The 71,648-nt window shown below is 41.2% G+C and overlaps 4 protein-coding genes across 4 annotated transcripts in view; all 4 read left to right on the plus strand.

Moving 5' to 3' along the window:
• Positions 1–1,080: 1,080 nt before the first annotated feature.
• On the plus strand, positions 1,081–48,668 carry ppm1lb (protein phosphatase, Mg2+/Mn2+ dependent, 1Lb). Its single transcript, XM_083914301.1, has 4 exons — positions 1,081–1,925; positions 33,199–33,415; positions 43,596–43,757; positions 46,497–48,668. The coding sequence occupies exons 1-4, from the start codon at positions 1,527–1,529 to the stop codon at positions 46,835–46,837; spliced, it is 1,119 nt and encodes a 372-aa protein (XP_083770427.1). The 5' UTR covers positions 1,081–1,526; the 3' UTR covers positions 46,838–48,668.
• Positions 48,669–49,925: 1,257 nt separating this feature from the next.
• Positions 49,926–51,507, plus strand: LOC310947198 (ADP-ribosylation factor-like protein 14). The gene is made up of 2 exons (XM_083913931.1): positions 49,926–50,329; positions 50,762–51,507. Exons 1-2 carry the CDS (start codon positions 50,015–50,017, stop codon positions 51,068–51,070), a joined length of 624 nt encoding a protein of 207 aa, XP_083770057.1. The 5' UTR covers positions 49,926–50,014; the 3' UTR covers positions 51,071–51,507.
• A 1,989-nt stretch (positions 51,508–53,496) lies between these two features.
• Positions 53,497–66,488, plus strand: kpna4 (karyopherin alpha 4 (importin alpha 3)). Its single transcript, XM_083913753.1, has 17 exons — positions 53,497–53,704; positions 55,416–55,460; positions 55,656–55,745; positions 57,904–57,933; positions 58,044–58,096; positions 59,134–59,229; positions 59,527–59,612; positions 59,881–59,967; positions 60,065–60,234; positions 60,585–60,629; positions 61,700–61,831; positions 61,982–62,110; positions 62,866–62,970; positions 63,061–63,132; positions 63,648–63,810; positions 63,893–63,987; positions 64,165–66,488. Exons 1-17 carry the CDS (start codon positions 53,636–53,638, stop codon positions 64,258–64,260), a joined length of 1,563 nt encoding a protein of 520 aa, XP_083769879.1. The 5' UTR covers positions 53,497–53,635; the 3' UTR covers positions 64,261–66,488.
• Positions 66,489–67,016: 528 nt separating this feature from the next.
• Positions 67,017–71,648, plus strand: part of trim59 (tripartite motif containing 59) — a 4,937-nt gene continuing 305 nt past the window's right edge. The window contains exons 1-5 of the mRNA XM_083913565.1: positions 67,017–67,029; positions 68,259–68,602; positions 68,750–68,971; positions 69,150–69,359; positions 70,613–71,648. The exon at positions 70,613–71,648 is cut by the window's right edge and continues 305 nt beyond it. Of these exons, the coding sequence (XP_083769691.1) occupies positions 68,348–68,602; positions 68,750–68,971; positions 69,150–69,359; positions 70,613–71,227 (1,302 nt within the window). The 5' untranslated portion in view covers positions 67,017–67,029; positions 68,259–68,347 and the 3' untranslated portion in view covers positions 71,228–71,648. The remainder of the gene's footprint in view (positions 67,030–68,258; positions 68,603–68,749; positions 68,972–69,149; positions 69,360–70,612) is intronic.

Raw genomic sequence — 71,648 nt, forward strand, 5'->3', positions numbered from 1 at the left:
ATGGTAAAATGCATGACAATAGCATGACTATTTCCTTACCGAGTCAGGTGAAATTGGCTGCAGGCACAGAATCAATAAAAGTTTAGTTTTTTTTGCCCTTTTAGAACTACCTGGGTTGAATTGAGTTTGTGGATTTAGTTCATTTGGACCAGTACAAGAGCTATAGTGCAGTGTTTTTGTAATGATTAAATTAAACCATGACACACTGAGACTATTTCTCCACTCCTCCAGCATCAGCATTTTCTATTGAGCCAGTGGTGTTGGGGGGTAGGGTTTCATTCAACAAATGTATTCTATATCATTTATATTTTTGTTTACATTTGGTTATTGTTATTATTGTTTTGCATGTTCCAATGCATTTCTTAGCCTTGTGTAAAGCACTTTCGATTGATTGATTCTGTGTTTGAAAAGTGCAATTGAACACAAATAACCCAAGAGCACTAACGCATGCCTATATTTCCATATTTTAGCCTAATGTATCAAACAAGTCGCCCAAACGTATCAGCCTACAGACTTACAGTAATTGTGGGTAGCATACTTTGTGACATTTAAAATACCAAACTGATGAAAAAAACCATAGCTCAAACATTTATTATAACATAGTCCTATAGAGGTATAACTGTACAATTTCTCCCCTTTCTGCAGGAGGGAAATCTGACACATCGGACTGAGAATTATATCAATATAATGTTCTGAATTACTTTTCACCATGTGCAAAATTATGTTAAAAGGCTATATTGTGTTTATTATCGTGTGCAGTATATCTCTGTTACATCATGTCATGTAATTTGCAGTTTTCTCCTTAGACACTTTATTTTTATATCCACCTCTTTGATGATCTTTGTTATCTTATATTATTGTTTTTATCTCATTTTGTTTTTGTAATTGTTACTGCAATGTCCGAGCAACCTGGAACAAAAATTTCCTCCGGGATTAATAAAGTTCTATCTTGTCTTGTGTTTTTAACCACAGAGGCTCCTCTGGATCACTGGAGTGCTTTCTGCACATTACGAGCCGCACCTGAAGGCAGCACCTCCGTTTAGTCCGTCAGCAGCAGAGAGCCGCAGCCACTGTGGCAGCTGGGAATGTGGGGCTTTCAGCAGAGAGACCGCTATTTTCAGGACTGGGAACCGTATAGCGGCGCTGGCCAGGGAAGAGACTCTGCCCACGGCTTTCTACTCTTAGCCAGCAGCACACTGGCTTTTATCTGAAGTCCCAAACGGCGACCTGCATATTCAGTCCGGGGGAGTCGGTGTTCTCGGACCGCATCAGATGGCTCACTGCGCGGCTGCATGCTAGAGGGGAACCAGCCGGAGCATCGTGTTTGTTCCCCCCGGTGTGTGCACCTCCAACTGCCTGGTGTGTCTTGGTTAATTAAAAAAAACGCAGTTTGGTCAGTGTAATCTATATTTCCCGGTGTGAAACGCTCGGTTAAATGTGTCTGTTTCACCGCTATGGACTGAAATCTGCGGCGGGGGCGAGCGACACACAAACCTGCCGCGATTTTCCTGCATGTAAATAAATAAATGATAGAGGATACCATGACCCTGCTGTCTCTGTTAGGTCGGATCATGCGTTATTTTCTGCTCAGACCGGAGACCTTGTTCCTGCTGTGCATCAGCCTGGCTCTGTGGAGTTACTTCTTCCACACGGACGAGGTGAAGACCATCGTCAAGTCCAGCCGGGATGCGGTCAAGATGGTCAAGGGGAAAGTGGCGGAGATGATGCAGAACGAGCGGTTCGGCGGGCTGGACGTCCTGGACGCGGAGTTCTCCAAGACCTGGGAGTTTAAGAGCAACAACGTGGCCGTGTACTCCATCCAAGGCCGGCGAGACCACATGGAGGACAGGTTCGAGGTGCTCACCGACATCGTCAACAAGAGTCACCCGTCTATATTTGGGATATTCGATGGCCATGGAGGAGAGGTGAGTAGGTGTGTGTGTGTGTGTGTGTGTGTTTGTGTTTGTGTGTGTGTGTGTGTGAGGGGGGCAAGGTGTCTGTGTGTCTGCAGCACTCCAGTCCACATGACTCACTCTCTCTGCAACACATGGTCTACAAGGGTATCTTGGGGTCCACCATTGAGCTGGAGGGGCCCCACCACTGTCTAGGTGAAGATGCTTCAGTGTCCTGTGAGGTTTACTGTCACAAATGCATTCAATCCACAAGTGAGATGAAGTGAAGCAAGCAAAAATGATCCTTCTTAGACTTTCAAAAGTGTAGGTTAAGATGATAGCATGCATATTAGGACAGCATCCAACCATTAATCTATTTTTTAAAAAACAATGCGTTTAATAAATAGCTTCATCAGAAGGGATAAGAGTTGAATTACTTCTTCTATTCTTTTGACCAGCTGCCACAAGAACACGTTTGTTTCAGATAACAAATGAGTGATGTGGATCATGATCGATGTACTACAAGATGTTAGATTTGATTAATGTGGAAAGTTGTGGTAAGGTTGCAGGGCCGCATCAAAAGTAAATCTGAGCGGCTGGGACCCTACAGAAACTCCCTGCTCCTCCCAACTGTTGAAACAATTGTGTGTAATTCTTCCCTGCTAGAATACTACTAACCTGTCCCAGGTTTGCTGTATGGGTTATTTAATTTAACATAAATAATAATAATTCAGGAATATGCAACATATAAGTAAAAAACTGAAACAATGTAGGTCTTCAAGCTACATTTTGGCACAAAGACCTTCTTAAAAGCCTCATGTCCACTGTGGGGTGTTGCTCAACACAAATCCACTTGCTTGGGAGCATTTTTTTTGTTTTTCATTGGCAAAAGTTGTGGATAGTTTAGGCTACCCGGTACTTATTTTGTTAACACCTTTGTCAAGGTTCCAATCAAGCTAAGCGGATACTAGAAGGTTAAAACACAGCAAACCACTGATTGGTCAGAGAGGACAAACGGCAGCAGCGTGACTGTTTTCCGCCGGGATGTGTATGCTTTAAAATTGTTCAAATACCACGAAGACCAGTGGTCGCATTCTACAACAGAGGGAAAAAATGAATCTTTCTGGTGTCCGAGTATCTGTGTATTAACCAACAGACACCGGTGGGTCCGTCCTCTCTCCCTATATGGCCTGCCCTTGATCCAGAGCAAGGGTCGACATCGATACTTCCGCAGATGTTCCGTATCATAGCAACCAGACATAACCAGCGTCTCTCAGCTGAAAAACAAAAAAACTGCGCCTCCGAAGCGCTATCAAGCACTCAGAACAGAACTCGAACAGGGCTTTTTCAGAGGAGCTCCTAGCCGTTTTCATCTAGGAAGAAAACCCTTTGGTGGACCTAAGGCCTCATCCTGTCAGATATTGTGTGTTACTGGTGCATATTCCCATACAATGACCAACCAGGTGACATTCAGCAAGAGGTGAGATATCAGAGCACCTGAAATTGTCAGTATTTGTGGATAACTGAAGCAGGGGCCCAGGAATTCAACAGTGCGCAGGATCCCATATTTCCTTGGTACAGCCCTGTGCACACATTCACCCACACTTAATCTGTTCTCTTCCAAAAGACAAGACAAGGCAACTGCTTCTTGTCTATTAACAGCTTAAACACACGGCAAAGTATGCAGACAGCATAGGCCCCCTGGTCTAACAAAATTATAGCTGGAAGGAGGCAGATGAACTCAAATCTGTGTTCTGCAGAGGCATCTACACAGCTCACTGAGCTCAATACTATGAGCAAAGCATGACTGAAGTGGGCCATTAGATCACTGATTTGCTGGTCACTATCCACCCCCAGTCCATACTTGTTCACAGCTAAGCTTTCTTTCTGCTTCCTTGGTGCTAACTGATGTTGTTTTTCTCAACACGAATGTGACAGTGCATTCAGAGCAGCAAGGGGAAATCTCTACACAACACAATGAGAGCCCTTAAAGAGAAAAGTTGTCAGTTAAAGGGACAAAAGAGCATTTGAAATGAAGCCACAGTTAGATAGCAACATGAAAACACTGATTTATCGTGAAGTCATGGCATGTTTGAACACTGCCATTGTTTCTCAGGACCTAAGCCATGACCTCATATGACGGTATTGACAGAGCCACGTAGAAAAAAAACACACAAACTGTAAGTGACAGCCAGGGTATCCCATTTTCCTCTGTCTCTCGTCGTCTCTTCTCTGTACTTCAGCTTGTACATTAAATCTGACACTTTTTGATCAGTCAGTTCTGGTTGTCGAGGAGCTCCTAGCTGTTTCATGGGCCTGATATCCACTGTCTTCAGTTTGACTGCTGTGGTCTGATTGAGGCGGAATGATAACATGCTAAAAATAGGCAGCCAAAGGCATTGAGGATAGCTGTTCTTTTAGGGGAAATTAAATTTTAGGCTGTGGTGCTGACTGCTGCAGCTTTTGACCAAAAGTGGTCATTGGATTGTTTTCCCTGTGGCCTTTTTCCTCGTGCTTCATTCCTCCGCGGAGTTCCTTTATAGAGGCCGGTGGCCTAACCTGTGAGCCCTGCTGCAGCTAGCACACATAAAGTTGAGACACTAGAGAAATAAATAGTGTATGGGAGAAATATTTTTGTGTATGTGACAGAAAAAGGAGAAAACGAGTGGGAGAGCATCTATGGTGAGAGTAAGAGCAAGAAGAGAGAAGGTGCAGATACACCCGTGTAGGCGAGAAGCTCTGCATGTCCATGGGCAACAATTTGGTGTGTGTTCCTTCCCACACCCTCTTTTCAAGTGTGTGAAATGGTTGCCAGAAAGCAGCCTTCAGAAGCAACTTCCTCTTTTTAGCCAATCTGGATTTTTTGTTTTTGTTTTTTTCTTTGTTGGCCAGAGGCATTGGATAGAGCAGAGGGATGCTGTGTGGCCTAGGGCAACACCAGGAATACTGGCTGCCTTAGCTGGCTAGTTAGTGGGGTTTCAGCCTCTTCCCTTTCCACACACACACACACACACACACACACACACACACACACACACACACACACACACACACACACACACACACACACACACACACACACACACACACACACACACACACACACACACACACACACACACACACACACACACACACACACACACACACACTCTCTGCTCATCCAAGGTACATACACAGTCATTAAGGAAATGTTGGCCTTGTGACATCGAAGACTTTGCATCAGCATCAACAGGTCTTTTCAAGCCTGTGATGGACAGAATTGTAATGTTCACACCAGTGTGGCAACTAATTAGAGCAGTGATTCAACATACACATCAAGGGAAGAAGTGTGTTGGTGATATAATTTAAAATTGAAATAAGTATTATAAAAATTGAAAAATGCTACAGTTTCCAAAAGCTCAACGTGATCTTCCAATTAGTAGTTGCTTTTCGAGCAGTAGTCCAAACCTCAAAGATATTTACTTTACTATCACATAAGACACATATAACAAGCACATTTTCCTAATTGAGAGGGTGAAAATAGGTAATATTTGGTGTTCTAGTTAAAAAAAATAAATTAAAAAAGATTTACGTGATTAATACAATTGTCTGTTTGCAGTTTCTGATTGCACACGTCATCCTTTTGTGGTTTTAGAAACCATTTGCTCTTTTGTAGAGTCAATCATCACATAATTGTAATACAATTATTATTGTAAGTAGCAGTAAAGGTAAGTAGCAGGTGTTGTGAAAGAGTACGGCGTATATGGAGCTTTTGAAAGCTAGGAATGCGCGATGCACACTTACAGTAATGCATCTTAAATGACAGACCTTAGGTAGGTGCAGGTTTAGACAAAGTTAGATGTTTTGTGAAAAACACTTTTCTTGTCAAACATGGATGAGAAGATCAATATCAATCTCATGGCTGTGCATCAATTATGGAGCTAGAGTCAAGATGTAATAATAAGTAGGTGTACTTTTTCACTTTTGCCAGAGGCAGGCTAACCATTTCCTCTTGCTTCCAGTTGTTATGCTGAGAGAGGCTAATCTCTACCTGGCGCTAGCTGCGTACTTAGCACACAAACATGAGAGTGGTATGGATCTTCTCATCTGTCTCTTCAAGAAAGCGAATACATGTATCACTCAAAATGTCACACTATGCCCCAGTGTCAATCACTTTGCAACATGGTCAGGGATGATTTGAATCCTGTGATCCCAGGATGTGAGTCTAATTTGTTGGAGGATAGAGCGTTCAAAAAGACAGTCGGTTTATTATCGGATAAATCACAAGTCAGTGCTAAATAATGTGGAAAGCTCCTTTTTTATTCTTCTATATCTATCTATCTCTCCCCACCAAACAGTCACTGGAAAATTCAATTTTCAAGTGTTAAAAATCAGTGTTTAATGTGAATACATCCATTTGCGGACTCAGTCATATATTAGATGATAGCTCAGGGAAGGGATTTATCGGTTAAATGGAGATCGATTTTTAGCTGACACGTGGGAATAACCTGCATGAAAGTGATAACCCTGGGCTCTCCATCGAAGGCGTGCACCATTTATTGACATGTAGAGAGCCAGCCGTACTCTGCTCCTCCCTGCCTCGCTGTCAGGTCGTGGCTTCAGGCGCTGCAGAATTACCTTGAATACAGAGCACAGTGAAGACATTTACTACAAGGCTGTTTAAGTTGAGCACAGGGGGTCTGCCTTTTAGCTGCTGTTGAGTGGATTCCTTTTTCTATCACAGCTCACACTTACGTCTAGTTTCGATCTTCAGTGTTTGTATGTGAGTGGGTTATGATAGATACAGTATACGGTCTCTAACTGTGTAGGCGGTGTTGAGAGAGCGCAGAGTAAAGACATTAAAAAAAAAATGCCAACACCACAGGGACGATGACCATTTTAAGAGGGATCCTCTCTTTATTCAGCTCTGAGGATGTCCTTCGTTCACCTTTGCTTTATATTCAGGCTGAATGGCCATTTAAGTTTCAACTTCATTATTCATTTCTTGAATTGCAAAGTAGATGGGAATTTTGAGAGCAATTGAAGCAGTGGTGCAGCACAGTTCACCTTCTTTGCCAATTCAAGATGAAGGGCTTTTTATAGTCAGAAAGACTGGTGTTTTGAATTTTAGATATTGGAACGTGCACATGTTTGTGTTTACTCCTGGAGCATGGGGTAGGTTACATGTACTAAGCAGTTTGCATTCCTCCAGAGTTTGTTCTCACCAGAGAGATGAAAGGGAGAGCTGGCATGTGACTAATTGCACTGTTGGCATTACAGGATTAGGGAAAGAGAGAGACCAAATGAAGAGAGGGAGGGTGTGTGTGCGTGTGTGTGTTTGAGCACATGAATATTTATGTGTGTTGCAAACTTGCACAGGAAGAGGAAGGTGCACCGCTTCTCCTTCATGGATGTTGAGGACTCACACGGAGATGAGAGGGGCAGTTTGGTGTTATCTGTGACGGACTGAAATGCCAAAGGCCTATCAGGACCAGACACCTGCTTCACACTATTTCAAATACCGTCGTCAATCAGTGCCCTCAGCAAGTTTATAAAATAGACTTAACAGGCACTCATTTAAATCGAAACCAAATAAATACAATGTTACAATTGTTAAAGTGTCTATAAGCAACATTTTTATATTATAACCATGTCCGTGACACGACTGACTGTCAGATTTGCTCTGCATCAGTACCAGCAGGCTAAGGCTGAAGCATCAGGGCTTTAGTCATACATCGAGGTGTCCTCGAGTCGGACGGACTGAATTCCTGGCAGCTCCAGCAGTTTACTCTGCACTCTGACCGTACAGGGCAAAATGAGGAATCGATCTAATGAGGATGAGCAAAAATCGCTCATTACTGCTGTTACCCTTCTGTATCCACTTCCATCACTTGTGTCGAAAGGTGACGCTCGACATTTCAGCCCCACCTTGATGTCAAACGGAGAAGAAAGAGTAAAGCGCACGGGGGGTCATGTTCTGCTGGAAAAATACTGAGGCAGCAGAGAAAGAGACTGCAGAGCTCGAGGACTCTGCTGAAAAGTCTTCTGACCTTTAGGTAATTTGTCCCCAGTGGTGAGGTTTATTTTCCTTGTAGTGAGAGGACTGCTGGGGTGCGGTCTGAGGAGTGCAGTCACAGAAAACAGAAATAAACAGATGAATGGAATTGTTGCTTGTTGAAGCTCCCCAAATGTCCAGCCCTGGTGTAAACATCGGTAATCTCTTGTTTTCCACCCACGGCCATCTTTTTAATTATATTGTATATTATATTGTAAATAAGTATTGTTATTATTATTTGGACTGGGCAATAATTCAATATGATAATTAATTGTCTTTCAATGGAATTGTGTATATATATACGTGTGTGTGTATATATATATATATCAAGATACAATGATAATAAGAAGCACATCAACTCAAACTTCTCTGAAAATGTTAATGGAAACCAGATATATTTCTTCATAATGATATAAAAATCGTATGCATTTTCTAAATATTTTTTTTTCATGATGTTGAACAAATATCGGCAGAACTGCGCTGCAGCAATATTTATGTTATTTGGATGTCGTTTTTTGTTCTGATCCTTATTTTTGACTAAAGTTTCTCAATAAAATGAGAAAATACTTGGTACTTTTTAACTAATTTGTCAAGCCTTTATTTCACATAGGAGTATACAATAATAGGCTTTACTATCTGGTTATTTCTAGACTATTTATTTATTGAATTCATATGAAATTACCTGTATAAGGATAGAAGATCTTGGCCTGTCTGTGTGTCTTTGCATGTAAAAACGTTCTCCTCTCTTAACATCAGAGCATTTAGGAAGTTAAAAGAACATGCCCTTCTCTGGTTTGATAGGTGTTTGTGTCTGTGTGACAGGATTGTGTGCGTGTGTGTTTGCCGACAGCATGTAGTGCCAGATAAGAGGGCCTTCTTCAGCCTCAGTGTGCTGTCCTTCCCTGCTGGCAGCGACCGCTCAATAATTTAACACCCTCACTGTCAAACACTTCTGCTAAAAAAACCCTGACTAAATATACACTCACCTCTGAGCAGAAGGAAGCCACAACATCATTGTTCACACACACACACACACACACACACACACACACACACACACACACACACACACACACACACACACACACACACACACACACACACACACACACACACACACACACACACACAAACACACACAAACGCACACATCACTGTGTATTTTGAGTTTTCTGGAGGGAGGTCTAGTGTGGAAAAGTTGTTTTTGCGAAGTCGGAGCTTCATGGAGTTTTAGCTGCTCTTTGTCCTCCTCCACTTCACCCACTCCTCTCCCGGTTGGGCTAGTTTGAGGTGGTGCTGGAAGATGGTTTGGTAGTGGAGCTGCTGTGTTTGGTTGCCATATCCCCCCGTTTGTCACCCCACATCACCCTGTTTTCTCTTTTCACCTCTTATTCCCCTCCTTACTCCTTCCCCTCGTCTATCTTAGGGGGTTGGCAGTGAGTGAATGGGCCACAAAAGCCATCTCAAAGGCCATGTCAACCTGCTGTCCCCCCCATTATAGCATCTCCCCAGACCCCACTGTGTCCACACTTGCCTCGGCTGCTTGCCACACTCAAGTCTACCCCTATGTGATGTGTTCCCTACTGCGATGCCAAGCATGCTGATTGTGTTGGAACTTGGAAGTGCAGTTTTAAATCCAATCCTAGATGTTGCGTTGCAAAGTTACAAGTCTGGCTCTGAATGCATAATGCTCGCCTCCAGCACTATGTTCGTCCAAAGCAGAGTGTACAGTCTTATGTGTGTTTCTGGGTCTGTAGCTGATTAGCAGTCTGTAAGTCAAATCACATGGCTGGAGTTGACTGGGCTGCTCGGTCTAATCTACTCATTCATTTTGAAAGGGGGACATTCTTCGCATAGAAGGCAGTTGTGTAAAATGTTGAAATGAAAGAACGCATGTGTTTTTTTCTTTTTGAGTATTGTCTACAATTTAATCTGGATGTAGGAGCCTAAGTCTGTGTGCCAGGGCCAGCCCCACAATTGTTTGTTTGTCTGTGTGTGATTGAGAAAATAGATGAGTCAGTTGGTGTTTGCCCGCTCGCTGTCTTGGCAGTGAAGGACGCTGGGAGAAGAATGTTGGCTGAGAGAAGGTAGCGAGTCGCAGCTGTTCAGAGTTAGCAACATTGGTGTGATTGTGCGAGCAAAGAGACCGGGGCCATGATTTTTTTGTAACGCTCACAGTTGTGGCTCTTCCACTATTCTTGCTGGCCAGATGGGCCTGTCGGTAGGGCAGGTGCATCCTGGTAAACGGAAACAAGCCTCCTGGTTGTGTTTGTCACCGTCTGTTGTCGTCATTATAAATGTCCACAAGCTGGACATACCGCATTTGATCATTTTAAAGTCTCAAAAGTTCTCTCGGATAGTAAATGACACCTTTGTTTTTCAACTGCGGAGTGAGTTTCATATTGAATGTATGAATCCACTTCCACATGCTGGTGTGTACGTTTAAAGTTTGCATTCTGGAGACGGTCTGCCGCACACATGTGCTGGGCAGCCTTCCTGGACATCGATCCATCCAGACAGGAGGAATGCAGCTGATATGAATGTTTGATATTTGCACATGGTTTCTATTCATTCTGAGCTATAAACCTTCAGAAAACACTCTGCGGTGAACCAACGGTGAGCCAGGTTGTCTTTAGTCTACACTGTAACAAAGGCTTGCAAGATAAAAGAGAATCAGATTCCACAGCATGTCATTAATTTGTGCTTGTGATTAAAATGGGATGGAAGAGGAATCTTACACACACACACACCTGTGTGCGTGTGCATGTGTGTGTGCGCATTCTTAGGTAGATTAAGTGTGATTGTTTGTTTACCAGGGTCTTGCTTGCCATGTAGTGTTGATTACAGTCCTACAGATTTATGACCCTTAGAGCTTTTTCATCCTGTTGTTTTCCTCTGTGTTTCCCGTTGTTTTTTCTCAGGCCACATATTAAGAGGGGTGGTGCCGGGGCAATCAAACACTGGTAAGGCTTTCTGGTGAACCATCTGCTGTGTAAGGGTTAGATAAAATTGTTGGTCTTAAGGAGAAAACAGATGAGTTTGGAGAGAGACTGAAGAAGATAAAAAAAAAAGGGGGAAAGGGATAAAGAGGCAGATTGAGAGCAATTTGCAAACAGTTTGCAGATGCAATCTACATGTTCACCAGGTTAAGTCCAGTAAATAAAGTTAATTTTTCAGTGGGATTTAAAGTTGATCCCAATCTGGATTTGTACAACCTTTCGTTTCTATTCCTGAAGCAAGTCAACAGTAGCTAAAGGCCACAACTAGCAAGCGTGAGTGTAAACCCTGCACTTAGCCTGCTGCTGACTGGGACGTGGCTATCTACTGGCTGCAAGAACGAGGCCTCTGGAGGTATTGTTGGCCTCATTGAGAAAATCAAAAATGGGTTATTAAACACGCTCTGCCCCTGTGACATAACTGCTCTCACAGACCTTTTCCTGTTGACATCCAAGTTATTAAATCGGCACTAAGCATTTGCTGATGTGAACAGTTTATTACAGATATATAGTTTATAGTTTATGCTGTATCTCATCTTAATGCTAAAATGGAATTAAACCACACCATATTGTTGACAATATGGATCATAATACATATTTTTGAACAGTTTCACTGTGAAACATATGTAGGTATTTTAATCAAATACCACTCGTCTTATTGATTAGTACATTTATACAACTTTTGCATTTTTAAAATGAGAACTACTAGTTTTAGTAAAATAACATGCACTTTTTGTAAAACCGTGTTTTTCTAGTAGTAGAGCACATGTGTCCTTTGTGATGAAGTCAAACAGCACTGCATCTGAAACCAGGGCTACAAATAATGTTTCATTATTTATTTATCTGCCAATAGGAGATGGCCCATGTGGAGGCACCTTTATTTTCTGTATTTCTACTACAGAACCTTTAATTTTGCAATCATCTAAAGAAGGGAATCTGAAACTTGGGAATGCTTTGTGTTTTTGCTTGAAAAATGACTCCTACAACTAATCAATAATTTAAAAAAAAATTGAATAAATTAATAAATTCATCATTTCAAACTTTCCCCATATAGCTATGGCATGTTATTGCCCAAAAGACAGTTATTGGAATAATGTGTACATGTGATGACTTCAAACTGCCACAGACATTGGTGCATTACGCATTAGGACAAAATACATACAGAATACATTCAATACAGTGTGATGATAAATAGGAGCTTTGCAGTATGTGTGCTGAGGGTCACGGGCTGGTGATGGCTCGGAGTGGATGGGAAGTTTAGAGGCAGATAAGCGAGGTCGGTAATTGATTAGTGTGGTGCAGAGGAAGCTTACCGTGATGTGAGCTAATGCTAACAGCTCAAGGCTCTTAGGATCCCTGCTCTCTTCCTGAGAGCGTCTTTAAGCCGAGGCTAAAAGGAGTAGAAGAGAGAGCGGGGCAGATTAGATTTACACTAATCCCACTGGGGAGATTGGGACTATACATTCTCCCCATGGATTCACTTTCTTTTTTTTTCTCCACCATCCCTCTCCCACTCTTCTGTATTTATTTCTACAAATTAATTCCTCCTTACCTTGCCTTGGACTTATCGATATTTTTAGATTCCCCCCTCCTTCTAGTGCATGCGTTCACACATTCAGTACCTGCATGCATTTGTTATCCTGGGAAGTCTGTATGTTGCCCTCTTCCTGAGGTTGATTTAATGAGCTTATCTAGCAGTATAGGTGGCAGCTATACTTACAGCTGCTGAGAGGAGGCGGGATGAGAGGAGAGGAAAACGACGGCATGAATGATAAGTGTCCTCAGTCGGGTCAGGAGAAAGAAGGACAGTCGAGATGTCCATAGGAGAAAGGAGAAGGATTGACAAAGAGGCCAGAGAAATATAAATGCTATGGCCTTACAGAAGTATGAATGAAGATACTGCAATAGCTTAAAGTTGCTATTTGGAGGTGGAGAAAAGGCAGGGAAGTAGTTTCTTCTTTCCCAGGAGATGGGGATAAATAAAAACATGGATGCTGAGAGGCGCTGCTTTGCCATAGACTTAAGATTTCCCAGGCTTGCAGCATAACTCGTGTTAGACAGAAAGTTTGTGTAGATCCAGAGGCTTAAAGAGTTTGTGCGAAGCAAAGAGTTGACAGATAGAAGCTAAACATGCTGGAACTGTAGTTTTCCTTCATCTTCCGATCATAAATCCGTCAGACTGAAGGCCACGGCGCCGCGATGGGGCAGTTTCTCCCCCCCGAGAAAGCATGACATACTTTTCCACCTCTTTCTTCTGTTTTTCATCTTCTTTCTCACACTTGCTCTCTGTCTCTGTTGACCTTTTCCCTACAGTAACTTTGTCTGTTTTCTCTCCCTCTTCTTCTCCTTCTCCCTCCCTCCCAGCTCTACATCTTCTCCCCTTTCCTTCCGCCTTACCTACTCATCTCTTCTCCCCTTTCTCTCCTTCTGATTCCCCTCTGATCTCTTTCATTCTGTCATTCATCGTGTACAGGACGTATGTGAGGAACTGTGAAGGACACACACACACACACACACACACACACACACACACACACACACACACACACACACACACACACACACACACACACACACACACACACACACACACACACACACACACACATAAACACACACACACACACACACACACACACACACACACACACACACACACACACACACTGATTGGACTATTGCACTACACAGTTTTTTAGGTTTTGATTTTCATCACTTACTGTCTCAGCGTGGCAATAGTAAGGTTACTGTCAGTATAAAGTATTTTAGATATTTCCCTTTTTGCCAATGGTGTCTGGATTTTATTTTCGTGCCTTTTTTGTAAGAAGTCTTCTCTTTTTCCCCAATTCCTTTTCTTCATGTCTTGTCTGACCTTTTGCTCTATTACCTTTTATATATCTCTCTCTCTCCACCTCGCTGTATCCATTTCTCCCCTTCTCCTTTTCTACCTCTGTCTCCCTCACTCCCCCTCCTCCTCACCCCGACCTGCAGAGTCACCTTATCTCTCTGCAGTCTGTCTGACTTATTTATCACCACTCTGAAATATTAAAGAGTCTGCTGCATCCAGTCCTTGGGGGAGTCCACAACTTTTACTTAAAATCACACGCACACACCAAAACTAAATCATAATGTCTTCCAAAGATGGCACACGGTCTGCAGCACCACTGTGGACACGTTTTAAAGTCATCTCCTAGTTCTTACAGACTGAAGGGCTAAACACAGAGTCCTGATAGAGTCTGCTCCTTTTGGAACCTATAGATGCGTATACTGCTAGAAAGATTGTTTGCATGTATGCCTGAGTTGCCAATTCAGACACCAGTTAACATTAGTTTGTCTTGCAAAACAAGAGATTGAAGGGAAAAGATGTTCTGCTTTCTTCTGTTTTGTATCATTGTAAGCTGTGAACTTTGTGCTTTGGATGGTTTCGTTTGACAAAACAAGACATTTGAAGACATTTTATACAAATAATCAATTAAATGAGAGAATAATCTGCAGTATCAATTATAAAAATACTCGTTAGTTGCGAGCCAAGTCCTGAATCATTTGAGCTACTGGCAGCACAGCAGTTACGCTAACAGCTGCTCAATGAGGGCTCCAGGAAAGCTCAGTCGATTTATCATTCCACAAAAGTTAGTCTCATCTGCTGATTTTACCTCTTTTCGCACTCTCACTCTTGGTCATAGGGTTTGTTTTAACATTTTATAGTATTGCTTTACCTGTCCAATATAGGACAACCTCTGTCTATAGACCCTCAGATGAGATGAGAAAAAACTCTCCTTTCAGGAACAATATCAAGCACCTTCATAAAGTTGGGAGACCTGCAAGAGGAACAAAGAATGGAAAAAAAAAAACATGCAGCAAAGGCCAAGATAGGCCAAGATATTCTTAGCAGGTAGTCCCTTGGGGGACAGTGGTGTCTTAGGCTGGAAATAGTGAGCAGGCCAAAGTGAAGTGGGTCTGCTCCATGATGGCGCTGCACCTGCTGTGGAAACTGGGCTGCCTTGGAGACCCGTGGCTTGATGCCTGCTGGCTCTGTCACCGCGCCTGCAGCACTCCCTCACCACGTGGGCACGACAACAAATGCACAAGCTGTCAAGAGCTTGCAAACCAAAAGTGAAAATGATTTGGAAGCGTTCTGAATCCAAAATAATTTCATACGTGGGCAAGCTTATTCTGCATATAAGCGTTGATGCATTTCATTAGCTGGACCGTGCTTAAGCAGGGATGTTGGAAGCGTTCCATGTGAAGCTTATTGAACGTGGCCAGACCAAATGCCCACGGTTTAGTTCCGAGCTGTAATGGGCAATGTTTGGGATTGTTTTGGAAAGTGGGCACAGGGTTTGGTCTTTGGCTACACATCCTGTCCTCATTATGTTGTATGGGAACTTGGCTGTGCCGACGATTTGAACCATCACAGAGCAGCTTGTGTCATCACCACCACCACCTCGTCGTCTGTCATTATACTGTTTACCATTTACATCAGGTTGACCTTAGGGAGTAAGTAAGTTTAAGGTATGAATAAAGGAAAATGAACATCAGCAGGTCACCAAACTAATGTGATTATTGTCGTGCGGCTTCAAGGCCGTAACCGATTGATTACTTTTGCAGATTAAAACTAGTGTCGTAAGAGACATTGATCCTAGATTAGCTTTTATTTTTAATAGACACCCGTTACTCTAGGCCAGTGGAGGAAGGGACAAGTCTGTCACGCAGACTGCCGTTGTGCAGAATAAGTCACTGTCCTTGTGTCTGGCATGAATCACATGCTGAAAGTAGCTTCTTCTTTTTAGTTTTCTCTTACTCATAAAAGCTCAAGTCCTATTCCACTGTATTGCTCCATATTTATAGCTTCATCATGCAAATCCTTGTCACCATACGCACTCAACAATCCACCTTGTGTCCAGAGTCCATTGAATCTAATCAATGTTTTGAATAATGGAGGTCCCACAAAGTGATGCATACACACACACACACACACACACACACACACACACACACACACACACACACACACACACACACACACACACACAAAAGCCTTTATTTTTGTCGGCAAGCTTTACGAGAGCACCACCAGCGGATGGGGTAGATGAGTATTGATTTTTATGAATGTCTGTATGTTTATCAGTTTAGTTTTGCTCTACGACACACAAGCAAACAGGCTTTGCATTGATCGCTATGTGTGTTGGTTTTTTTTTCTTCTCGCTGATGAATGGGACTTTTGAATAGAGGAGATGTCAGGAGGCCAGTGTTCAGACTAGTGAGGGAAAGTCACATTTTCAGTTTTGCATGACTGAATCCTCAAGAGTACACAGGTTAGGGTCGGATAACTTTGTGATTAACTCTGTGTGGATATGCCTACACAAGTCGATGAAGGCCTCCGTGAAGCACTTGTATCTGTGGCTCCCTTCAGCTGTGCTTCTTTTTCCATGTCAATAATCAGACCAAGGGAAGAGGCAGGCAGTTTGTAATTAACGTGATAAATGCAACATCTGTCTCCAGAGTGACAGTGAGAGAAAAGGGGCGAGGTTAAGAAAAAAGGAGGATATGGATGGAAGCACTGGAATAAGTAAGTGAGGAAGGAGGGGGAGGAGGAGGAGGGGAGTATGATCATATTCGAGAGATAGAGAGATGATGATGAGAAGTGTCATGTGAGCTGGTGCAGGAGGAGAACAAAAAAAAAAAGGTGTGAGGCAAAGGTAGGAATCCAGATGACACCAGCAGAGTGTGGCAACATTAAAATGAAACACCATCAATTTATTCACACATGCATTTCCTGCAAAACAAATCAGCAGAAATCCAGGCGTCGCACTGTTCCTTATTTATAGGCGTCCCAATTATGGGCCTGCCGCCTTCTGCTGCTGCACAACACACTGTATGTGTATATGTAAATTAGTGTGTATGTGATATATGGAATCGTTACTTTGCACCATATGCCCACTGTTGAGTTATTTTCATGTGTGCAGTGTGTTAAATTGAAATAGTTGTTGTGCCAAAGAAGCCAGCTGTATGTAGACGAGAGCGAGCATGAATGGATGGACACAGGAAGGGATGAATGGAGACCAGGAAGCTGTCGACTCAGGATGGCGGAAGCGGTACTTGGCAGAGTGCGCCGCAATGTGCCTTGTGGTGGCAAGAGTCTTTCAGAATGTCAGCGACTGCGACGACTCAATCTGCATTGTAATCATCGTCAGCTGTATTGACAACAGTGACGTTATATGAGCTGAAATAACATAAATTAGTCGACATGCAGAAAACCATTTGGTTTCTTTTTTTGAGAAACAATTAATTATTTTCTCTGGAGCATCTTAAAAAAATATGATTTGATATTTTCATATGTCAAATTTGATGTTCAATATTATCTTTGTGTTTGGGAGTATTTGTCAGATGAACTGGCAGCCTGCGTATATCATGTATGTGCATTTGTCAATATTTTCTGACATTTTGTAATAGAATAATAGAATATGAGAGGATTGTTAAAATTCTTGCCAATGGAAATACGTTTTTTGTGTTAATCTGATAACATGGAACAATTTTGATTCCTTTAATTAATGTTGAAAACCTCTTAAGATGTGCAGAAAGTGTACGGATTTAACCTATGGCTGGGCAGTATATCCATATGATGATTTGAGACCAGATAGCATCTTAGATTTTGAAAATATCGTAATATGATACAGGTGTTGTCATTTCCTGGTTGCATTTCAGTAAATTGATATCATTTTCTGACTTTAACAGTTCTTTTATTTGCCTTTAACCACTTAGTCATACTTGTGATTGTTTTTCCAAAATCTCATTGTGTGAATATTTTCTTAAAGCACCAATACTCAACCTTATATTGTCATTGCAATATCAATGATGAGGTATGTGGTCAAAAATATTGTGATATTAGATTTTCTCCTCATCACCCAGCACTAATTTAGCCTGATTTCAAGGCCAGAATTTCTCACTCTTGACTAATTTTAGATTGGAGATAAATTTCTGCTTGATCAGCAGTCATTTGACTTCTAGTTTTAGGCGAGTTGCAATGCCTCAATACTTGTCTGAGCGATCAACAACAATCTGACTGTTCGATGGATCGTCTGGACGTCTGGCAGTTTCCAAGATCCAATTTTCCACAAGGCTGCTGTAAAAAGATCTGTTTTAAACTCGGGTGAGCTTATTTTGGAGTAGTATTTTACATGTTGTGGCCAAGACTGTGCTGTGTGATTTAAAAAAAAAAAAAAAAAAAAAGAATCTTCAATCTACTGCAACTCAGATACATGCAGGTAAATACTGAAGCCATTTTGTTTGAATAAAACCTTGTACAGAATGGTCGATGGACGAAACTGATCCTGGTGTGATCGAACCATACAGTGTTGAAGTCATAAGGTTTCACGCTTCAGAAAGGTTGACTCAAATGCAAAGACAGTTAACGAAACATACATTATGAAATATAAATACATACACATTAATGAAAATAATGTCTAGCCAGCTTCATGCCGCACATGTATGTTGTATTCACTTCAATATGAGATGCCTACTTGGATTGGTAGAAGGCATTCACTTCTGGCAGGAAGAAGGAATAGAGGGGAAAGGGGGGAACTGTAGGAACAGTAGGCCAGTGTTTGTGTACTTTAATATGTAAACAGCTCCAGCCTTCCTTCCTTCCTATCTCGCATTTTTTCTCTTTGGTCCACAGTGAAGGCAAAACACAGAGGCACAACCGAGGTGCTAATCTGTAAACCGGAAAACTTGGTTTGCTTTCCTCTCATCATACAGCTTTGGTATTAACACTGGACATGCTCTTATCTAATGTTTGCTCCTTTTTAATCTTTACATCTTTGTGTTTTCTCCGTCTTCTGTAGATCTAACTAGGAGTGTAAGCTTTGTACTCCATCTCTATTTCGTTTTTTTGCTTTCTTTGATAAGAGCAGAGGATGATTCCACCTGAAGAGATGAGGAGGAGAGGAGGGGTGAGAGAAAGGTGGAGTTTTGAAGTTCAGATTCTCCTTTAGAAAGACATGATCGCCCCTTCGATCATAGCTGAAGAAAGTGAAGCTGAAAATAACAAGGAGAAGGTTTCACTGAGACCGAGTGATATGCTATCACCGCATTGATGTGCATTGTGCTTGCAGTGAAGTGGAGAGAAATGTAAAATGATATTTCAGATCAGAGGAGCCATACTTGTGTGTGTGTGTGTGTGTGCGTGTGCGTGTTGGAGAGAGAGAGAGAGAGAGAGAGAGATACGAAGCACAGGAGCAATGAGCCATGAAGCCGTGGGAGAGAAAGTTGGTGAGCGGAGATGACGAATGCACAGTGACAGAGGTCTTGAATTGTCTCTCCACCACCATCACCTTAATAGCTTTTAAACCCACGAACGGTGAAGGAGATTTGTACTCCCCCTCCAATGAAGTTGACAACATCAGCGTCATCCACTAAAAGTCCAATAATGGCGAGTCTTTGTGGAGAAATGTAGCTTCTAAATTATTTACGGAGTTCTTTATCAGATAACTAATCACGTCTTTAATGCCTAAAGCACGGAGTCTAAGGACTGACTGATGCTCCTTTTTTTGTGTCTCCTCTGTGAAGCTGCTCACACATAAAAAAGGCTTTCAGACAGATGTGATTAATCTACCAGGAGATCCGCTGCACCAGTTAATCAACCGGGAAATGATTGATAAGCGGCTTCAGTCGCAGCAGGAAAGAGACCAAGATGCACTTCTCCTAAGACATCCATGTGTGCGCGTGGAGTGACAGACACTGACACAGTCCATTTGCTCATGGCAAAAGACCAGGCTGCGGCAGATCTCAACAGTTCAGCGTTTGCAGGCCCATGTGGAATGTTAGCGCTTAGAAACGAATCACTATGTGTGTGTGTGTGTGTGTGTGTGTGTGTGTGTGTGTGTGTGTGTGTGTGTGTGTGTGTGTGTGTGTGTGTGTGTGTGTGTGTGTGTGTGTGTGTGTGTGTGTGTGTGTGTGTGTGTGTGTGTGTGTGTGTGTGTGTGTGTGTGTGTGTGTGTGTGTGTGTGTGTGTGTGTGTGTGTGTGTGTATGCATCACTTTGTGGGGGGGGGGGGGGGGGGGGGTGAAGCTTGCCATCCTTGACTGTAGAGAATGAGAATATGCATGCAGCTGATATATCAGTGTCTGCCACTGAACGCAGGCTCCAGATCGCAGGAATACAAATAAGAACACTTGCCAAGTGTGTGCTTATATGTGTGTGGGCGCAGAGGGAGATTATAGGCCCCGGAGTGCGTGAGCAATTGGAAGGATGTAAGATTGAGATGTGCGCGCGCGTGTGTGTATGTGTCAGAGAGAGAAAGAGAGGCATAGCTGACATTTACTTAGCTCTTCTCCTCTAGGCCTTTTTTGCTCCACATTCAAAAGAGAGAGAGAGACAGGAACGCTCACTCTTGTTTTTTTTAAACTTTCGCCTGGTGTCTTCACAACTCAGCCTTCGTCGCTATATTACATCCTGCTGTTTGTTCCAAGCATGTGGATAAAATAAGCGCTATGTGTGACAGTACAGAAAAATAACACTTGAAAGACTGTGAAAGCTCGCTTTAGTATAAGAACGAACACTATTGGTGCTAAATGTCAACCAGCTGTTCAGACAGTCAATTAGACAGTGAATAATAATCATATTATTTTAGTGTCATCAATTAAGATCCAAAGAATTCAAAGGATACAATTTTTGTGCAAATCTGTCTTAAATCAGTGCCCACATGCCCGTATGTACATTGAGATAATTATTGTAATAGTGCCCTATAGTCTGGCTATGACAACATACTCAATGGGGGGTGGACAAAATGAGCTAATTTACCTCTTAAGTTCAGCTGAAGCTAGTATGAGGATTCAGCAGTCTCTGTTAAACAAATCAAGTGGGTATCGGTATATTAATACAAAATCCTTCTACTGCAGCTCAGAGCAAAAACACTGTCCGAGGCGGTCTCGTGTTGCCAGTTCTGTCTGCACCACGCTGTGTCAGAGCTGGAGGATGGTCCGGCTACACTGGCTTATCATTCTGGGATGGAGGGGCTTGTTCGTGATTCATGTAAAGAATTAAAATCGTCTTAGTAAATACAGATAGCCTCATTTCCCTTTTTCTCTTATTACTTCCACTGCAATTCCATTCGGCAGTGATCTTTTCACAGCCGGTATGGACAGGAGCAATAATTACACAGGTGTGTTGGCTGAATATTGCTTGACATATTATGATACTAGTGCCAAGGGTCAAGACAATATGCAGCAAGGGTCCTTAAACAATAATCTCACAAGTTTTATCTCTGCGTCTCTGTAAATACGGTAAGTGGTTGTCTGTGAACGCTAAAAGACTGGAACAAAGTAAGAAAACATAAAGGCAATAATGGCAGAAAAAAAGAAAACTGGAAAAACAAGATTAGTGTAATATAAATAAACTCCCTCAGGTTTTTCCCATCCTGCAAAGCAAAAGGAAGACTGACGACAAGTAAATGTCAGCAGTATACCAGACACACACACACACACACACACACACACACACAGCATGCAGGGGTGTGTGTATATAAATAGACCAGAGGTAGATGTTGGGGTCTGAAGGACAAGAGAAATTCTAATAGGTGCCAAAGGACAAGCCTGTGGGGACACCAAGCTACTATATTTGATTAGTGTAACAATCCTCTCTCCTCTTCTCTTACTTCTAGCTAAAGATGAGCACTTTCCTAGCCTGGAAATCTGCAGAGCTCATGTTTCATGTGCTGTGGCTGGTACGTCCGATGGCCCCTTCTGTTCAGATAGATTTCCAGCCAGCCAGGCCAATCACAAACGTTTATCTCAGGTGGTGCGGGGTTTAAGACAATGATGCCGTTGACAATTGTGCTGTCCAGCACAACTTACCAGTTTGATGAAGCTCAGGTCCTGTTAACACGTACACGGTTTACAAGAACAAACACAGTGAGACATTTCCCTGCGTTTGTGCCCTTCGTTTACACTCAAACGGAAAATTCGCCTCTGAAAACGAGTCTTTTTTAAAAACTCCGGCCAGAGTGAAGATTTAGAAAACCGGTTGGACGTTTGCATGTAAACAGAGTTTTCGGCAGTCAACGTCAAAGAACATGCGCCAGAACTCGCACCTGCGTAATAGATGTGACCTATGTTTACATTTTCATTTGGCTGTGGTAATCCTGGATCATTGGCTAACATGGTTCATTCGATAACGGAGAAGGCGAAATGGCCGTTTATAAAAATAGCTGGTCACGTGTAAATGTAGCATCAGATCAAACTAAGCAGAGCTGATCAAATAATAATCAAGATTATTTTACTGTGTTGCCTTCTTCTCAGCTAAAATGTTTTCAGAACCATATTTATGTGTACTGTTAAGCTGTAATTTGACAAAATTTGTGACTCAACCATCATTTTTTTTCCTGCTTCAAAACAGGTCAAGCACCGCCTTAACTTGCGTGCACCTTTCAGCGCTGTGATTGGTTGTAGGTCACGTTTCGTTGTTGTGACTGGTTGTTGGTCACATTTTGTTGCTCTGATTGTTGTAGGTCTATCCAGTTGCATCCAGAGGCACTTTGGTCCACACCGTTGATGAAGCACCTTGGAAATCGAAAATGTGCTGAGGTGCCAGACTGGTGTTTCCACGCTTTCACGTTTCAAACCTATGTTACTGTATGTTCAAATGTGATTTGGAAACTTTTAGACTCTTTCTGAGAAGTGCTTAGCTAAACTCTCTGGGTCCTGGCAAGCAGTCATCATTCTAGCCTTCCATCTGTTCATTTAAGAAAATTGCGAATGTACAAAAATTTAGCATACCCCCTGTCATAATTCTGTGTGATAAGCATCAAACTTGCTAATGTGTTTTTCAGCCAGGGTTCGGTATCATTCAGACCTTTAGATTGTACTTGTCAATGTGAGTCCATATAGATTATTTCTACAGATGACCACCGTGTGTTTGTTTGTATGTTCTTATCACCATTGAGCGCTGCAACTAACAATTATTTTCATTATAGATTAATACACTGATTTATTTTTCAACTAATCAAGTAGTCCACAATTTTATAAATTGTTTGTTTTTGCATTGTTTGTTTTTCCTAACAACAGTCCAAAACCTCAACATATCTAAAATGACCTAAAACAGACAAAAGCAGCAAATCCTCATGTTTGAGACAGTATTTAGATTATCGATTAATCTCAATGAATGGATTATTTGTTTGGTCTGGGAAATGTCAGAAAACTTGGGGCAATGGCCATCCCAATCTCATGTTGCTTGTTTTGTCCGACCAACATAAGAAAAGCGTCAAGCGTCACCAAACGTTTAAGGCTATTTTTTGTTGTTGTTCAACTAATCAGTTAACTGCCTAATCATTTTATTCTGCACTAATCAATAAACTAATGTTGCATATAAAATCAGAACGATTTCCTGACTCTTTTGTGCATATAAAACAGATAGGACTATCACTCTTGGTATACAATGTCTTGGATTGCACTAAACAATCAATAATGTTTTTCGCCTGCCTAAAAGAAAGAGGCTCGTCTGTGCAGTGGAAATGTTGACCCTGCAACTTGGTGACATTGCTCCATTTGTTTCTGCAGACCTCCATCCGCCCCTCCTCCCTCCTCTTCAGCCGATATGATCCAAGTCTGTAGTTGTCTATAGGGGAGTGTAAGAGGAGACTCGTGGGAAGTCTTCTTAGCTTGGTAATGTAGTAGGAATGTGTAATACTTATTCAGAACTGTCATTTGTTTTTTCTTGCAGCAGTAGTCGAGGCAAGGGATTACACGTCGTTGTTGGTAGCTATTGGTAATAATAGACTTACTGGAGGTGGAGAATGAGAAAGTATCCCAAGTGTAGCCTGTGTTGAGGTCATAACGTGAAAACAACACCTTCTCTCAGTAACATCATGTTCTAGCGTGTACACCCCCTAATCGTGGCTTAAGTGTTGCTTTGTAGAATACCTCTTTGAAATGGAACTCTAGAAATAAGCAGTTTGGGGGAAAAAAGTGACACTATAAATTTCTGTTATCCAGACTTTTAAAATCTAACTCTGTGCTCGTTGCGGTCACTCACGGCTACTTCTGGTTATATACATCTCTCATAATTCATTCTCACAGGTTAGAAGAGTTAAAGTGTTGGGGCAATAACCTCCTTCCAAACTTTCTACCCCCCCTACTTCCGGCTCCCTTGCTCGGATCACATCCATTTTCAAACTTGGCCTTCATGTTTATCTCAACTACACATCTGAAACATTTTTGGTCTATATCTTGTACTGTTGCGATGGTGACAAAATCTGCCTGCAGACAGCCAGAAATATAAACACCTGGCAAAATACTCTGTGTTAGTTCCGGCTGCAGTAGGTGTCTCCAGGATCCCATTTTGCGATGATGACACACACACACACAGACTCACAAGATGAAAACAATACCAGCGTAGCTGTCACAGCTGGTAAAGAAAAAAATCATCATTATTCTGTGGATGGCAGCTGTAGAAAACGAGCATAAAAATAAAGTGTGAAAGTGTGTATTTTTTAATCAGTCCTCCTCCAAGAAACTTGGCAGCTGATCTGAGTTGGAAGCGATTCTTTTTTCTGGTATTTCCTATCCATCTTTTTTCTCCTCTTTTTTCTCACCCGAGCGCACATCTAAAATGATTTTTTATCACCCCTGCTCTCTTCCACTCACCTCCTCATTTCATTTTTTTTTCTGCTTCCATCACTCTCTTTTCCCCTCACTGTGGTGTTTATGACCCGTGCTGATTTATGCCAGTTGTTGGAGTCAGTCTAATTGCCACCCCTCCGCTGTGTGAGACAGGCATGTGATGTGTAGAGCACCCAGGCTTAATGGAATAACTGTTACTGTCTGTCAAATAGAGACACATATACATGAATATTAGCACATGCACACACATGCACACAGCACAAGGCCACCCCTCTGCAGTGCTACTAACAGACCTATGTAGATTATTACTAAATCAATGACAGACTTGTAGTGCTCAACGACTAGCAGTACAGTTCATGGGTGCCACACTTCTGCTGTGTGTGAGTAGAAGTCGAGAGAAAAGTTTGAATTTTATTTACTGCCATGCTGGAGATACATGAGCATCAGTGCCTTCTTTTGCTGCGTGAGTAGCAGTAGAAAAACGATGTTAAAAGCATTATTGTTACATAGTTGTATCGTGTAAGCTAGCAGAACGCATCACAGCTGCGCAGACTTGTGTCAGTGTTAAAGTGTAACTCCGGATTAAAACGAACCCACAGTCTTTTTCAGCATGGAAATACATCACATAAGCCATCGAGACAAGTTTTTTGAATGATCACCTATTAACATAGAAATCCCAGACAATCACTAGTAGCAAGACATGTTTAACAGTAAGTAGCTCGGGGTGGAGCGCTGAACCATCCAAAATGCCTTTTTTTTAAAAATCCATATTGCTCAAAATAGCACCAAGCCTCTGCGGTAGCATGATAGCAGTCCCTACACATAAACGAAGCATCAACAACGTAGTTAGAGAGCCTGGAGTTTATTAAAAAAAAGACAATGCTAAGAGCCTTAGCAGCCGGCTACATCCATATTGAGAGGCAGCCCATACAAGTCGATTACCGAATGCACTGGAGTTCAGTTCTATCGAAGTTCAATAGAACTCGGTTATCGACTTGTTTGAGCTGCCTCTCAATATGGGCGTACATGGCTGCTGTTAGCCATGTCTGGCTGTTAGCGACTGTCCGGGATTTATCTGTCAATAGGTGATCACTCAAAAAACTTGTCTTGATGGCGTATGTGATGTAAAGTATATTCATGCAGAAAAAGTCTGTGGATTCGTTTTAAGCCAGGCTACACTTTAAGTGATTGTGGGTCCGTCAAATGTTCATTTCACGATAAGGTGCTCACTTTTTTTTTAATGGATTACTAAATGGAGAACCTAGCTAGGTCCTTCATTCTACAGCACAGCAGTGGAACGGTGTACGAAGAGTAACGACCTGGCAGCTAACAAGGTGAGAGAGACAGAAGACGACCTGCAGCAAAGGTCTTCCACAGGACTCCCAGGATGCTGCCAAGCACAGCAGGACACCATAGTCTGTTGACGAACTTGAGTTTGTCCTATTTTGTTACCAAGTCAGTAAAAGACAGTGAGAGTAATTGAACAGTGGCCTCATCATTTTCTCCTTAGTCAATGTAATCACGGCAGCTGCAGTAAAACGCATGTTAGGAGTTCTTTTAATAGACTAGCTCACTAGTTCACCATGAAGCTAAAAAATGTCATGTCTTCATAGTAGATTTGAAGCCAATGAGTTGTTACTATATACCTATTTTGCCTGACTGATGTAATAGTGTATGTACAGTATATACTGTATATTCACAACCCGCATCTCAGTACGCTGTACGAACACATGTAGAACAACATCAGTATAACCAGCTTGGCACAGGGTGAAGTCAAAAAGGGCCAAAGCTCAACGGTTGATATTAGAGAAACTGACCATCATTTTCTAAAATACACAATCAGCATCAATTTAATCTCCAGGGCAGCCTTTAGTTCAAGGTGTGCTTAGTGTAGCTGTCCACAAAGACAGGAAATCTGGGAAGACATAGCCTCTGTCAGGTAAAAGAACAAAACATTTGAACTAAAGTGAATAAAGTAAAACCTCAACTCTATTTTAAGTTTTTAATTGAAAAATTAAGTGAAAAGTGATTTATTTATTTGTTTCTTGAGACATTGAGATGCAGTTGAAAGCTCTCATTTTGTCAAAGCTTAAACATGTCTCCTTTTCACCAAGTTATAATATATTTCTTCTAAGTTGAGGCACAGAGCCTTTGCTGAAACACTGAGCTCATCAGCCGGTGTCCGAAATGACTGGTATTATGTCTCACTCAGTACTTATCACAAATGTGTACCATGTGTTAAAAGAATTAATATCACCCAATTCTTACCTTTATTTTTTTTTACTCCAATATCAAAATCAATATATCTATCATCAGCAGATAACCAGTATTCATTGAGGCTGTAATACCAGCAGCTCAAGTCTCTGCATGCTCCAGCAGTTATATGAATCATGTTCTGGCGCCACAGGGCCTCGGAAATGATGCTGTGCCTCCTTTCTATAAACTTAACACCAGTCTATTATGGAGTCGGTGTCCAGGCCGTAGACACTGACAGGGTGCTCTTACTATGAGGTTAGGCCGCAGGAAGCTGTGGATCAACCAGGCGGCCTTTTTCTAATATACTGTTTAGGCTTAATATGAGTTTTCACCTCCTCTAATGGACCCGGCTGTCGCAGGAAGGACACACAGTGAGATCTTACTCCAAGTTATGTGTACTGAGTGTGGAGAGGCAGACTGATGGCTCTGAGTCTGTTCACTGCCAGAATGTGAATCAACATTGTAATAGTTCCCTTCATTTTATGAGTAAAGAGCGGCAGGATCTGTGTGTGCGTGTGCGTGTTTAGATTTGGAGTCTTGGCTAGACGGTCACCTTTGCCATAAAATCTGCTTTATTGGCAATGAATGAGAGCGGTCCTGGGGGTCAAATCTTGGTGTGTCAACGCAAGTTTTAGGGGACGCCTTAGAATGAGACGTCTGCTGAGGTTGGACAGATGTTCGGCCAATCGGAGGCTTTGGCAGCCGTAACCATGGTGTTCTTATCATCCCAGTCTTCCACCTCTGATTCTTTCGCAGTCAGAGAGAGAGAGAGGGAGAAGAGCTTGAGCTGACTGTTTAGCCAAGAGGCAGTAGTTCATGTCTTTCTCTCTCTTTTGAACGCACTGAAGCATTCCCTGACACTTTTTAATGGACTTCTATTCAACTTTCCAGTCCTGATCCACTTTTATAGCTTAGCTTCTGAAATCATCGTTCACTCCATTGATGTCTTCTCGACACTGTCAGCCACGCAGCACAGTGTTGGCCATTACACATATCCTCTGAGACATGACTGGTATTTGAATCTGAATGTTGCTCCGAGTGGTTTATTTTTTTAATGTTTCTTGCTAATGTAGTAATTTGCGTGAGTGTGTTTGTGTGTCCACAGTACCACCATCAACGCTCCGCCCCAAGCCCTCCAATCCCTGAACCCATCTGCGCTCACAATGTTTGTTGTGGTTTTGGGTGAGATTTAAGAGCTGAGAGAGCGAATATTTTTGGGATGCCTGGGTTAAAATCTGCGTGTTTGGGCGCAAGGGGGTGTTTTCAAGGCCACACAAACACTACAAATCTAGCTCCAGGCACACACTGCACAGGCAGCAAATTATAGTGCCGCAATACTTAGTCTTACAGTCATTTGTCTAAAAACAAGTGAAACACATCTACAAGTTGGTTTTCAGTCTTGCTGCACTGCACTAAAGATAATTAATATTTTAAAACCACATAATTTGTGAGGTGACTATGTACATATTTATTAATTGCTTTACTAACAGGTAACAATGCACATTATTGACCTTTTTTGAAAACGATCAATATAAATGTTGGTTGGCGCAACATGTAGTTTATTCATGGTTCCAACACAACTAAAAACGGACAAAATGGGTAGCAAGCATAATGATTTAATAGAACTGGCCATGCAGTTGGGTGGATGATTGTTTTTTTTAATATATGAAAAATAAGATCTCAAAACTAAATAATTAACAAAAAAAACCTATTAAGTATAATTTGACAAAAAAAATAATCTTAACTCAAGGTCCACTTTCTATCTTTTTCCAGAGCTTTAACCGCTTTAATCTTAGGGTCTTCATCAGCAGAGGGAAGTCTCTCCGTTTTATAACAAACAAAAGTTGAACAAATCTACAAATTGGATTCCTGTGTTGTTGCAGTTGTTTGAGGAAGTATCTGAGTATTTTAAAACCTGTCAGAATAAGTGAATTGACTCCCCTACAGCACTGCTATCATGAAATGTGGATGATGAGATGAGGTAGTTCCAGAAACAGTAAGTTTTTTGTTTTTTTAAAAAACTACTGTGCTGATATTCCCAAGATCAATATTACATGTTTAACTGTTAATATTCTGTTTTACAGCGCAAAATGTCAGCACTGAAATAAAAATGAGAGCCGACACATGACTGCTGACACAACAATCTCACACAAGGTTTAGTAGCTGTCCTGGAGCTCTTTGAATGTATCAAATGCTTTTCCCCAGCAGCTGGAGTTTGCTCACTTAACAAAGCATTATAAATGTTGTAATTTATTTTTTGTAAGCATTGTAAAGCTTGAGTTTGGCACTTTCACATATAAATGAACACCCGTTACCTTCAAGCCTGTGTCAAATGAGTTCATGAGCCTATAATCATCAGGGAAAGCTCTCTGTATTTCACAGTAAACAGGAGTTGTAGTATCTGTTGTGACTCTCCTGTGTTGACCCACATTCACATTCCTCTTTTTCTAGGGTTTCTATTTATGTTACGGTGACAACATTGTACCAACACACACACTCACACCCTGTACTTGGCATAGCCTTGACACATACAAAGCGTGTGGGATAATTAAAAATGGACTCCATGCTTGTACTTTATTCGGCCCTGTGAACAAAACGTCAAGGTCATCAGAGGAGAAACATACCACACTGCAGTGATTTGTTTAGAGCACCAGCACTTTTTGCCCAGGTTATTTATCATCATATTTAAGTTTCCTGCTTAATATAAGGTATAAACAAATGATATCCTTCCTTTCTATAACATTGAGCACATACAGTTTATAGTCATTGCATGCTAGGTTTACACTGGGATTTGGAAATTGTTAATTAGCCTAATCAGAGATGACCCCTGTGATTATAATTTTAAAATTTCTGCACTGGAAATCAAAACAACAAAGAGAAATATTTTTACATTTTCCAGACTCCCTCTCCTGTAGTATCCAGTGCTTTTACTGTACTCACAGCTTTGATGGTTTTCTGTCACCCATCTCAGTCTTTAAACTGGGAGGACTGTGTCTCTTTCTCTTTCTTTAATGATGTACTTGAGTGATGCTAATGAATAGTTCTTACACCCCCTCCTCAGTCTCACCCCCCTCCGTTCCCTTTTCTTCTTCTCTCCATCTGCCTGCTTGAGCTGTCAGAGAGACCGTAGAAAGAGACTTTTCTACTTTGGTTATGAAACTTCCTCAGGGTGATTCTAAAGGAAAGCTCGGGTGACTTTCCTAAATTCGGCCGGCCTGGTGATGTGATGGATGGAAGTGTTTAAAAGACCTGACTTTCTGTCGGGCTGTCCATCAGAGTGGCCCACAGTTAGCAGTCAGGAGGGAGTGTTTGGGTAGATGATAAAAGGGATGAAAGCGTGTCGGTGGCCCTGTTGAGACAGGAAGGTTTGTGTGTGTGTGTGTGTGTGTGTGTGTGTGTGTGTTATTTCACTATTTTCTTGTTGATAAGTTGATTGATAATAGAAAATGAATTGTAATTGCAGCCTCATTATAATGACTTAAGTTGCAGTGAATATTTTTGTATTAACAATGAACCAAATGGCCTGACGTGAAAGGAGTAGCTCATATAATTATAACCAGATTCCCTCTTTACTGAGCTTTACTGAGCATTTTCAGCTGTTTTGGTTTTACAGCCTGGCATTAAACTTTTTTGATTTATTCTCACTTCTGTCTAGGGGTGAAAGAAAATATATGAACACTTGATTATAGCTGTCTTATGTTTTGCGATACTGTATTGATTCTCAAAAACACTATTGATTTTTAATTAATAGTTAAAGTTGGAATCCGTAAGAATTGAGATACGTTGTTTCTAGTGGCCACTTTGGAGGTAAGATGTAAATGTGGGCGAGATCTCAGAGCTCCTTTCGAAACCAAACAGTCTCGACTGTTTGACATCACTAGATTGGCAGCTGTCACCTGTTGCGTGAGGCCTTTTACATGCTCCACTGATAGTAGGTCTGAAGAGAGAAGGGGAACGGTGAAACATGCGACACAAACTGTGCCGCGCATTTGATTTTAGCACGGGAAAGTAAGCAAATACAAGTGCTTTCATTAGTGGGTCATATGATCAATCACCATTGTTTAACTCACTCTTTGATAGATAGTAACTTACACGGTAAACAACAAATGATTTAATCTTGTAAATTAAATCAGCTTTTGTTTGTCTCTCTTTCACCCCACTTTCAGTTTCAGCACATTTAATCTTTCTCCACTGCTGTGCATTGGAAACCTTAGAATTTTAATTCCTGCCCTCTGATGCTTTGACCCCTCTCTGTCTCTTTCAGCTACAATAACTCCCATTAAACAGAGCTCTAGCCAGCCCGGTGTACCTCATTTATTTTGGTTCTGCTCTCTCATCCTTTAGCTCCTCCTGCGTTCCTCTATTGTGCTCTCATGCCAGCCACTAATCTCATCCCCCATATGGTTCCCCTTCTGTATTACTATCCTTGATCCTTGCCATCTTCTTCATCCCTCTATCCCACAGCCTTCACCCCCATCCATCCCCGCTATCACAACCTCCGTCACCCTTCCCTCCTTTTATCCTGTAAGCCGGCGCAGGGGCTGCAGCCAGGTGCTCGATATGTCGATCTTATTAGCCAGCAGGTTAGATTGTTAGATAATCAAGACTTAGCCTCCACTTCCCATTTCTGTCAAGGCTGTCTGCTGTTCCCAAGCTGAGACACACATGCATGCAGTTACAAAGACTGATTGCAGTCCAGGAGGAATGTAGACAAAGAAAAAAAGGTTTTGTGACCCCAGTGCTTTGTGAAAGGACTGACAGGCAGACAATCAAACTGCTCTGCAATTGGCCCAGTAATAACCCAAGCAGACAAAAGCCTACTTGTTCTGTTTATGACCTTCAAAGAAAGTTTATGACTCCCGCTTTCCGCATGGTAACTGCAGGATGAAGGCATGTCAAGAGACAAGAGAAAGGAGTGTGTTAGAAAAAAATTCATGGCGATTTTGGACAGAACATCACTGTGGAAGCGGAGAGAAGGGATTTGTGGGGAACGGAAAATTGAAAGTGCTTAGGTTTCAGAAGATAGGGGAAGAGTGATGGAGCCTGCAGAGGAAAGCTTCAATAACACTGAGAGGATAAAAAGAGAGGAGTAGCAGAGTTGTTTTCATGTGTAGAGAAGAAGCAGAGGAGGCAGGGTTATCTGAGTCCTTGAAAGTAATTTCCCAGAGCAGAATGAGATATAGACAGAAAGAAAGGAAGGAAGGTATATATAGGAGAGAGCTGAATGAGGACAGTGTGTGATCGCTTGAGACATCTGGTTCATCCATGGGTCTCTGTCATAAAACCTTAATCGTTATATATTAAACGACAGGAAATTGCACACCTTTTCTCTCCTGCGGTCTTGACTTTCTCATTCCGTTTTCTTTATCCACTGCTTCTTAATTTCATCAGGCTAGTTAGAAGTGCAAACTGTGTATGAAATATGAGCCACATGCTGCATATCAGTGGCATGTCAGCAGAATATCATCTGACATTTTTACTTGGAACTTTTTTAACTTTGCGACCTTGTGACCGGCTTGTCTTCCCTGTTTGTCACTGAGCCAAGGGAGGGAGGCATTATTTGCTCTGAAACGCCGGCGGGGAATGTGCAAGAAAAGGTTTAGTTGGTGTTATCCGTAGAGTAAAAACGGATAGAGGTAAGGATACAGTTTCTCTGGCTCAGCTCTATCCCACAGAGGGGTGCGAGCATGAGCTTGTGTGCGTTTGATTGGCGATGCACTTTATTCTCTCTTTATCTCTGTTTATCTGTGACTCATCTGCTTCAGCAAGGCAGAAAGACAATCAGGTTACTGCCACTGTAGCCTCATGTTTATGTCACTCACCAATACATTGAGTGTATTTAATATAGATGTATAAGGATTTTGTCAGTGTATCAATAATAATAATGTTCTATTGCATGATATTTTTAAACCTTTTTAATGCCAGTTTTCAGTTGAGAGGTCTCTGGCTGGTTCCAGCCTTTCATTGGTTGCACTACACATCCTCCATGTATTTGGATATGGGGACATCAACTGTAGGGCTAATGATTGATGATTAACCTACTGATTTATTGTTTAGTCTGTAAAACGTTAAAAATACAAGTGTATAAAGCAGACGAGAGCAGTAAATTGGCATATTTGAGAAGCTGAAACCAGCAGATGTTTGTCATTTTTGTTTGCAAATGCATTAAACGATTATTCGATTATCAGAATTGTTGTTGATTTAATTTTCTGGCCGATTACTTTAAGTGCATTAATACCACTCCCTGAGCATGGTCAGTTTAAAGGAAAGTCACACCCATCATAGTGTAGGTCAGAATATATTTTGGTTACACCTCTGATAGTGTTTTTGACCAAACAGATTTTTTTTTTTGCTGCATCCCTCTAACTTTTCTTCCGTGTTCCTCTGCTCTTCATTATCAGGCTGCTGCTGACTTTGCTAAGGCCCACCTGCCTGAGGCGCTCCGCCAGCAGCTACTGACCTACGAACGAGAGAGAGAGCGAGACAGAGAAAAAGACAAGGAGAAAGACGAAAAAAAGGAGAGGGGTGGCTTGTCGTATCCATCCATCCTGGAGCAGCAGATCCTCACTTTGGACAGAGAAATGCTTGACAAGCTCTCTGCCACTGACAATGAAGCAGGTTTGTGTGGGTGTGCATGTGTGTATTTTAGGTTTGGGGAATATGCTAAACATTTCCAACCAGCAGTTGCCAATACACTCACCCAGGCGTATATTCTCACTTTTTTATTCTCTATTAGGATGCTACGCTGGTTCATTAATTAGCAGTGATCTAAATGTGCGCATACAGTACATCATCTTGGCTCTATGGCCACAATAGAGGGCAAAGGGCCACATACAGATCAATTTTCAAGAGCTATACAGTAGAAAGAGACGAGATACCTGTGCAACAGGCGAATGGAAGGGGAGGACAATAAAAGAGAAGTGCTGATACAAAGGGTAAGGGAAGACAGCAAAACAGAAAGTACGGTGTACGAAGGGTGAGAAGAATGAGAACATGGATACAAAGGGTGATAAAAAAGTCTGATCTGAATAAACAGGCCTTTGGGCGAGAGGAGGAAGAGAACAAAATGTCCTCACGGCAGAATCATACAGTGCAATGAAGATATTTGTTCCAGATTCCATGACAGCCTTGTTTTTAAGATGAAGACAAAGGTAAAATAAGTTCATAATAGGTTTTGTAGACATCAGAGAGTCAATAATTGTAAAGGAGGGGCAGCAGAGTAATGAGTTTCATGTGGTTTCTCATCCACCTCTGTTAATTTAACATCTATACTAGAAAGTAGACGAGGCCAAGACCCACAACAAGATTAATAATTTTTTTTCTCCAGCAGAAACATTATTGGCTTATTGAACAGTGGAGAGAGTTGAAATACAGATTATAAGACGCTTACACAAACTAAGTGTCTTGACATGCTGCAAACTCAAGAATTCTGCGTCCCTGTGGGGAAAGTCGCTTTTCCTACCGGTGCCTCCGATTATACGAACTCTCTTAGCTGAGTGAGAAGCAGAGTAAACACAGGAGAAATGTAAACGCAGTATAAAGATTTAAGGAGTAACTCATGACGGAGATCTATAGCAATGTCATTCCTTAGGAGTTAAATGCTGAGCAACAACACTGCTAAAAATAATCAATACTAAAAGTCAGTACCAGATTACTAGTTTACAGACACTAGCTGCTAGTGTCTAATAATAAACAGTAAAGTGAATGGTAGAGCTAAGCCACTGACATCGTCAGTCCTGTCCGTCTAACGTTAAGAGATGTTAGTTTATATGACAGACTATTTGTTTGCTTTTGTCTCCCAAAATGCAACCCAGTCGCCAGAATAAAACATTGGCATTGTACGTTTAAAATGTTGGCATTGTACATTACTGCAAACCACGGCTACTGCATGTTGAATATCAACATTTCACCAACACTTTTTAATTATCCACGGTCGCAGCTTTAAACACATGATTAATGCCGTAAATTCAAACAAAACCTATTAATGTCACTGAGGTTTAGCCATCAAAACAACATGGTTAGGTTTAGGATAAGATCGTAGTTTGAGTTAAAATAAGTACATCTGTTGTGTAATTATGTTTAGTTTTGACATGGGTTGGGACATGAACTGCGGCCTCCCGGGTTTGAGTTTGAGGTTTGTCATAGTATGTCACAAGACTTCCAGAGGACTTCTCTGAACATAAAATATTAACTAACTCTATCTAACTATAATTTTAAATTGAAGACAGTTGAAAGCCTGGTATGTTGCGTACAGATTTAAAAGGGTGCCAAAAATGTTAAATATCAATGTTTCTGTGATTTGTAGAAACATACAATGCCAACATTTTTTTCTGCCGACCAGGGTGCAAAAAACAACATATATTACTGTTCTACCTAACGTCGTGAAATGGTCGCACAGTGGCAGTTTTGGACATGTGACCGTAAAAAGGTGACCGTTCTATTCAATGATGTGAAACCATTGCACGTAGTTAACGTTGTGATATGGAACTACTTTGTTACATGGTTAGGTTTAGGCAGCAAAGCTACTTGGTACTCATCAGATAGTTTCTCTTCTCTCAGAGAGAAAAAACTGATAAAACCGATGTTATTGCAGCATCTAAGCTAACCTCTTTAGGAGGTGACCATTTTTCTTTTGAACAAGCAGTCACCCCTTGTGTCATCGTCGCCCATGCTCCCCCTTGTCCCTCAACTTCCAGTAGCTCCTCACAGGATGCTGATTGGCCAGATGACTTCTAGCTGAAACTCAAAGCATTACTTTGAGCCTGACAGGATGGATTCTCACGTGATCTTGTGTTATTGCAAGAATGCGGCTGCTGTGCAAGTCAAAGATGTAATTGCATCATGGACTTAATACCCAGGGGCTCTTATACTAGCTGACCTTACTTCCTTGCACAGTTAACATATATGGTCACTTTTGGTTAGGGTGTTTTTGTTTATACGCTGCTGTTGCTGCATTACCTTTTTCTTACACTGGCCTGTCACAATCTCTTCATTCTCATTTATACTTGCTGGTATATGTTTGCTACCAAGTCAATTTCTCTGCCTACTTCTGTTCTTAAACTACATGGCCTGTTGAATCCAGGCTCCAAAGATCTGCCTATATATTCTTATCCTGCTATATATCTTTATTTGGACAGCACAGCAAGAAGTTCTGACACCAAGCTTACGGATAAACTTAGTCAAGCTCAGACACAATGAAAATGCTCCTGTGTTGTCAAATCCAAACATTAGACAGTCATGGATTGAATTTGCCGCAGCACAATTTCTTGTCAGCGTCTCAGGAGGGGATCTGCTGATCAGGTAATTGTTGTGCATTCTTCTCCCTGTATCTGATTCAACAATCACATTATTTAAGGTGCACAGCTCCCCCGCTTTCTGTTGCAATCAAGGCCTAAATTACACTCGCAGGGGAGGAAGAGAGAGGGAAAATAGAGAGACAAACTCTGAATTATGCCCCTAGTCCCCAGGACAAGAGCGTATCAGATTTATCCCACTGCTCATTAATTCCTCTGTTGTTTATCAGCCAACAAAAGAACTTGAAAGAAAGATAAAGGAGCTGGGATTTTGATGGAATGGCCAGGAGCTTAGAGTCTATTATGGAAACAGTTTCCTTAATGTGGTCCGGTATTCTGTTTATACCAACCTTTATGTAGCTGTGAAACACATCTCTCAGTACACTTTTGCAACCACGCAAGCACACAGCAGTGTCCAGTAGTGCATTAGTCCAATAATCAGTAGCTATTTTTGCAAGCGGTAATAGAGAGCAGTAGGAATGGTTAAGATTAGGACATTTTTGCCTTTGAGGCCTCTTAATACACACAGCAACATGAAGACACACAACATAATTTCAGTGTCAAACTTGCAAAAGGCTTTACTGCCTGAAAGCAGAACCTTTTAGAAATATCTGCAGGAAGGAAAGATTTCTTTCTGCCTCAGTAATGCAACAGGAAGTATTTGTATTACTCGTCCCAAACTAGTGTATGTTGCATTGCAAGAATGTGTTTCTTTATATATATATAAATATATATATACCACTATAATAACTATATGCCTCTTCGGTAGTTAGAAATGTTCATCAGGTGTTCCTAAACTACCAGAGAAAATATAAATGTCCTCTAAACTCCCTTCAGAGTTCAGCTCAATTTTGTTAAATATATTAAGCTGAATGTTGACGTTGGTATTTGTGGTTTCTGTTCTTGCTGTGAGTCATTTCATTTTTCTGTTCTGACTCCAGTGTTGTTAATCTTGGTTTGGACTGGTTGTTTTCTCTGTGAAGCGTCAGATTACTTTACAAGAGCCCTTTACATTCCATTCCCCTTCAACTAAATGTTTGTTCACACCAAGTATGTTTGCAGAAGTCTGTTCAAACTCTTTAGTGTTTTCCCCCAAAGTTTGTTTTGTTTATTGAGCAGAGAGCAACGCCATTTTAACCGCAATGGCATCAAATAGTGACGCCATGTTATTGAACGTTTTTTTTTGCTGACTTTAATTGTTAATTGCCATCAAACTAATATGGACAGGTCAGAACTGTTCTTAACTTACTCAATGTATCTGATTCATTTGAGAGTAGATCTTAATATAGATGCCTTTGATTCTCCTCTGTAACTAAAGCAACAGCAACTTGATCAAAAAGTGACCTACAGGTATTGGTAGAGCTAGAGGGGTGGTTGACATTTTGGGTAGAGTACTGAAGACAAAATAGGGAAAATCGATACTCGGAAAATAATCAATACTAAAAGTTAGTATCGGATAATTGGCAAAAGTATCAATACTTAACAACACTGAGCTGACTGAACACAGCTAGCGCTGCTGCTGGAGGACTTTTGAGACCAGTTTTAGTAGAAAATGAACAAAGAAAACTTGCAGTTTGAATTTAGCATACGAGGCTAAGGATGTAAACAATCCACTAGTGGCTAGTGTCTAATAATAAGCACAGTAACATTAACGGTGGCGCTAAACAGCTGACATCATCCTGTCCGTCTAACGCTAAGAGACATTAATTTAACACATTTAATTATGACACAATAACGTGTCTGAAAAGTCAACCGGCAACGAGACAGAAACAGTGGCAGACTGATATAACAACTCTATTTAAATCAGCAATGATAATATGGAGCCAAGTCAACAGAAACACAGAAGATTAACAGGACTGTAGCTGATTACATTAGCATGGACCAGATCCCTGTTTACACTGTGGAGAAACCTGACTAACAACAACTTATTCACCTACTGAATCCATAGTTTAATCTTCTTTATGGACTAATTTAATGTTCACAGAAGTCCCTGAGCTATACAACACAATAACGCAAACAAGAATATTTAAAAGAATATTTGTCATATATACATCCTACACTTATGTGTTTTCTTTCTTATTTTCACTACGTCGGAGAACTTTTAAAAAGTGTAGTTATTGATGCTTTTTGTATTGTTCTAATCTTTATTTTAAAAATGGTATTGAGTATCGAGTATTTTCCTGGGTATCTGTATCGTCGTAGAAATTCTAGTGTCGTGACAACCCTACTACAAAGTCATTTTGACCATAATTTGCCAAAACAATTTTTTGAGTCTGTGTTGTTCGTTACTGAACTAGAGACAAAGCAAGTGTGGTTGGTTTAACCCAAAGTTTACAGATCTCTGTCAATGTGGATATCTTTAATTGAGAAAGCTTGCTGTTGTTTATTTGTGCATGTCGCTTTGTCTGTGAAGGAATCGCTCACAGCGCTGTGTTCAATAATAGGTTACAGCTTGGTGTTTGTGACAGCAGGTGTGTTAAAAGAAATAAAAGATGTGAATATGTACAATCAAGGATCAGAAATGGGTCAAACTTTATACAGTTATGATAGCAATTACAGACTGTATATTAAGATGGATGACGCATCTCCATTTCCCCCAACTGTACAAAAATGGGCCAAAATATGGCCGTCTTGTCATTTTGCAACCAGACTCTGCGTAGTAGTGATCGGGGTGCATAGCACCCCACCCATACACCCGACGGACCAACCGCGAGTCGACCACAGCTCTCAATCATGACGTTTCTCCCCCCATTTTCATAGCAACAAATAACTAATTGAAACCATACTGAACACATGAACATAAATCAGCAGGATCAGAACTACCTACATTGAAGAAACTATCTTCGGGAGAAATTTATTTTCAGGTGTACTTTGATTGTTTAGTTTGGTGTGGACCATGTGTCCCATCTGCTAACATAGAAGGTGGGATTTATGATCCATACTGCAGCCGGCCAGGGTCGATCGAAATGTTATGGCTTCACATTCAGGGAGCTGTCAAGCTGTCCAAATTTATATACAGTATAAAAAAATAGCTTGATTAGACTGATACCGATCCACACATATCGGATCAGGACATACTGTATTTTGGGTCCTGCTTCACCTTTTGCAGTACAGCCTTTGGCAAGACTGTGGCCCTACAGATAGACAACATAACAACAGAGTGTCCAGGATACACAATGGGTTAAAAGTTGAATTAAAGAAGACACAAAAAGATAAAAAATAAATCAAATTAAATTAAATTCCATTTTAAATGTTTAATAAGAAGTATATGCAGTATAGACACTGGGAAGTGTGTAGCCTAGGGACATGAACATAATGTTGATTAAACATTTGACAAAAACCAAACAGGTTTGACAGGTAATAACATCTGAGATGTGACAGTTACTGTTGTATGACACTGCTCATCATTGCAGTGGTTTTTGGCAGCTGACTTTCTAGTTTCCAGTGCCTGAGTTTCCTGAGCTTACCAAGGAGACTCTTTTAAAAGCAGTTCTTGCTCACTGCATGACTGCAGCACCATTAGATAGTGAGGTTTTTCAATGTGATGAATTATCTATCATCTCAAGCAAGTTCCAAGCCTGACCTGACCAAATGTTATGATTTCATTCAAGATTTTTGGACTCCAGAAATTTAGCTTTCAATATATCAGAGGAAGGACATTGATTAACTTAAAGGGGAACTCTGCTGACTTCATGGGGAGTATTGCTGAATATGTGGCAATAGTTGTAATGCAGAGTAGAGTAGGCAGCATTGATTGGAGTTGAAGACGACAAATTAGAAAGAAAAAATCTGCGTGCCCAAGAACGTTTCGCGAATAACGTCTAGTTCGTTTGACCAGTGTGAGTGCGGGTCTAGGTGCGGTACGCTTGCCGGCCACGGCCCATTTGGGAGAGGTGGGCTTTTGTAAAGCACGTTTGCACATGTATGAGCACGAGCGTGCGCACATGCACGAGGCATACGGCGGTTCTGACGTCATTTTATGTGCGCCTGTTTGGACATAGAAAAAAGAAGGATGAACCATGCGCGGACATTTAAAACAATGGCGGCGAAAGGTTCACGTTGGTGTGATGCGAAGGTGGAGTGTTTACTGCAGATTTGGTCAGATGAAAATTTTCAAAAAAGAATTTGGACAAGACGCACAAAAACTTGACGAGGTCAAGGGAAAGATTTATAAACAAAGCGACGCATCGCGATGACGTCAATCAATGCGTGTGACGTGTTATGGCTTGATGACGTATAGGCAGGCAAGAAGCATTCCGCCGAGGCCCAGGTAGTGTGAGTACAAACGGGCCTGGCCCGCAGGGGGAGAGGGAGGGGGGACAAGTACCCTAAAGCACGGGTCAAGGTACTGATTGACAGTGTGAGTACGCCCTTAAACCACTTCCTGACCCACTAGGTTGCCATAACCACCAGAGGAGATACTTAGATTCATAGGCCTGTCAAATCAAGTGCTTTACCAGATATGATCTGAGTGCCGCTGCAGTTTATGATAAATCCCTCTATTCTGTATCCTAAGGATTATAAAAGGAACAAGAAACACTCTGGAAGAACAATTGGTTTGAATGTACACGCAAACCCATAGCAAAATCTCACAAGGTTTCAAAAGGCCTAAGGCTGGCCCTGAGGCAGCTAGCTATTTAGAACAGAAAGGAATAAATGAAAGAAAAACTACACAGTCTAGAAATCAGATATCGTCTAAAGCTTCATAGTGACATAGTATGCAAATTCAGAGTGCTGCATAGCCTTCATAAAGCAGTTTAAAATGCTTTATGCAGTGTAAAATGCTAAAAATAGCATTGCTATAAATGTAAACAGTGCAAATCCAAGGAGGTAAGACAGAATGGCAGCTCTTAGGGGACATAAACCACATTGTGGGTGGAACAATGGGCAGGTAGTGTTCTTTTTAGAAAGACTTTTATACAATAAGATGGGGTGAGCAGGGTTGTAGCAGTGTCCCGCCCTCTCATTTTTCACCTGAATGCCAAGCAGCTCACTTAAGGACTTACTGTAAATCCATAGGATGTTTTGGGGTGCTATGCGGACACTCCAGAGTCTTTGCTAACTCTTAGAGAGTGAATAAGTGTAATGAGGGCTGAGATGTTAATCTTATTGCAGTGTTGAAGGTGTGCCTGACAAAGCTAAGCCAATAATTAGCATGAGCACAGGGCGCATGCAGGCCATGGTGCCATTTTAATAGGGAATGCAGAACTTGTGTCGGGCAGGGGGCTAATTGCGGAAGGGTGTGCTAGCAAGGCACCTCAGTCCATTATACAGACTTATTCTATCGCCATGGGAACTAGATAAGGATAATTAGCTGGACAGCGTGGCCCAATGCAGCGGCAGCTATAGGCACGTGCAGCAGGATTAGGGATGCATGCAATGATGAAACTAATAGAAATGGATTTTTCACAAACTGCATGAAAGATTTAGTAAGTCGTTTACAGTTAAGTGTCATCAATATTCACTCCATTCATCTCTCAGTCTTGTAGTCTCACTTCCAGCTGGCATAGTCATTTTTTGCCCCTTTCTTTTATTTCCTGTTTATCACCTTTTTTACACCCCTAGCTATACATGGGATTAGTAAAATCATTGTCCCACTGAGAAGTAATCTCTTTTCTCTTTATTTACGCATATCTCTCCCCTTCTTTCCACCCCTCCTCAACAATTACTCTTTATTTCCTCTGCATCTACTGCGACCTGCGTTACCTCTTTCTCCCATCTCATCCCTAGCGAGACCACATCAGGTTCAGAGTAACCGTGGACTGAATGGAAGGACCCTTCATGGTGGAGAAGCATTTATTTCATTCAGCTCAACACCATACACCTGAGACATAAACTGTCAAGTCAGTCAACATCACACCTATATGCGGTAGTCTCAACTGTTAGTAGGTCATCCACATTCTTGTGATGGCATTGTGAGGGGGGGTTTGCACTAAAATCCTGAGAATTACTCTATTATATGTTCCATTTTTTTCCGTCTACCCCCCCCCCCCCTCTCTCTCTTTGTTTGAGGGTGGTCCAGACCAGTAAGAACCCCTACTTTCTTGTCTTTTCTCCCTCCCTCCTCTATTCCCTCTCTCTCTCTATCCAGTTTTGTCTTTGCTCTGTGTGAGCAGATGGCCAAACAGGCAGATCTGTTCTTTCTCTGCAGGACTTTGGATCTCACACAATAGGCCTCAGATTCTGAGTCCAGGCTCTGTTCTGCCTGGCTGGGAAGCTCAACAAAGAGAGAAAGGAGGAGAAGAAATAAAAGCGTTTCAGAGAGTGGTACAAAAGGAATGTAACTTCAAAGAGTTTTTGTAATGTTTGCACACAATTCATGCGTTTCCCTTTAATCCAGGAGGGAAGGAGGCAAATGATCTTGTTAGATTACTGAAGTTTTTAATTAACTTTGCTATATTTAGAGTTGGTTGACATGATAATACATGCCTTGAGTTGATATACATTTATCATTTTTCCCATACTTTTTATGCCGGAATGTTTTATGGCAGTATTGGACAATTGCTATGAATTGCAGTGTTGGTCTGTCAGTTGGTCCACCACTTTGGTCCAGACTGCAATATCTCAAAAATCATCTGATGGATTGCACTTTACTTTTGTACAGACATCATGCACCACCAAGTTGACATTTGAGGTTTTGAGTGAAATGTCTCAACAATTACTGGATGGACTCGCCTGAATCCGCATCCCCCCCAGGATGAATTGTAATAACTTCCACTGACTTTTCCTATAGCTCCATCATCCGGTTTTAATCAGCCACAAAACTGAGGACATTTGCCTCAGCTGTACTCTCTGTTTAGAGCTATTCAGTGAATGTTAGCATGCTATCACGCTAAAGTAAGATGGGAAACCTGCTAAACATCAGCATGTTGGCATTGTCATGATATATGCACAAATGATTTGTAAGTTATTGCCACTAATAGTTTCTGTATTATAGTTAATTCATTTACTATATTGTAATAGATATTGACAGAAAAAAGCCCATAGTTCTTTTTTCCAAATGTTTTTATTAAATTTTGCAAGTTGACAATAAAAGGCACTACGGCCGTACCGTGTGTCTGCTTCAAAGCGAAAAATAGAACAGAAAAAAAAAAAAACAGAATCCCGCCATCCCTCCCAACAACCCACATCAGACACGGTCACAACAACCAACCAAGCAACCAAACAACATATAACATAAGTAGATAGGTAAAGTAAAAAAAAAAACTAATAGCAAAAATTAAAAATAGTCATTCAAGAAGGAGGAAAACAACAACAAAAAAGGAAAAGGGGGGATCTCTCTCCTTCCAAGCACTAGAAAGTGTCCTCAGCATCATCAGGAGTAAGACTTTTACTAATAAGAGCCAGTAGTGGGTCCTAGGTTTGGTAGAATGCTGTCCCTCTGTGAAAACTTTAACTTCTCTAACCTTAGACATTGTAAAATTTAGCTCACTGTTCTGATGTCTACTTCGTTCTCCTCCCCTCTCTATCTTTCCTTGTTCGCCTCTCTCCTCCATCTGTTTCAGGTACTACTTGCCTGGTGGCCCTGCTGTCTGATAAGGAGTTGACGGTGGCCAACGTAGGAGACTCACGTGGAGTTCTTTGCGATAAAGACGGCAACGCCATTCCTCTGTCGCACGACCACAAACCTTACCAGCTCAAAGAACGCAAGAGGATCAAGAAGGCTGGTGAGAAAACAGCTGCAGTCCAAACCAGTGGAATTTTCTCCACTGATTTTGAGCAGCGGAACAACGCTTTACTTAAAACTTGTGGCAACATCAAAACTCAGATTGTTGTCATGAAAGCATTAAAAAGTCTTCTTATGATCAAAGCTAAGCACCATTATCCTTTTTTTCCCCACATCTTGTGTCTCTGTGCGCAGGCTGACATCAAACCCTAGTGACTGATAACACAATCTGCTTCTAAAGCAGCATGTTATCAAATGCAGCCAGACAGTGCACAGTATTTAAGGTGTATTTGAAGACATAATTCTCCAATCTACCCTGTCATCATGCTCTCTGCGCTGAAGAGAGTTTGCTGAAAGGTTGGCCGAGTCAGTCAGTGTGGTGGCTGTCAGGAAAGCCCACCATCTCCATCTAATGGTCTGACTGGGTACTAAAAAAAACTAAGAGGAGTTTCCAGTATGTTGCTGTTTACTTATTTATGTAACATTTGTGCAATTATGGTACTACACATGGTTTCCTACTGTTTATACTTACATCTAATACTTTCGCTATATATTCTTATATACAGGAGACTAGTATACTAATAGAACAGATTTTCTTTAAACTCCTGTAACTTACTACAAAACTAAATGCTAAATTAAGTGCTGTCTATGCACTAAAAAATGGAAGAAATACTTGAGCCACAGCCTGCAACAACCGATTATAAAAGAGAAACATCACAAACACTTGAAGACATTTCACCATCAATAGTTGACTGAAAAAAAAGAAACCGAATTAGCCGGATTATGTATCTTGAAGTTGCAGGAGGATGTATGGGGACCTATGGCATAAATAGAATATAACTTTTCATAGGATATAATCACATGAAACTAAGAAGCAATGTGTTTTTGTTCCTTTAGAATGAGCCCTTCATATCTACATAGGAAGCAGGTCGTCTTCTACAGAGTCCGCAATGTTTTTACAGTGGCCCACAACGGACAAACCAAACACTGGCTCCAGAGAGGGTCTTTTGTGTTTTAATGTTACCTGAAGCCCCCCGTAGAGTTTTCTACACCCATGGAAAGGTAAAGGTGATGGAATATGTAATCAGTTGGGTGCAGTCTGCCACGTCACGGCTAGATGCCACTAAATCCTCATCAATTGGTTTTTTAAGGAAAGTTTTGACTTAATATTGAATAATGGACAGGACGCCAGTCTATCGCAGGGCACATGGAGACAAACAGAGACTGACAACCATTCACACCTACGGGCAATTTTAGAGTCATCAATTAACCTAACACCTGCATGTCTTTGGACTGTGGGAGGAAGCCGGAGAACCCGGAGAAAACCCCCGCAGGCACGGGGAGAACATGCAAACTCCACACAAAAAGGTCCCAGCCGGGATGCGAACCTGGAACCTTCTCGCTGTGAGGCGACAGCGCTAACCACCACTTGTTTTTTTATCTTTCTTCATTTGACTTTTAAAATTTAAACTTATTGTTTTTTAAGGTTTTGAAGATTATTTTTTTTATTATATGGGACTCATTCTTGACCAGTCATCCAAGTCATCCAACATCCTGTTGTTGTTGACAGAAAATGCTGGTCAGGCAATGCAAAATAAGTTATTTGTATTTTTTACTATTGTATTCCATGGATCTCAAGAAACATTCTTGGTGATGTTTTTTATGTATGTTATAAATTATGACTTAATTAATTATGGTATAATTGTCTCAGGTGTTTGTGATGTGACCTATTGAAGTGATTTTAACCTGTTGCTCTCATGTTGCATTTTCAATAAACTTAGTGCTGACTGTACGGGGAAGAAAACGATCTAAATAATTAAATAACTTAATATAAAATAAAAACAAGCCATTGGTTATGTAATGACAAATAAATACAGTATAAGGATAATGTGAGGGAGGAAATGTTTGCTAATGAATGCATTCACACGCTTAACTGCTGCCCTCAGCAGCTAACTGCTTAGGTTAATACCTCAGTGACTATTGTCTCTCTTGTTTACTAATTGCAATTTGTACATAATATCTCCTAACAATTACGTCAAAGCAGTTAACTAAACAGGCAGTAGATGCTAAAGTCGCTACTATAAAAGGACACAGAGGACATGTCCCTTCTGGGAATTGGGGGATTTTAGCTAATTTATAATAGAAATCGAAAGTTACTCATAATGGGATTTTTTTTAATAGCTTAAACTCTTTCATATTTTTACAATCCTGGCTATGGCCTTGCTCACTAGCAACTAGGGAGGCACCCTGCCCTAGTATGGAAATCTTTATCTTATCATTTCCAGTACAATTCCCTGCTTGCAAATCTGATGAAGCCATAGAGGGCACCCAGCTGTACTTACAGGATGTGACATGAACTGAAATGTATCCAACATTAACAATTGCATTCCACGGAGCATGAACGATGCGCGCTGAGTGAAAACATGTCAGTGGCTCTGATCCATATTATTATTATTATTATTATTATTATTATTATTATTATCTGCACTTTGATGTGAACACATCGGTCTCATAGTTGGTAGAAATGAACGGACATGCTGCCAGTTGGTTCAGAAGAATTAATATAACCCTTTTATCTTGCGGTTTAATGGCATTAACATCTGTTTCTCTATTTTTCCTCTCACCTTTGTCTCTCTTTCTCACTTCCTCACATTCTTTCCAACATCTTCCCCTACACCTTGTATTTCACGTCCCAATCCTTATCACTTTCCAACCATTTCCCTTCTGTGTTCCTCCTCAGGCGGGTTCATCAGCTTCAACGGCTCTTGGCGCGTTCAGGGCATCTTGGCCATGTCCCGTTCTCTGGGCGATTACCCCTTGAAGAACCTCAATGTGGTCATCCCCGATCCTGACATCATGTCGTTTGACCTGAACAAGCTGCAGCCGGAGTTCATGATCCTGGCTTCGGACGGCCTGTGGGACACCTTCAGCAATGAGGAGGCGGTTCGCTTCATCAGGGAACGACTGGGCGAGCCTCATTTTGGTGCCAAGAGCATCGTCCTCCAGTCCTTCTATCGTGGTTGCCCTGACAACATCACCGTCATGGTGGTGAAGTTCAAAAGCAAGGTCAGCGAGCAGTAAGCCGCCCTTCTATGACGCACAGTATCTATATAATGTTTGAGTATAAGTTAGAATAAATTAGGCTTGAGATAAAATATTTAAAAACTGGGCCTGCAACTTTCTGAGCGAGAACTATTTCTATCACAGATATTTACAGAAGTTAGCTCCTCAGTGCATCAACACCCATTTACTTTTATTGCTGAAAAAGTGACACTAGTAGGAATATGTCTTTCATTTAGGCTTAGCCATATCGCGCAGAAACCGTAATTCAGGCTGCGTCACTGTTATGCAAACAAACAGATTTTGGCTTTGTGCAGCTGTGGGAACGCCTTTGAATCTGCACACATTTATGTGTGTGCGTGTGTGTGCGTGCGTCCATGTGTGTGATTGAGAGGAAAAGTGACAACCCATTCAATGTCTAGCGTAATAAGAAATAAGAAATTTAAAGTATACAAGCTAGCATGGAGTTGCACTGTTATTTCAAAGGTGATGTCTTTCAATCAATGTCTATGTGACCACTCGTTTTTTTATTTTTGTGTTTCCACATCATTTGATTGTAAACTGACGTTGATCGAGGGACTGCACTGAAAAGGTTTCCTGGATCAAATACATGCAAATATGAATTTATTCCCTTTACAAATGAACAACCTAAATGATAAAATGCATAATTTCGCTTGTTCAAAAATCGCCATTCATAATGTACAGCAATAGAATCAATGGTCAATCAGTGGTTGTATCACACTTGCTGAACGTGGGAATTCTTGATGTAAGGACGGATGAAGTGACTTGTCTCGAATTCTATAAGTTTAGATGTTGAATGTCTTGATACACTCTAAATGACTGCTGTTAGTTTCTGAGCAGATAAAGTCTCATTTCTGCTTTGACTGTTGATGAATTTCAATTTTTTTTAAACTGAGCCTCTAGTTTGGTCCCCTGTCTTGTCAGAAACCATGAAACTACCGATAATGTAATACCTGTTGGCTAATGCATTAGGTTGTCAAACCAAATCTCACTCTAAATGATTTTAAAATAATGTTTTAAAGCAATACCTTGTGGTGATAATGTCGAAACATGTCATTGTGACTCTCACTGCTAATTATTACTTTATCACATGTCATCTGATGATATAATAACTTTGACTGTTAATTTAAACTTGTAAGAAGAAGGTGACAAAAGATTTATCACAATAATTTAAATAATAATTGGCAGTTTATTTTTTTTTATCTATTTGGGAATTAAGATTACCATGTAAGATTTACAACCATTATAATAGGCTTCTTTTTTACATATTGACATGCTATTCCTTTATCTGACTTTTGTTACATTTTCATTGACTACAATATACACAAGATATAAACTTAGTATGTCATCTGTTCATGTCATCATCATCCTGATACAGGTCACATTTCCCTGAAATGTAACAAGCCTTTGAATGAAACATGTTATTGTTGCCTTATTTTTTTAACTGTCCATTTCCTGTTATGAAGTCTGCTGCCACAACTACTTCTCGGTTTTTAATGTAATGCAGTCGATCATGCCATGCACACTGCACGACCTCGATGTCATATCTTGTTAACTTACATGTAGAATAGCATTGAAAGAAATGTCTCAAGGAGACATGAAATTGTAAGATGAATGTACATACTGTGCTCATGTTAGTATCACCCCTTCACTGTTTATACAGCAATGAAGAAAGCAATGCGCCTATTCCTGGACTGTTTAACTTCAGAGATATATATCAGATTAAACTCTTTGTTTGTGCTTTTTCAGTTCACATTCTTCCTTGATAATGTACCTTGCAGAGTGTTTATGTGGCATTTGTACTTGTTTTTGTTGACTTTAATAAACTGTAAAAAAAAAAATAAAGAAAGAAAAATCTAAAATTTTAAAATGTAAATCAAAAAGGTAACATTAAAATGATAAATGATCATTTTTCTCTGTGCCTGTTTCTTCTTTTGTTGTTGTCTTAAAAAGAAAAATGTCATAAAGATAACAAAAACATGAAACAGCCAAATACATAGTGTATATTCTGGGAAATCAATATCTTATATTAAAAAAGAAATAATAGCCAAGACATAATAGTGACCCTAATAATAAGACACCTGTTTCCTGTGCAGATTTTACACGTTGGTTTAATCTCACACAAAAAGGCACTAAATGAAAACCACACCAACTGTTCCCCTTAATTATAATGAGAGCTTCTTCTTTTGCCAAGTTCTCTAAAAAAAATCTTCGTTGTGGTTTGTTTTTGCAGCGAAAGGGATTAAACAATGGACAATGACCCTCGACCTTTGAAAAGCTTGATTTTAGTCAGTATATGCCACCTGCTGGGTGATGAGCAGATTTAATTCAGGGGTCCTCATTTACTATATTATGTTGCTGGACAATACTCTGAATTTATTTTGCCTCTGATGTTATGGTTCACTGATCAATCCAAGTTTCATTTACATACTAGTCAATAAATAGACTAAATCACATATAATAAAACTGAGAATAGCTACAACAACCAGTGAATACTCAGCAATGTAACCAATCAGTCCAGTTGAAGCGGTCTACAGTATTACTCAGGGGAAACAAATCAGAAGTCATTATTATTGTTATTGTAGGCCTATTAATTGTGACTAATTCAGAAAATATATTTTATAAATGCATACTAATTTGCAATCAGTAACAAATCCTCCAAAAATATTTTTGCTAAGAAGTTTCTGGAACTACATTTACCCATCAGCCTGAACCAGTAATCCCCAAAAATGTCCCTGTGATGTCATTGCTACGGGACATCAAGTCAGGAAGAAACACATTCTTCTCGTTGTGCCAAACATGGACTTCCTGGCTTCTGGTGTGTCTGATGAGCTGTAGCAGGTGATGTGACTCCTCTATCTGTGCTATGGTAACCAGAGAACTGTATGCAGTTAGTTGCACAGTCACTTTGGATATAAATAGCTTTACTGAAAGCGATGCAGGGACAAGAGGAATCCCATCACAACAGAGGGGAGGGACCTCTCTGCCAGTGCGTACATAAAGCATACTGATGCTGCAGAGTACAGACAGTCTCCATAAGAGACAAGACACACTAAGCCTACAGATAGACAGTACAAAAGGAGCCACTGGGTGCAGGCAGCTCAGTTTACACAGCTACACAAACAGAAGGAGCCATACTTTTATTTTAAATATAGACACAAGCTGCACTTATAAGACATGGGCATGCTTGGATCTAAGCCTCGGAAACAAGCACAGGTCCTGATGCTGGGTCTGGACGGGTCAGGAAAGACCACCCTGCTCTATAAGCTGAAGTACAATGAGAGTGTGCTGACCGTGCCAACTGTCGGCTTCAACGTGGAGACACTGGAGACTGAAAGGAGCAGCCCAGGCCTGACAGTGTGGGACGTGGGGGGCCAGAGGAAGATGAGACCCCACTGGAGGCATCACTACACTGATACAGCCGGACTGGTGTTTGTGGTGGACAGCTGGGATCAGAGGAGGCTGAACGAGGCCCGCAAGGAACTTCATCGGGTAATTAAATCAGATAATGTTCTGTTCTTTATATAACGCTTAGAGTCAAAAATCCTCCAGTCAAAAATGTGTTAAAGGTTCAAAATAGTAGTTTGATAAATATCTAGTATATATATATTCTATTCCATATTATATTCTTCATTTAGGGACAATTTACTTTTTCAGTTGTCATGTAAACTCAAGATAAATTTTTTATTGATAAATTAATAATTATAAATAGATCAGATTTCACTACAAATGTGTTATAGTGCAACTACACTGCAGTGTTCATCGTATTCTCATGAACAATTTTTACGAAAAGTTCAGCCTGCAGTGTTATAGTTATAGTAGGTTATTTGTTTAATGCTAAACAGGTAGAGGTTAAACACAAACTGGTTGGTCTAATACGTTTCTTTTACACTGTGATTAAAATGTGTCTTCTTAACTTATCAGGTCCTGAGGTATGAGAGTCTCAAAGGAGTTCCTCTCGTGGTCCTTGCCAACAAACAGGACCTCCAGGGAACTCTCAGCCCAGAAGCGCTTTGCCTGACACTGGACTTGAGAAGAGTGTGCGAGGGCAGGGCCTGGTTCATCCAGCCCTGTTCAGCCACCACCGGCATGGGACTTGAGGAAGGTTTCAGGAGGATAGTCTATCTGATGAAGACTCCATTTAAACAGACTCAGGAGGACATTAAGGTGAAGATGAAGTCTAAGGGCCTCAGTATCACAGCTGTGAAACAAGTCTTGCTCTGCAGCAGATGACGGATGAAAATCTTTTTTGGAGATTCCTTTAAATGGTTTGCAGGATTCCCTCGTCCGCCTGTGTAAGTCATCATGGCCTCACTGTGGCGTCTGTGATTAAATGAGAGTAGGTGATAAGAAAAGGGATGAGATTATCAAAGTTTTAAGAGTTAATCTCTGTGTGAATAAGAACGTTTACTCAATCCTGGGGAAGACAAAGTGTCTTTGGACCATGGTGATAACCAACGAGGATGCTGTGAGTAATCTTGGGTTCTGACAGCCGGGGTGTCCCAAGATGATATGAGGCGTTTGCGAAACACAATGTTTGCAATAATTCAGTCTGACAGTGATCATACTGTATGCATGGAAAACCTGTTTGTTTGGTCATGTTTCTGTGGCTCTAAGAAATGCTGTTTTCGAATTAAGCATTATCTATTTTTTTTAATGATTTATTAATTTGTATTCATTGAAATCAAATTTCAAGACTTACTGTTATGTGCTTACTATTTATTTCTTTCTTTCTTTGGAAGGACACTGCCAGTGTTGTCACACAATATCCGAATTGTATGAATTTCCTTCAGCGGCACACACACACACACACACACATATATATATGTATATATATATATATATATATAAAATATGAAGTATGTATAAAGTATACATGTTGTTCCATCAAACAAATTAAATCCACGACAAAACTATAAGATCTGTCAACACACTTTCAGTGTCGATTTGTCTGTTTGTTGCAATGAAATAAAGATAATATCTGAACTTAAACGAGGTGGTTGTTAGTTTGAGTGTTAAAATAAATAGCATACATTTTACTTTTCTTTGCTTTGCTTTAAAGGTTGCAATACAAAAATTTTAAAATGAGTACATATACATCCTGAAATTCAAAGTCTTCGATTTTGACACAGGGCTCATACAACCCATGGCTTTAAAGGATAGGTTCACATTTTTACATGTCAGGACAAGTCAAAAGGCTACTCACATGCCCATATGTACACAGAAAGAGTAATTGGTCATTGTAATTATTCCTCAGGTCCTCAGTGACTGTAGAGAGATGCCTTTGATATTCCAGTGTAGAAGATGGGAGACAACATCTGCACTTTAAAGCTCATATTATGTTATAGTTAATATAAGGCTTCAGCAGTCTGTCTTAGTTAAATCAAATGGATATCTTCCAAAGTTATTGATTTTTAAGTACAATATTCCCTCTTTGTGTTAAAGGGAAACATTGTCCAGAGAAAGAAAATTAGGGAATTTACAATTAAATATTGTATAATATTAAAGGCTACCTTATCAGTTAAATTGTAGTTGAGCAATTAACCAAAAAACACTTAGTGGATTTGGGGCAATTATCTGTTTTGTCAGGTTGGTAACCCAGCTGTTTATAGGCTATCATAGTTAGTACAACATTACATCATATTCAGGAAAGGCAGGCTACTGCTTATGGTCCCAGGCCAGTATGAGGGCTGACTAACTTTAAACTACAGCAGTGACAATGTGCAAAGTTTGCAATGAAAGTAAAAGACCTGGGGGCCCCCAAACATATTTATATGTTACTCATATAAATATGTTTGAATTCACATTTCCAAATTAACTCAGGTTGAAAGGTTTTTTTTAAACAATTGTTTTTTCATTGGTGTCAGATTATTTATAACATAATGTTGATGAACACTGGTTCGAGGAGGCCCCTGTGAATTTTTGCCTTGGGCCCCAACAGACTCTGGAATCGCCTCTGATCATTTTTGTAGGATTGTCCTGTAGTTCAACTGTAAATGCTTGATTGACTTAGCTGATAGCTGTACTTCCTTCTACTAATGCATAAAATAAACATGTATGTAATGTATATAAATTTACATATACTGGACTTTATTTGTCCTTGAAAACAAAGATCAAACAGGGGATTGTATCTTGATTTTTTTTTAATTTTTTTATTAGGCATTCATCATATTCAAGATAATATATACAATATAAACAACCGAGCGGGTGTCATCAAAGACAGATAAAGAAAATAGAAATAATTGAATTACTAGACAAAGCTGGGATCGGCTCCAGCCCCCCGCGACTCCGACAGGGACAAGCGGTTGAAGATGAATGAATGAATGATAAAACTTTAACTAAATTAAATTAAAATCAGTCCAAATAATAGAGATCAGTCCGGAAATAAGGAAATAAGATATTCATACAGATGTAGGGCTTTTGAGAACACTTATTTTAGTATAGTTTAATTCCATTTATAAATAGATCTAAAATATGAATCTTTTTAAGAAACGACATTTGCGTATAAAGTATATAATGATAATAATAATGAGCCTGGGGTTTGTATCTTGCTGTGTGGCGCGCCCTGCTGCTGTTCGCAGTGAAACCAATGAGAGTGAAGGGGGTTTCCCCACCCTTCCTTCTACGCCAGAGCGAGGCTGCCCTCCACCACCGGCAATCCCAGTATGCACCGCGGACAGAGCAGCAAAAAATAGTCCGTTAACGAAAGGCTGAGAAAACGGAACCAGAAAAAAGGGGCAGCTTACCAAGCTAAATCCAAGAGTTAGCCTGTATTTAAACGTAACCAGAACCGCGAACATGGCTGACAACGAGAAACTGGACAACCAGCGGCTGAAGAATTTCAAGAATAAGGGCCGTGATTTGGAGGTAAAAGTTCTTCTGCCCGTCTCTTCACGGCCAGCTTCGCCTCCTGGCTTCCTTGTGACGTCGTTTCTAATTTACACCATCGGGAACTTTTTTACCTACAGCCTCCACAGATCACCGGTTATATAAATCACTGGCATTAGCGGGGCTTTTACCTTCTGGTGTCACTGGTTTTGTTACACGGCGAGAGCGCGTTGGCTCTAAAACGTGAGAAAAAGCTCAGAGTTCCTCCGCTAGATGTGCTCTGCTAACAGTTAGCTTTGGTGCTAGTCGGGCCCACGGGATCATGCTAGCTCAACTGAAGCATATAACCCGGGTTAGGTCGATGTGTTAGCTAGGGAAACGATTACGGTACGTCTAAAAAGTACATACAGTTAACTTCCAGGTTGTATTATGGGATATTTGCTTGTTCTGCGAGTTAACACAGCATTATTTTGATACTGCAGTGACCTAGCCTAGCTGGCTCGCTAGCCGCCGTTAAGCCCGTTGGTTGGTGCTGGTGGTGCTGGTGGCTGCAGCTCCACCCATCCCCCGTCTTCTTTATCGCCTAAAAACAATGGCGGAAACCAGTTAGCTCTCTTAGCTGCCCATTTACGTGGAGGATTTAAACCTGTGGCGTAGTGTACAAATGTGATTCCGTGGTTTACCGACGTTGCACATGTTTTAGAAAACCAGGGGAAACACGGGCCGGCTGGTTAACACGATCACTGGGCTGGTGGTGGTGGATCAAAGCCACACGTTTAGTTGACGTTGGATCCACGAGTTACCAGCTGATTTACAGTCGGCTCAACATGCCCCTGCTTCATTAATGTTTGCCGGGGGGTGTTGTTGTTTTCAGGCGGGATTACCTAAGATGTATATGAGCAGGATATACTCATACATCCTGTTTGACAAGTGCTGCGAGCTTAGGCCTCTAGACATGAGTTATCTCGCCTAGCAACATATGAATAACTTATCGCCATGGAGGTCTGTCAGTACACAAGCAATACCAACAAACATCTACTGAAGTGGGCAGTATAAAAAACCTTACACTCAGCTGCTATCTATAGTGCGATCTAATGCAGCAGCCCAGTAATACAGTCTAGCATCCATGAAGGATATGACGCTACATTCAAACTGTAAGTTTTGATTAAACTTCATGGTAATTTTGGAGGCTGTAAGTGAACTTGGGCTGTTGAATTGTTTTATAATCTACAATGAACTGCAACACAATCTACAGTGTCTCAAATAAAAGCCGCACATCAGAATAAGCAGATATCTGAAACTGTTTCAACAAACACAAATTGAACATTATAACCTTAGTTTAGGACTTACTGCAGAACTGTAATAGTTTCTTGATGTGCTTAATAACTTGGCAACTGAATGTCACTAATTGTAGCTATTTTTATTTATTTATAGATTAAGATATCAAAGAATATGGTGGTTAGCTGTCTTGTTAGGGCGCATAAAATGGTCTTGCAGTAACTTAAGCAGAGTCATATTAGGTCAGACTCCTGTTAAGTGTGTTTGGGTGCTGTCATATGCAGAGCAGGGCTGCTGACATAATGCTCCGGTTATGACAGATACTGCAGATCAGCTCTGGTCGCATCAACGAGATCCTGATTTCAGACTGTGCCCGCATTTAATTTCGCAGCCTGTGTGACTCTCTTTGGCAAAGGCAGGTTGGGATTAAAATTCCTTGTTGTATATTGATACTATTTAATCTCGTCCACAGACTATGAGAAGACAGAGGACTGAGGTAGTGGTGGAACTCCGAAAGGTAAATAAATTTGTATTATATTGTGCTCCCTATTGCAACTTGCATTTCTTTTAAATTATTACATTGAATTCTGATCTTCATCTGCGGTTTATCTTAAAAATAATGCAATGCAATGAAAGATGCAGAGTTTTCGTTATCTCCATGGATATATGCTGGAATCTGCATGAATTTTTATTTATCTTCCCTCCACCACAGAACAAAAGAGATGAGCACCTTCTGAAGAGGAGGAATGTGCCCCATGAGGACTTCTGTGAGGACTCTGATGTCGATGGAGATTTCAGATCGGTACGGTTGTGCATCCTCTGCTCAAAATGTGTATACTGCCACCAAGAAATCAAGTTCTCATATTTTTTAGGTTCTGTGTTTTTTAGGACAGAGAATTGCGTAGCTCCTGTAAGGTACTACTGAACACTTCTGGGAATGACAACATGTCATAAACTGGTAAAACACCTTCCAGAGGTTCAGGATTTGCTGACATTTGCCTCTGTGATGCTGCATTCTTGTCTGTCCTTGCCCAATGTCAGTTTGAGTGTGAACAAACACATTCTGTCTCAGTGCTAGTTGCTGTCTCATTTTCCTAAAGTAAGATATTTTTTTCCCAGTAAATCTACAGCGTCCTTGTAGATGAGGTGAAATGCACCTAGGATAACTTTTGGAATATTTTCTGTGCTTTTTGGGGCACATCACTTCCCCCTCTTGTTTGAGATTCCTGTTATGCAGCGTTTTTGTGTTGACATTATGACACGTCTGCTTATGTAAGCTCAGCAATGAACACCGATATGGATTATTGTTTTATTCATCTCCAGGTGAAAGAATGCTGTTATAGTGGGCAGGAGGGAAATAAGTGGTGATGATTGCAATACATACAGAAAATAATTTGTAACACAAATATTAGGCCAACAATAAGGGCCAATTTTGAGGCATTTTATTGTCAGTACCATGGCTGATGAGCCAAAACATTAATCCATGTGCTCTATATATTTTAGGCTTAAAGCTCAAAAGTAAATGTCTCACTAGTTATCCCCTCATGTATGCAGTGTTGGCACACATAATTCCTACAAGTTTCAAGCTTATAACATTGAAAAAAAATCGATTGATCAAGAATGCCACCACCACTAAGGGGCTCTAGGTTTGGAGGTATTGCTGTATAGAATGGGCCACTCATCAGTTCAGACGTTTAATCACAGTAACTGCCTAGTGGTATTGAGAGGGGGGACTTGAAACGGTCTGCTTAGCAATATATCAACAAAGACATGCTTCTCTGACTCACTGCAAGACATTAGAGAGGCTTTTGTGGAAAAGTATGCTAGACAATCTAGTTTAAATACTTGACAACCAATGACCGCAGTGTGACTGTATTCTGTCCGTCTAAAATAACACTCTATTTCTTGAGAACATTGCTTTTTTGGTTAGTTGCCTATTTGTGGTTAGCTCTTTCACAATGAAAAAGGCCTACAGCGTGTGCGATTATATATGCCCTTTTCTGATATATCAGATGTTGCATAAATCATCACTGTCAACAGCTCTTTTTTCTGAGTTCTTGTCGCCACTATTTAAGATTTCCATAGGTGACAGCGCCGGGGAATATATTAATATTTTATCGATATTGTGATATGAGACTAGCTATCGTCTTAGATTTTGAATATTGTAATGTGGCGTACACGTCTTTTCCTGGGCTTAAAGGCTGTATTACAGTAAAGTGATGTAATTTTCACAACATACCAGACTGTTCTAGCTGTTGTATTATTTCCCTTTACCCACTTAGTCATATCCTCATTACTGATGAGTATTTGCCCGAAATATAATGGGGACATCATCAGTAGTCCACCCTATGCAATATAGATATTGAGGCACTTGGCAAAAAAATATTGTGATATTAGATTTTTCTCCGACTTCTGGTTATCGGTGCAATTGATCAACTTCAAGTGAGTGCAGTCATGGTCAGTGCTTGAAAAAGCTACCCTACACACTACACTTTACACTGGGCCCTGGCCTCCCTGTAGAGGGCGTCAGGTGAGGTTGCCAGCTGGCAAAGTATCGAGTTGAATGCTGGCCTTCATGTCCAGCCTGCTGACTGTTTCACCATAACACAAAATTGGTTCAAGTGAGAATGCAAGTCCCTGCATTGGCCGGCTGGCATTTCAAGAGCCTTCCCTCGCCATTCTCAGTGGTGCTTTGGTGGCTTTCCTGCTTTGTCAACTTTAAGTACAAATCAAAAGCAATTTTAGGAAAGACTAACCAGTGACTTCCCATCCTCTTTTGTTACTGCCAGGCTATGCCCTCCCCAGGGTATTCAGATGGCTTTTTCTTGCCTAACCACTGATTTGAAAATGTAGCTGTTACTGATCATTTTGTAACTTTTGACAGTACATGCTGTACGTGTTACAGATGTGTGTGTCAAAGCCCGATTCCACACTGACTCTCCAAAATGTTTCTTTTTCAGCAAAACACCTCTCTTGAAGCAATAGTACAAGTAAGTAGGATATTTGGTTTATTTTTCCTCTTAGTCATTTAGCCCCTTGTATGACCAGTGTATGCTATGCATCAGATTTATGTCCTTGGCTTTTCTGTGTTGCATTACAGAATGCTACCAGTGATAATCAGGGCGTCCAGCTGAGTGCTGTTCAGGCTGCCAGGTAAGAACACACACACACATTCACACTCTTGGACCCTACTGGTTATCGCTTCAGTTTGCTCTAGTAGTTGGTCAATAATTTTATATTGTTTATTGCCTCTGTATAATCATTTAATGTCCCATTTCTCATGGTGTAATACTGATGCTCGCAATGAAAGAAGAGGGGATCGCCTACAGGATTTTATGGTCGCATTTCTAGCAGGAATTCAAAGTCTGCTGTGCGTGAACCTGTCAAGGAAGCGATCTGTATAATCCAAAATAAACTGAACTACAGATGAGAAAATGAACCAAATAAATAGGTGAATCCGACACGTTTAAAATTTAAAACACTAGGGAACCTACCGTTAATGAAATTAAATTTTACGTTTTGACATGGTAAATGGCAAATATTGGTTCCCATTAATATCAAGTCGGAACGGCCATAATTATCCACGTTAACACTCAAACATCATTTTCACAATGATTAAACCATATCAATGCTGTGTATCATATAATTGTAATGGTAGTAGTGAGTGGTTCATCTGGTATTTGTGAGCCAGAGATTCTGCATCAGTGCACCAACACTTTTTTATGTCTTAAGAGGTTTTCTGATTAAAATTGATGGCCTCTTGCAAAATACAGTGTTGAAATGTTTTTCCAGCTCTGTAGGACAGCGGTGATTTACAGTAAGTCAGCCATGTTTGATTAATGGACATTGTAAACGGACCTGCAGCTCATTCGTTCAGCCCTCCTCAAGTTAGGTCAAGTGCAGAGTGAAGTAGCTGAATTCATGAAACACCTTTCTTTATTATTTCCATTTGTTTGTCTTTTTATTATTTTTTTCCATTTTAAGTCTTCTTGACACTGTAGACGCCTTCATGCATTACCTGATGTGTAATCTTAACGTTGGGTTAAGTCTCCTGTCATTACAGTCACTGGGATTGTGATTGAGTTACAGCGCGTTGACACTTGACATAGCTGTTTCTCTGTGTGTTTTCTTGTTGGTATGTGAGTATGAAGGTGAGTAATGGTCTTTTGTGTCCTCCTTTGTTTTTGTAGGAAGTTATTGTCCAGTGACCGTAACCCTCCCATAGATGACCTGATTAAGTCTGGGATCCTTCCTATACTGGTTCACTGCCTGGACAGAGATGACAAGTAAGCAGGCTGTAATTCTGTTTGTCTGCTTGCAGCAGCGCATCACGCTTTTTCATTTTAGTACAAGCTGGCGCTTTTGTCCAGTTGAGTTGATGTACACTTCAAAGTTATGCAAATTAGTGAGCAGGGTTTAGACCTGCCTACATCTGTAGCAGTTATGTAAATGTGTTCTAGTTTTCACCTTCCAGGAATGGCAGAAATATAAATGAGTCATCAGTATGTTCTTACCGTTTGATGCCACTGCCCAGTCACACTCACTTTTAATGTGGCCTTCATCTGTCCCTCACCTCTTGACAGCCCATCTCTCCAGTTTGAGGCAGCCTGGGCTCTAACCAACATCGCGTCTGGTACCTCAGAGCAGACCCAAGCTGTGGTCCAGTCCAGTAAGTGCCATTTTATAACAACACACCACTGTCTTTCACTCTTTCCTTTGCTTTTATCTTTCTTTCTCATCTTAAGCATGTTTTTATTTAAGATTTCCAGTGCTCCACTAACTGTTTATTTTATTTTAGCTGGATGTGCAGTTCTATGCTGTAAAGTTGTATTAAAGTGTATCTTTTATAGTATGGTATTGTTCCTGAATTAAAGCAACACATCAGATCATCAGATGCCCTCTTATACGTTTGACATCGATTTGTGTCCTTTGTGTAGACGCTGTGCCACTGTTCCTGAGGCTGCTTCGCTCTCCTCACCAGAATGTGTGCGAACAGGCGGTCTGGGCCCTGGGGAACATCATCGGTGAGTTGCTGTTGGAGCGAACATGAGCATGTTAGCAATAGAAAGCGTCCAGAGACAACATGCGCTTTATCTGTGTGCGTGTGTGTATTCTCTCCAGGTGATGGCCCTCAGTGCAGAGACTATGTGATCAGCCTGGGTGTGGTCAAGCCCCTGCTCTCCTTCATCAGTCCCTCCATCCCAATCACCTTCCTCCGCAATGTCACCTGGGTCATGGTCAACCTATGCCGGCACAAGGACCCTCCACCACCCATGGAGACGATCCAGGAGGTGTGTAGTTGTGTTTAGAGGACGGGAACGTATTTTGGAAAGGCAATGTTTCCGTTTGGGTTTCTTTAAAATCTGTGTGTGTTTATTGTATGGCATGGAGGAAAAGCTTTATTAGTGGTCTACCTAAGCTGGTTAAAGGAGGACAAATTTAATGCGTTACTGTTATGTGCTGAAATTAATTTAGGTGTAGCAGTTATCGCAGAGTAAAAGGTCATGCCGCCATTTCATCTATAAGCCCTTTACTGGTGTCATCCTTTACAGATCACGTGGGATCCCTGTTGATGTTTTTGTTGTAATTCTTGCCCCTTATAATCCCCTCTACCTTTTCCGCTGTTTAATTCTCTTCTCAGATCTTGCCAGCTCTCTGCGTGCTGATCCACCACACCGATGTCAGTGTGAGTAGCCTGTTTTATTTTGCTTTGTTGTTGTTTTTTTTTTTTTTTAAGCAGGTCATGGTACCTTAGCCTCACGACACTATTAGAAGAAGTCTTTTACCATGAAATAAATCTCTGTTAAAGTGAAATTCAGGTATAAAATCATCTCAGGCTCTTTTTAGGCAAATACACTCATCAAAGAAGCCATCCAGACAATTTTTTTTGTGCACGAACAACTAAGGGAGAAATCCGGGACAGTCGCTAACAGTTGCTTACAGCCAAATGTGGCTAACATGGATTGGCTCGGGGTGGCGAGTTGACCGCATTAAATGGCTTTTACCACTAATACTGCTCCAAATAACATAAAATCTCTGCAGTAGCATAAGAGTCCCTACACAAACAACGTAGTTAGTGATATCGGAGTTTATTAAGAGTGTTTTGAAAGACTTTCCGACTTTCCCGTTGATGATTTATTCCGGCAAAACACGTAAACCTTGTGGTTTGATAGTTTGATGAAATATAAGTTAATAATAGATGAGAAAAGGTTTAGAAAAGTCTCACACAGCTTTCCCTGCAGCACCGAAACATTACGTGAGAGGGCGGGGGTCAGGGGGCGTGTGTTGTTGCCGGAAGACGCACAGTGAGTGCAGGCACGGGTAAAGCCGACTAGCCTGCATCTTGAAGTGAAGAGAGACAGAATGGTTTGTGGTTGTATCTTTCCCGGCTGCAAAACAAAAATGAAAGCTTACAACACAGGAACCTTTCATTGGCTGCCATTGCGGTACGATGAATGATAATCCAGTGGCTTAATGTTTTGGATCTGGAGATCTTGAGATGCTTAGTTAGAGGGATTACCGTGTCTGCAGCAAACATTTGCAAAAGGGTGACTTCATAATTCCTAGAAGAGAGAGAACAGATTTCTCCGTTTGTTGTTTGTGCATGAAAAAAATGGTCTCAGTGGCTTATTTGATGATTGTATTTGCCTAAAAAGAGCCTGGGATGATTTTACACTGGAATTTCACTTAAAATTATAAATTATATGAAGTTGTTCAGGATGGATAATATATTAATAGTTGTTCTTTTTATTCCAGATCTTGGTAGACACAGTGTGGGCTCTGTCCTATCTGACGGACGCTGGGAACGAGCAGATCCAAATGGTCATCGACTCTGGCATCGTCCCTCATCTGGTACCGCTGCTCAGTCACCAGGAGGTCAAAGTTCAGGTATGAAGAGACACCAGGCGTGACACTGATTATGTTTAGGATTCGATAAGAAATAAAAGTCCAGCATGAATGTTTATATTTAGGTTTTAAATGAAATTGATAAATAAATTGGATCATCATAACAATTTTACACTTCATCTCCACGTCCAGACTGCTGCCTTGAGGGCTGTTGGGAACATAGTGACTGGCACAGATGAACAGACCCAGGTGGTGCTCAACTGTGATGCTCTCAACCACTTCCCTGCACTCCTCACACACCCGAAGGAGAAAATCAACAAGGTAATACATCCTCTCTCTTCTTCCTCCTACACACATACACATACCCCTGTCTACTGCAAGATGTGTTGTCTGGAAGTGATGAAATCAGAGACGTGTTGCTAGTATGGATGCTGTGTGAAAAGGTATAGATGGGACAGATAGCCATTTGTAGGAAATCGCAACGTCAAGACTCCAGAAGATGAAGAAGACGAAGAGGACCTCAGTGGGCTTGGGGGGGCTAGCTGAAGTTAGTGAAACAGATTTGGAGGGGGGTTGGGGAGAAGGGTTATTTGTGTGCATGTGATTGAATGTGTGATCCCAGGGGTTGGTGGCCAGAGGGTGCTGAAGACCACGTGTCTCTGCTGACATCGGAGTGCATCTGAGACCAGTCACTTAAAAATGAGGCCCACTTTGTGACCTGGACGATGATTAGAGCCTCAAAAACCGCCCTCGCCCCGCCCAAAGCGCTCTGTCTCGACCAGAGGTCTAACTCTCAGCGTGGACCTCTGGATTCTGATCCAGCTCAGACACAAAAATACATTTCTGACAAGCATTTTAGCTCTTGAGAAGGGGATGGGGAGTCTTATTATCATTATTGAAATATGAGTCTTCAGCATGCGAGGTCGTCCTCTCTAGTTGAAGGTCAGCACAGCAATATCTTCTGTCTTCTTTGGTTAGGATAAAACTTGCATACACTCAAACCTCTGTGACTGGACTTTCCACAGTAGAAAACAATCACTGACTCACCCAGTGTATTTGTGCTTTTTGTCCTGTAGGAGGCGGTGTGGTTCCTGTCCAACATCACAGCAGGCAACCAGCAGCAGGTGCAGGCTGTCATTGACGCCAATCTTGTTCCCATGATCATTCACCTGCTCGACAAGGTGGGTATCCATCATTTGTAAACTGTGTTAAGTACAAGCAGATCATAACTATGCAAATATGTATTTCTCACTTTGAATGCATATCTTTAGGGTGACTTTGGCACTCAGAAGGAAGCTGCCTGGGCCATCAGCAACCTGACAATAAGTGGAAGGAAAGATCAGGTAAGAACCGTCAAAGTCAATCTTTAATTTCACCTCCCCTTGCCTCAAGAACAAACTATCATATGTAGGAACTTTGATTACAGCAATGCAAAGAAAGCCTGGCCATTATTTTGAGAATGAGATTGAGTAATGGCGAAACAGAGACTACATGACAAATCAGGAGGAATTTTGAAAATTAATGAGGCGGGCAATTAGGATAGAATTAATTTCAAAATGTCTATTAGAATCATTTTTTTTCTATATAAATGAAATATTTTTTTCCCCAAAAAAGATGCATAGCACAAAGCTTAATTTGGTAATTGTATTGTCTTTAAATTGGTTTACTGAAATGATTAATCTGCACAACAAAAGGTGAAAAAAAAGTTTTATTGTCAAAACCCTTTTAGGTGTTTTTCAAATGTAGTACAAAAATCAGATGCAACCAAGAAAATGATGAGAGCAAAAAACAGAATTTGAAATGTAGAACCAATGTTGATGCAGAACATGCTACATTACTGGCTCTCTTCTGCCTACAGGTGGCACACCTGATTGAGAAGCAGGTGATCCCTCCTTTCTGCAACCTGCTGACAGTGAAGGATGCTCAGGTCGTGCAAGTTGTTCTTGATGGCCTCAGCAATATCCTCAAGATGGCAGATGATGAGGCTGAAACAATTGCTAACCTTATTGAAGAATGTGGAGGTAGGTCCCATCAAGGTTTTCTGTTGATTGACATGTGTTTGTGTGATTGAATGGTATATAATTTATTTCTTTTATTCCTCAGGTTTGGAAAAAGTGGAGCAACTGCAGAATCACGAAAATGAAGATGTCTACAAATTGGCTTACGAGATTATTGATCAATTCTTCTCATCAGACGATGTAAGTTTCAAGTAAATGCATTTAGTATTGTTCTGTTGTAAAGTTGAAGGTTTAGACTGAAGACGATTGACATGTGAACATTGTTTTCTGATGCAATGAACACCACCAATGTTTTCATCTACTGTCATGTCTGCTGTACATTGTTAACCCCCCCTGTTGCTTTGTCTTTTCATTCAGATTGATGAAGACACCAGCCTGGTCCCAGAGGCCATCCAAGGTGGAACTTACGGCTTTAACTCAGCCAACGTGCCAGCCGAGGGATTCCAGTTCTAGACGGCATCTGGGGTATTCTGGAGTTTTGTTCACGATGCAGCACTCTGTTCAACATAAAAAAATTAGGAGAGAAAGAGCGAGAGAGAGAGCGAGAGTGTGAGAAATTTGATCCATTGTGCTTGGCTCGTGGGATCCATGGCTGCATCTTATCTGAGAGAAAAATGTGTGGATTTCATTTGGCATTCCAGGGGAACCAGCCCAAATGAAGTTTGAGATGGCGAGTGGGTGCGAGTGAGAATGAGTGGCTACATGTTGCAAAAAAAGCAAAACATCTACATCGAATGCGTTGAGAGACATGCCGACATAACTTCTGTGTTATTGGAGCTGTCGCCTTCGGAAAACTACTTCAAACGACAACAAAAAAACTTGGATGTCTGCCCGGGGAGAACCAAGGACATCCAAAAATAAGAAATCAAGAGATCTTGAAATATTACAATACAAACAAAATGCAGAAATGAAAATAACTTTAATTATGAACTGAGATGAACCACGAACCATCACAATTCTGCGGTCCTCCGACTTGAGAGGGCGCCACCCTCAATGTGCCCCTCCCCCAATCGGCCACGCTATCAGACATGTGTGTGAATGGACCCATTGTGTATGAATGTCTGGACTCAGTGCTGAGGAGCCAGGTTCATCTCCTCCAACGAGACGCCCCCGACAGGGCACCATCCTCTCCCCCTGGTGGGCGAGGCCAGGAGTCCGGCTGCGCGTGTCGCATGTGCGAAAGAATGGACGGATGAGTTGTGTGCTTGGCTGCGTGCGTGACTGGGAGTATGCAAGACTGGGTGAGAACGCATGCAGAGACGGGAAAAAAATACAAATACAACATCTGAAGAGAAACAAAATTGCAACAATGAGGTTAGCAAAGGTTTCAGGAAAAGAAATTCTGCCTTTTTGAAAGAGAGGCTGATCTGCAAATCCCTGAAAGGAAGAACTTTGGATATGAAAAAAAAAATCGTCATCACAAGGATTATTTTTTTTTTGTTCTGAATTATTGTTAAGTTAGTATTAATTGACACTGGACAATGCTATTGGCAGGTGTGGAGCAGCAGTGCATTGTATTAAGATGCATTTGGTGGCTTTTGGGCTTTTCTTTTTGCCTCCAGTGTGTTCCTTTTTATAATTTTTATTTTCAGCTTTTAGTTTCATTGCTTCTGTAAAGGTGATTGACGACGTATTCCACCCTCACACCAGAACCCTAACCTACGCACCAGACATGGGCTTGATGCTGTGAAATTCTGACACCATCACTATAATCAACCAAATGACCTGTTCCCCTTGTGACACTTGATTATTTTTCCTTCAATTTATAGCAAAATCACTGCTTTGCAGTATTGTTGCCATAGCTTTGACTTATCACCAAGGGAGAAGAGAACAATGGCCATTTCACGTAGGATTGTGAATCATAACCTTTGCATGTACTAAACTATAGCACAGTTATTTTTTAGGGTATTTTAGTTTCCTTAGGCTGTGGATACAGTGTAATTTTCATTTTAAGTAAAACTGTGCTTAAATGTTACATGTCTCCCCTTCCCTAACCCCTCACTAGTGTCCAATTTGCTAAATAATCTATGGTTTTGCACATGTACTGCAAAGTGAGGCCTGAAGTTTTTCTGAAGGTGTGTTGGTTGGTTTCATAGGTTTTGACCAGCCAACAACCTGTACAATATGCATCACTCAACCACAATCTTTGTTGTCTTTCTAGAGTAATCCAATTATGCTTTTTTAGTGATACTTGAGAAAAGAATTACTTTTTTTCAGGAGCAGCAGTAATGGATCTGCTAACATATATCAGCTAGACTAAGATGGGACTTAGCCTCCCTTTTCTCGAGGTTGAAGGGTGTCCCGCATGTCAGACTGGAGTTGTCCTCTCCTGAATAATAAATAAACCCATGAACAAGTTTGCTGTACCTTAAGTACCTGGCAGAATTGTTAGCCACATGCTCCCATTTCCTCTTATACCAGCTAGGTGTACAAGCTTACCCTTTTCCATTTTTTGTGTTAACTTCAAACACTGTAGTAAATGATTACACATTGTGCTCATAAACCTTCTGTTGAACATAGGGGTATTTTTTTTTTGCAGCATTCCTTGTTAGCAAACATGTGGTTTCAAATCTGAAATTATGACATGGAAGGTAATAAAAGTGGTTTACCCAAAACCAGTTTGGGAGATAGGCTACAGGATAGGTTGTCTTCGAGAAAATAAATAGTGAAACCCGAATTGAGAGACTGTGTGTGTGTGTGGTCTGTGTTGTGGAGAAGGTGGTGTAATTTAATACTTTTGCGTTCATTTGCTTGGTTTTCCACTTAAAAAAACTGTAAAACAGTTATACCTTCGTTTCTCTCAGCTGTTGAGCTTGAATTCAAATCGACAAAAAGTGCAGCCTGATTGGCCGGCTAGACCGTTTATGCGCATGCGTACTACAGGAAATAAAAATGACGCATTTGGGACTATCGGAAATGTAGAGATATCACAAGACCAAGGCGTATTTCGAAACTATGATAAATAAGGAAAATCGTTACAACGGCAATCTACAAGTGGACATATCCCTTTATCAAGAAAAGCGGATACCAACAGTGACACCAAACACTGCAAAACACGTGTACCTTTTTTTTCGTGTTTTTTCTACACCAGCATTTGAATGTGCTTCAAAAGTGTTCACAGCGGTTAACATTTACTGAGGGTCCTTGAAGGCAGCACGAGAAGGAACAGGAAATGCAATCGTTTGTTTGGGACAGACTTTTCTCCGAGTGTGGCGGAAGACGGTGAGTCTTTGGCAGAAGTTTTCTCGCCTCGAAACTAATATTTGAATTGCGCACGTTGTGTCACTAAGGCAGACGATAAAACAGACTACGACACGTGGTTGACAGGTCGCTGTGAAAGTAGCCGCAACAACCGTTAACTTATGTGGCTAACGTGACATTACTAACTTTTTATTTGGTGTGCAAAGTTAGAGTAAAAGAACAGAAAACAACGGACACTAACGTACATTTTCTGAGTTGCTTGCAAACTAACCTGTCCGGCTAACAGCTAAATGATTTAATTCGCAGTAAAGGGTGAAATTGGCATGTTTTAAATGGCCCATTAATGTTACATATGTGGATATGGCTTAAATTAAATTAATCAATTGATAGGGCCGCAGCAAGACACCTGTTGTTGATGGTCGCCAGGGCTGCAGTTTGACTCCATAATGGATCAGGTTTTTGGGGTCAGTTGCACAACGGGCCTGGCCTGGCCTGGCGTGCGTGTGCGTGTGTGTGTGTGTGTGTGCTGGCAGAAGGCCTCCTATTGTCACTGCCGTGCTAGCTGTAACTAGAGGAGAGAAAACACACACCACAACTGATCCTCTAATAATAAGGGCTGAGCCAGTTTTTGGCTGTGCTCTTGTTTTTCAGTACAGGATGGCAAGATTTATGCTGTAAAACCACAATTGAATAATTGGATTTCCAAAAATGAACATTATGAGCTTTGTAAAGGTACACTTTATGACAGACTAGAGGTGGTAATGGAAAATGTGGTTTTTACAGTCATTCAAATGTCACACCCAAGTGCAGTGAACTACTAATACAACTAAAAATTGTATCATTATTGATAAAGCTGTTGAATATTTTCTAAATCACTTTGTCTTGCCTAGGTCCAGAGCTTTGAATCCGCCCTCTCCATGGAGTGTAATAAGTTGAAATTCTGCATGATGTTGGGCAATACAGTCTATAAAATGTCAGAGAATAGGAAAAATACCTTCTTCCCTTTTTCCTCTTCCAATGTCTTGTTTTTGTATTTTACCAACAGTCCAAAACCTGAAGATATTCATTCATTATGTATTATTATACTTCCACTGGTGCTTGGAAAACAAATCCATAATCAAGTCATGTTTTTTTCTGTTTATTGACTCATTCTAACACATTCTGTCCCGTTTTGTCATTTTTATTTTAAAGTCATCACCAGGTTACATTCACTTTACAGTTATAGAAAGTTCATGTGTTTTGCTAAACAGGTGCAGCAAGTAGCTTTTCATTCTTCCTGCTGTCCTGCCAGAACTTCTCCTCCCTAAACCCTCCTGAGCCCGGGCCTCTAGTCTTCGCCATGGACAATCTAGAGGAGGACCTGACATGCTCTGTGTGCTACTCTCTGTTTTCTAACCCGCGAGTCCTGCCGTGCTCACACACCTTCTGTAAGACCTGCCTGGACAACTTGCTCCAGGTGTCTACCAACTATTCCATCTGGCGTCCGCTCCGCATGCCGCTTAAATGCCCCAACTGCCGCAGCGTGGTGGAGCTCCCCCCGATGGGCGTGGAGGCTCTGCCCACCAACGTATCTCTGCGGGCCATCATCGAGAAAGTAGGAGTGAAATCACTTGTGTTCAACTGAAACATTTAACCTTTTGGCTACCTCATCACTCTGAGTTCCTCTTATTGGTTAGATGCTTCGCTGCTCCAGTTTTTGCTCACCTATCTCGCATGTCTGTCCGCTCATCTACTGTCTCAGTATCAGAGCGACAGCGCGCCGCGACCTCCCTCCTGTCAGGAGCACCGCAGGCAGCCTCTGAACATGTACTGCATCCAGGATCGGCAGCTGATCTGTGGGCTGTGTCTGACTGTCGGGCAGCACCAGGGCCACCCCATAGATGACCTGCAGGCAGCATTCATCAGAGAAAAACAGACTCCATCGTTGCTGATGGCCAGACTCTCTGAGCAGAGATGGTCACAGGTGGGGAGTCCTGTCAATATGACCAGTGCTTTAACTGGGGCAAATCCATGTGAACAGATACTCTGTATGGTGTGCTAATTTTGGAAATCTGAATGAAGTATATTGATATAAATGCATGTTCCAGGAATAAACCCTTCCTGTCTGTTTGACCACCTTCTCCCTCGGACCCCTCTGTTAGGTGTGTGAGCTTGGGGAGCAGCTGGAGCAGGAGAAGGCCCGCTGTGAGGATCTGGTGAGGCAAGACCGACAGGAGGTCACTAAATATTTCCAGACACTGGAGGTGGTGCTGGCCAGGAAGAGAGACGCCTACCTGGAGGCCCTGGATAAAGCTGGTGGAGAGGTGTCCCGGGCCTATGACCCACTCATCGTTAGAGTGAAGGAGCTACAGGTGTGTTTCAGGGCTAATGGTGCATTTACAGATTGTATCCCACACAACAATAATTAGTGACTGTTTCTTTTAGTGCTTGAACTAGATACTTTAGCATAGGGTCGGTAGTCGGTAGTTTTTTTTTTTTTTAACTTAAAGTGTAATTTCAGCACAAAATCATCTCACTGTGTTTTTTGGCTCTTACATCAAATAAGCCACAGAGACAGTTTTTTTCATGTATAAACTATTAACAGAGAAATGCTCAAAATAACACCAAACCTCTGCAGTAGCATGATGAGAGTCTCTACACATAAAACAAAGCACCAATGGGTTCCGTCCTTTTGGATTGCATTTGGTAATCGACTTGAATGGACTTTACTATGAGAGGATCTGCTACTGGGGCCAGTAGGGAAGTCTTTCAAAACACACTTTTTAATAAACGCCTTGTTCGCTAACTATGCTGTTGGTGGTTAACTACAACTGTCTCGATGGCTTATTTGATGTATGTAAGTGCCGAAAAAGACCGTGGGATGATTTTGCACCGGAATTACACTTTAAATCTCAGTTATTGCACTGCTATTGTGTGGCTACTGCCATTATTTGCTACAAACATTTACCGCTTTATCCTTTGAGCTACTTTCAGTGAAGGACCTTGAGTGTTCTGCAAGTGTTTGTTTGGTTTTCAGGCACCTTGAAATTATTAAGCACCATGTTGTATATATCTGATAAATTTGAGTTTCCCTGGTGGTAATTACGACTGGGTGTTGACATAAGCACTTTTTATAATCTTGAAAAATGGTCTGGGATGTTGAATTATGGTCAAAATACTTGTGTTTCATACAATACAGCAATAAATAATCAAATGAATGGATAAATGATGAAATAAATGAATCAATGGGACCTCCTACCTTATTAATATATGGACACAAATAAAGGAATTTAGGTCAGGATATATGTAGAAAAAAATGTAAAGAATTGATTTATTCTTTATTTCAGCATGTATTTATTCATTTATTCCTGTATTTATATATTATTGTGGTTTTCAGGGACCTCAAAATTATACATATATCACAGAAATTGTGGTCATTGTGTGTTTCATATTGTGCCCCATTGCTGATTATGTTTTAGTCACAAGTTCCCAGAGGTCAAGGTTCACAAACTAATATTAGATAGAAATATTAGATTTACAATTCTATAAAACAGAAAAGCATCAAATCCTTATTAAGAAGCAGGAAAAAACAAATGTTCAGTGATAACCATCACTTATCCTGTAGGAGGAGCAGTTGGATCTGGTGTCCTTGGGTTCATCGGTAGAGGAGGAGGACTCGCCGCTGGTCTTCCTGGAGCAGGTGCATTTGTTCAGAGAGAGGGTGGACGAGTTAATTAAAACCCCTCTGCCCTCAGTGATAAACCTCTCCGTCACCCCGCGGGCAGCAGAGCACCTTCAGCAACACTGGCCCGCTGTGACCATCGGGAGCCTGGAGGAAGCACCCGTGCCTAAGGTGTGCTGCTGCACCAGATGCGGCGGTGTGGAGGCCGGCGTGGAAACCGAAGCTGGAAGGGATGCGTCCGACAGATGGGTGCAGAACTTGTGGTGTGAGCTGCGGCCCACTTCTTCCGTGGTGCTGCTGGGACTGCTGCTGCTGCTGGCAGCGCTATGGGTCAACCCGGTCGGAGGGGCGTCAATGGGTTTCTCTCTGCTCTCTCAGTTCAGTCAGTTAGTCCACGGCCTGAGCAGTGAACTGGTCACGTCTGTTTGGGACACAGCAGGGTCAGCCTACACAGTGATGGAGGCCACGGCAGAAAGATGGAGCTCTCACCTCTCGTCAGCGGCTGAAAAGGCCTTTCAGCAGATGGCTGCCTTATTTAAAACTTTGACTTTACACTGAAACACAAACTGGAACCCTCCGTTTTATTTAGAAGCTGAGAAAGCCTCACTTTCACACTTCTGTAGAAAAGGAAAAAAAACTTTAGCCTCACTTCACAGATTCCCAGTCGTCTTGTGGAAAGCATGAGTTTTACCAGTTTATGTAGCCGTATATCTTGCAAGAACGGGGGTGTTTTATTCTAGATTACGTTCATACTGCCTAACCAATAAGCATGTATGGTATCAAACATTTGCAAAGTGGGTAGATGTTGAGTAAATATTAAATTGGCACCTTTTCCCATCACGCAGTGGGGCATTTCAGTGGTTTTCCCCGTTGGTTGTGTCAGAGCTCAGGACGTCCGTACAGCTGCACATGCACCCCCTACACAAGACTGTTTACAGTGACTGGAGCTGTATGTGAACTTTAGAGCCTGGTGAGTGGA

The sequence above is a fragment of the Echiichthys vipera genome (genome assembly GCF_963691815.1).
Source record: "Echiichthys vipera genome assembly, chromosome: 5".
Classification (NCBI taxonomy): Eukaryota; Metazoa; Chordata; class Actinopteri; order Perciformes; family Trachinidae; genus Echiichthys; species Echiichthys vipera.

What these genes read in the sequence shown, in the direction of transcription:
- LOC310947198 (XM_083913931.1), top strand. Translation starts at nt 50,015, where the DNA reads ATGGGCATGCTTGGATCTAAGCCTCGGAAACAAGCACAGGTCCTGATG. An exon ending in CCCGCAAGGAACTTCATCGG is followed by an intron (nt 50,330 to 50,761) that starts GTAATTAAATCA and finishes TTAACTTATCAG; the next exon opens with GTCCTGAGGTATGAGAGTCT.
- ppm1lb (XM_083914301.1), top strand. Translation starts at nt 1,527, where the DNA reads ATGATAGAGGATACCATGACCCTGCTGTCTCTGTTAGGTCGGATCATG. An exon ending in TGCCACTGACAATGAAGCAG is followed by an intron (nt 33,416 to 43,595) that starts GTTTGTGTGGGT and finishes CATCTGTTTCAG; the next exon opens with GTACTACTTGCCTGGTGGCC. An exon ending in CAAGAGGATCAAGAAGGCTG is followed by an intron (nt 43,758 to 46,496) that starts GTGAGAAAACAG and finishes GTTCCTCCTCAG; the next exon opens with GCGGGTTCATCAGCTTCAAC.
- kpna4 (XM_083913753.1), top strand. Translation starts at nt 53,636, where the DNA reads ATGGCTGACAACGAGAAACTGGACAACCAGCGGCTGAAGAATTTCAAG. An exon ending in TCATTCACCTGCTCGACAAG is followed by an intron (nt 62,971 to 63,060) that starts GTGGGTATCCAT and finishes GCATATCTTTAG; the next exon opens with GGTGACTTTGGCACTCAGAA. An exon ending in CCTTATTGAAGAATGTGGAG is followed by an intron (nt 63,811 to 63,892) that starts GTAGGTCCCATC and finishes TTTATTCCTCAG; the next exon opens with GTTTGGAAAAAGTGGAGCAA.